Here is a 69,589-nt window from a genome sequence, read left to right as displayed (position 1 = left end):
GAGAAAAGAAGGGAGGGGGAGAGGAGAGGGAGGAGGGAGGAGGGGAAAGGAGAAAAAAGTGCAGCAGCAACCCGGGACCCACTCTGAAGGAATCTTCTTCCACGCAAACCCAAATGCTCTGAGGATGAGAGGAAATGCTGTCAAGGAAAGGAGTGCTAATGTAAACACGAAAACTATCGACAAATCCCTGCAGACAGGACCTAGAAATTGGAAGTCACAGTTTCACATCTATCCAATAGCTTACACATTTCCCCAGGAATCATCACTAGATAGAAAAGCTTACTATGCAATCTCCATTGCATACAAAATACTTTGCAATGCCCGTGAGCTTTGAGGAAAGCCAAGCATGGGGGCCCTGGAGAGATACCTGATTGGTAAGATCTGGCAGCCATTCCAAAGGATCCGGGTTCAGTTCTCAGCACCCAACCGATGGCTCAGAGGCCGGTTACCCAAGCTCCATGAGGTCTGACACCCTCTTCCGGCTTCCGCGGGCATCCACCCTTATTGATTCATTCGACATACACTCACACAAACATGCGCACATATACATAAATAAAAATAATCAAGATAAAGGTTAAAAAGAACAGCTGAATTTCCAAGAAGGGTCCCAGGGGGCTAACTGGGCCTAGGTTCAAAATGGAGCCCGGTGGCCATTTGATGCCTGGCGGGGTCATGTCTCTGCTCAGTATTCCTGGAATAACAAGCTGAATTCCTGTAACCCTTGCCTGGGCAAGGGGCTGTTTCAGCTCCCAAGATAAACAGGCTCTGGAAAGTCCTATTTTGCCATCAGGACTGACCTGCTATGACCTGTAGCCAGCCAATCAGGATTGAGCATACACTGTTCGTTGACACCCCTCATTTACATAGCTGACCCTGTGGAATCCTGAGGCAGAACTTTATAGGAGGAGCCAGCCCTCTCTTTTTCCCTGTATATTGTTGTTTTCTTTGGGAAACAGCACTCCCTGGATTTATAAACTACTTTTCTTGTTTGTTTGTCGAGACAGGGTCTCTCTGTGTAGCCTTGGCCATCCTGAACTCACTTTGCAGACCAGGCTGGTTTCGAACTCACAGCGATCCGTCTACCTCTGCCTCCCCAGTGCTGGGATAAAAGGTGTGTGCCACCACCACCCGACTGTTTTTTTGGTTTTTTTGTTTTGTTTTGTTTTGTTTTTTGTTTTTTTTTTGAGACAGGTATCCTAGCCTACATTTTTTTTTTCTTTAGATTTGTTTTATTTTATATATGTATGAGGTTTTTGCCTGTATGTATGTCTGTGCACCATGTGTGTTCCTGGTGCCTGCAGTAGGCGAGAGACGGATGGTGAACCCTCTGGAATTAGAGCCACAGATGGTTGTGAGTCACCATGTGGGTGCTGAGCACTGAACCCAGGCCCTCCCCAAGAGCAGCAAGTGCTCTCTCTTAACCTCCGATCCATCTCTCTAAGCCCGCAAATTCTAACTCCTATACACAAGTTTCCTTCTTCTGCAGGTGTGTCATACCTACAGCCCGCTGGTCACGTAGCATCCAAGGAGAAAGACCCAGCACATTTGTAGAGCACAGTGGCATGTGCCTTTGTCATGGGCTGGTTATCCTGGATCCTTTAAACTATATCCACCTGGGAGACCAAGTCTTGTTAGAGAAAGAACTATAAAGACCAGAAAAACAATGAAAGGGAAAGAGGGAGGGCCCTGGTGGAATGCTCTCGCCCTGGCTCAGGCTACACGACACCTCACAGGTGTCAGGCCAGGATTAACGCCAGAATGAGAGTGACATTGGCAGAGCTGATTTCTCTCCTTCTAGCAGAAGCTCCGTCCCGCAGATGTCGCAGCCAGAGTGGGGAACTTGTGGTTTGGATAGGCTGGCGCCACTCTGGGCACAGGTTATGGCTTGTGTGCTGCCTTCTATTTGCCTAAAAGTAGGGCACAGATTTGCAAAGACAAAAGATATCCTGAGCCTCCTCTTCCAGGGAGGACTAAGTTACTGCTTGTGACAGCCTTGGCCTTTGGGCCTGGAATCACATAGCTCTGAGCAACGCAGACAAAGCTCTGGAGAGGTCTTTTCTCCTCTTACCTCAAGGAACCTCTCTTCTGTGCAGACGCTACAACATGGAATTCAAAGACCACTTGAAACTGCTTATTCTCAGAGTGTCTGCCATATTCATATGGAATACACATGTTGATAAACTTTTTTGATTTGAGATAAAGTCTCATGTGTCCCAGACTGCCCCCTAACTCCCTGTGTAGCCAAGGATTACCTTGAATTTCTGATCTTCTTGCCTCCACCTCTCAAAAAACATACCACCACCCAGGGGCCGGGGAGACACAGAAATAAGGGCTGGAGAGGTGGCTCAGTGGTATAGCGCACTGGCTGCACTTCCATAGGACCCAGGTTCGATTCTGAGCACCCACATGGCAGCTCACAACTGTCTGTAACTCCATTGGGCTCTGAACACACATGATATAGAGACATACACATAGGCAAAACACTCATACAAAAAAAAAAAAAAAAAATCAAACAAAAACTCCACAACTAGCTTCAGGCCTAGAGAGGAAGGAAGGAAGGAAAAGGAAATTAAACAAAAGCCCTACATGCTACAGTCCGTTTGATTTATGTTAATTGTGTGTGCACATAAGTGCAGAGGCCAGATGGCCTCTTCAAACGTCGGTCCTCAGGTACCACACTTCCAGCTGTCCTTTTTGAGGCAGGGCATCTCATGGGCCTGCAACTCATTGATCAGGCTAGACTGGCCATCCAGAGAACCCAGATTCTGCCAGTCTCTGCCCCCCAGCACTGGATCACAAGGGCTTGCCACCACAGCCAGCTTTAATTAAGAGGGTGTCTGTTGATGACTGAGCTCAAATGTTGGCACAGTTTTAAAATATATTTTTCTTTTGGGTTCCTTATATCCCTTTCTCCCTTTTCCACCCCAGTCCCTTCCAACACCTCAGCACCAGGTAGGAAAGAAAGAAAGTTAGTGGGGAGAAGGGACCTAGTTTTCCTTAACTACTTCCTGCTGTTTAGGGTTGTCAGGTTTCTTGGGACAAGTCCAGTCCCTTTCAGGATATCTACAACTTCTCGTCAAACTGCATCAACAGCAACCAGGAGAAGCAGAGAGAACATCAGCCGCCTTCTTCTTTCTCGGAGCCCCCAGTCTCACTCTGGGTCTGGCTTTTATCCCCACTGACAAAGACCACGCCCCTGCACGAGGCAGTTCCCAGCTGACAAAGATCGTGCCCTCTCATGAGGCAGTCATCGGCTGTGGACAAACTGGAGCACACCCCACATCCCACACCTGGGATTAAAACAAAAACATGTTTACATATAAACCAAAACTTCTACTGTCGCGGCCTCTATTGGACAGCAGCAGCCATGGCCCTGCGCTAGCCGGTGGCCGCGGACCTCAGCAAGAACATCAGCAAGCTGAGCCACAGCCTCAGGCGCCTCACCAAGCACACCAAGTTTGTGCGGCACATGATCAGGGAGATGTGTGGCTTCGTCCCCTGTGAGCAGCACGCTGTGGAGCTGCTCATGGTGTCCAAGGGCAAGGTCCAAGGCTCAAGTTCCTCAAGAAGAGGGTGGGCACCCACATCCGGGTCAAGAGGAAGTGGGAGGAGCTTAGCAATCTGCTGGCAGCCATGAGGAAGGCAGCAACCCAGAAGAACTGATGCCCTCCTCCCCCAATAAACGTTTGTGCCACACAGTTAAAAAAGAAAAACAGGAAAAACAAACAAACAACTTCCACAACAGGTCAGGTCCTCTCATTTGCCTTAAAACCCTTCCATTTGCAAGACCCTCTATTTGTGTTGGATTGCCACCTGTTTGCCACAGGAGTCCGGGCTGTTCTGTGCAAGATAAAATACCTAACAGTGAGAAGACTGTCTTTGTGGTGATGATGATGATGATGATATGACGGCAAACACGCAAGATGCTCGGCACGTCCTTGTCAGACCCCTCTCTGAAGTTCACATTCCTTACACGTGTGCACACTCGGCATCTCTTTTTGTTTTTGTTTTTCGAGACAGGGTTTCTTTGTGTAGTCTTGGCTATCCCGGACTCACTTTGTGGACCAGGCTGGCCTCGAACTCACAGGGATCCACCTGCCTCTGCCTCCCGAGTGCTGGGATTAAAGGCGTGCGCCACCACGCCCGGCTGAACACTGCTCATTATATAAAAATAAGAAATAAAATTAGATCTATACAGTTGCCCTCTCTATATCACACCATTCTAATCGCATAGCTCTGTGAGGACCTCAGCTCTCTATGCTTATATTTCATTCTTATTTTACTTTTCTTTTTTCCTTTTTGTTAGCTGAGATAATTTTATATAGTATAAAACCGATCATTTTATATAATTAATTAGATTTGGTGCATTAATGGTGTAAACACCATTTTCCAGCTCTATTTATTTCTACCATATGGCCAGGGAGACAGTGGGTAAAGGCACTTGCCACCAAGCCTGAAGACCGGAGCTTAATTTCTGGTACCCACATGGTAGAAGGAGAGAAAGGAGTACAAGTTATGTTCTGACCTCCACACGTGCAAGATGACATGTGTACCCACAGACACACACACAAACACATATACACACATGTATACTCACATAGACATACACAGACACACATGTACACACACTAAACACACATACACACACAAACACATACAAACATACACACATACATACACAAACACATACAAACACACATACACATGTGTACACTCACATAGACATACACAGACACACATGTACACACACTAAACACACACACACAAAACACATACAAACATACACAAACACACACATACATACACAAACACATACAAACACACATACACACATGTACACTCACACAGACATACACAGACACACATGTACACACACTAAACACACACACACAGTTTCTTGATTTACAGTCTAATTCCAACACTCAGGAGGCAGAATCAAGAGGATCATTGCAAGTTTGAGGCCAGCCTGGTCTACTTAGAGAGTTTTGAGCCAGCCAGTGCTACACAGAGAGACTCTGTTCAAAGGGTGAAGAGGGCCCAACCAACCAACCAACTAACTAAATGTGGCGTGGTGTTATCTGGCTGTCACATCGTGGCTCTCACATTCCGGCTACACACAACCTAGGTGTTGTGCTGAGCTGGGAACCGGAGGCCGAAGCCCAGCCCTTTGCCCCTAGTCTCTGCATTTACAATAGTTACCTCAGGTTGTACATGCAGCAGCAAGTCTGAGGGCGAGAGGAGCATGCTCCAACATGCCATGTTTTACACACACACACTCAGGGGTGTGGGAATATGAAAGATCTAGGTCACTAGTCGGGAGCTCCCCTCCTGCGCAAGCAGCAGACGACAGCTGCAGTGGGTGTTGGCGCCTGGAGCTTAAGGGCTAGACAAGCAAGAGCCATGTCAAGTCATACAGCTCAGGCCCAAGAGAAAGGCGTGGTGAGACACGGGGGACTGCAGTGTGCTTCTGACTTAGACACTATTTAGACACCTAAAGTGGAGTCATTGCTCAGAGTGCCAGGCTGGGTGTACAGACATACATCTCCTCTGCCCTGGGGATTTACAACTGTGTAAATCCACCTTCAGGGCTCAAACTGCAGCATTTTCCTTGGAGCTTTAATGCACTGCCTTCATACAGTTTGCTTACCATACGTTTTTGTCATTTTGCTTTTCCAACATAGTGACTTTTTAACTGTTGTAAGCCCTTGAAGTGTTTGACAAAATTGCCAACATCAACTTCTAAAATTAATTCCTTTTGATCTAGGATTTATTTTCAGATCTCCGGAGGAGCCTAGAATGTTCCCCTGCATCCAATAAAGACACACACTTGACATATTTATATGGATAAGTGTATTAGTTACTCGGCTCATTGCTGTGACGAAATACCCAGCACACACAACTTAAGAGATGAAGTCCTTGGGCTGGAGAGATGGCTCAGAGGTTAAGAACACTGTCTTCTCTTCCAGAGGTCCTGAGTTCAATTCCCAGCAACCACATGGTGGCTCACGACCATCTGTAATATGATTGGATGCCCTCTTCTGGTGTGCATTATCATATATATTAAATAAAAAATAAAATAAAAAGATGAAGTTCTCTTAGCTCAGCAGCTAAGAGCAAATACAACTTTCCCCAGAGGATCTGGGTGCAGTTTCCAGCAGCTCACAATGGTCCTGTAACCCTAGGCCCCACCCCCCGCCCCCTGCCTCCCTGGATCCAGTGTCTCCTCTGGCCTCCGAGGGCACCACATACACATAAAACAAAACAAATAAACCTTAAAAGAAAGTCACTAGGTGCAGTGGTGCATGCCTCTAATCCCAGCACTCAGGAGGCAGAGGCAGGTGGATCTCTGTGAGTTCAAGACCAGCCTGGTCTACAAAGTGAGTCCAGGACAGCCAAGATAACATAGAGAAACCTTGTCTAGAGAAAAAAAGAAGAAGAAGAAAAAGAAGAAGAAGAAGGAGAAGGGGAAGGGGAAGGGGAAGAGGAAGGGGAAGAAGGCGGGTGTGGCCTTTAATCTCAGCACTTGGGAGGCAGAGGCAGGAGGAGCCCTGTGAGTTCAAGGCCAGCCTGGTCTACAAAGTGAGTCCAGGTCAGCCAAGGCTACACAGAGAAACGCTGTCTCAAAAAAAAAAAAAAAAAAAAAAAGGATGGTTAACTCAAGACTTTGTAAGCTGGTTTAGGGAACTTGAACTTGACACGGAGGCAGACAGATTGCAGCAGAACATTTGAGCCCCCTCCTCAGACATGCTGACCCCCAGAACCAAGCTTACCTTTGAAGCATTTACCTCTGCTGAGTACAGATCCCTTCTCCCATCTCCCCAGGGACTGACCCCAAACCCATTCTTTCTCTCCTATACAGGTCAGTGTCAGGTATAATTGCTGACTGAGAAGAGATGTAATTTCCAACCTCTTATGGTATAAATCAATAGGTACAGCCACCATGATCTTTCTGAAAACCTCAGAGCATATGACTTGCCTCCTTCCCCTCTTCCTGTCATTTTTTTTTTTTTTTTTTTTTTTTGAGATAATTTCTTGTATCCCAGGATGACCTCAGACTTACTATGCAGCCAAGAACGACCTAATCCTCCTGCCTCAGCACTGGGATTCTAGGCTGCACCACCACTTTGGGTTTACACAGAGAGGAGGATGGAACGAACTCGGGCCTTCCAGCATAGTGACAGGTGCTTGCTGGCTACCCCAGTGTGCTGGGGGCAGAAGCTCATTCCTCTGAAAGAGCTGTCTCTCCAGGCCCTAGGCATCTTCCTTTACCTCCTTGATGTCTGGGAGCTTCCTTCTGCTCTGCAACCTCAGCTCTGTGTGAAAACTTTTTGTCGTTAATCAATTACTTTGTGTTTTCTCCATCTTCTCCCACACACCCTTTACATCTGGGAATCTGTCTCCAACTCTGTTCTTTGTTTTATAATTTATGTCTTTTAGTTCCTCCCCCCCCCCCCATATTGGGATTTTCATAAAGATCACATGCTCTTTTCAGGGTTACCTGATGAATTTACTAGTAGTAGCAGTAGCAGCAGCAGTATGGTGCAGGGGCACTCATGCACAACATGCATATAAAAGTCAGAAGATTTTGTGGAGTGGGCTCTCTTTTACAATTACATGAGCTCTGTGACTCAGACTCAGCTCATCGGGTTTCTGTGGCAAGCACCTTTACTCGCTGAGCCATCTCACTGGCCCCACTAGTATATACTTTTAATATCTTCTCTTGAAAGGATTTGCTATTATTTAGCTAACGTTCCCAGCTGGTCTTTTCCTAAGTCTACTTCAGTGATTGCTGGTCCTGAGTGTTCAGCTGGCTTTCCTCTTCTCTGCTTCGATGCTCTCCTGAGCTAGCGTTGCTGTCCAAGTCGACTTGAAGCTCTGCCAGTCTCTACTTATAGCTCTGCATTTCCTCAGCAGCCAGCTCAGGTGTCTTGAGGACTCTCAAAATGTGATATAAAAAACAAACAAACAGGATGGCATGATGGCACATGCCTGTAATCCCAGCACTCAGGAGGCAGAGGTGAGTGGATCTCTGTGAGTTCGAGGCCAGCCTGGTCAACAAAGCAAGTCCAGGTCAACCAAGGCTACCCAGAGAAACCTCGTCTCGGAAAACCAACCAACCAACAAAAGAACAGCTTCTGAGGTAGTTTAGTCAGTAAAGTGCTTGTCATGCAAGCATAAAGACCTGTCTGTGGAATCCAGCCCCCAGGTAAAATCCTAGGTGTGCCTGTGTTCTCAGCACTGGGGAGGAGGATCCCTGGGTTCAGTGAGAGACCCTGCCTCAAAAAATAAAGTGTAGAGCAATAGGGGAAGACACTTTTTGTACACACGCACACACAAGCAAAACAAGGGTGGGTAAGGGAATACAACTCCTTGTTGAGAGAGAAAACAAAGTCACCTGACAAAGAAGTGGCTGTTCTGGGATAGGAGGCCTGCAGCCATCTTTGTCACCAACACAATTCATTTGGAAACACGGGGTGGGCCTGTGTAGAACTATCTGTGCCTGTCCAGTGTCTGACAATGGAGACAGAACTAGTCCCTCACCACAAGGAGCACAGTCTTCTCCAGATCCGGGGTCAGATACAGTGGAGCTTCCTATGTGTCTAGAACCATTACAGGCACATTTACAGGTACCAGTCCTTACAACAATTGTACTGTGACCTTTTTGGTGTTCTAGAGAATTGACTGAGCAGGGGGGTTGGTGGCGCAGGCCTTTAATCCCAGCACTAGGGAGGCAGAGGCAGGCAGATCACTGTGAGTTCGAGGCTAGCCTGGACTACAGAGTGAGTTCCAAGACAGCCAAGGCTACACAAAGAAACCCTGTCTGGAAAAGAGAGAGAGAGAGAGAGAGAGAGAGAGAGAGAGAGAGAGAGAGAGAGAGAGGGAGGGAGGGAGAGAATTGACTGCGAATAAAGTTAAGTCAACCCAGCTCACATTACCCTAGATAGGAACCATGCAGCAGAGCTGAGAGATTAGGCTCTGAAATCTGTGCTCGTCTGCATGTGTGCACACAGGTGTACGTGAGTGTGTGTGTACGCATGTGGAAGCCAGAGGGTCTGCGTTAGGTGTGGGGCCCTAGGAGACCATCCATCTTGTTTTTTGAGACATGGCCTCCTAGTGGCCTGAGGCTCAACAATTCAGTGAAGTGATGAGTGAGCCCCGCAGATCTTCCTGTTCTGGGGATCAGACATAGATTCTTGAGCTTGTACTACAAACCCTCTATTGACTAAGCCATCTTCCCAGCACTGGAATCCACCTGTGACAAGTCCTCTTTCTCTTGTGAGTCTGCGTCAGCCACCTAAGGTGTGCCTCCATCTTTTGTAATCCAAGGAAGTCAAATTAAGTCATCCTAGGGTGCCAGGAACAGCTGGGTGGGCAGGTGGGCAGGGCCTGGCCAGCACAGCTGAGATCTGGTTTCCCTGGGTAAGAAGCAGGAAAGAACTTGTCTGTGTGCTGAGGCTAGGACTGGCACTAGGAAGGAGCAGCAGAGAGAGAAAAAAAAAAAAACTTTGCCTGGCCTTGTTCTCAGGGAAAGCGCTTAGCATAAATGGGTTTCCCAAAAGGCAAAGGCAGAGCATGGTGTTGGGGAAGGCAAGTGACTTTAACCTTTAAAGCTACAGGTTTCAGATCAGCACTTCCTGAACTACGCACGGTCCGTTGGCACATAAACGGCCTGCTTCTAGGTTGCTTAGCAGCCTCTGACATCATCACAGACCACCCACCACCCGGTGTGTGCCAGAGACAGGAGATATAAAAAGGACCAGCCGTGTGTCTCTCTCTCTCTCTCTCTCTCTCTCTCTCTCTCTCTCTCTCTCTCTCTCTCTCTCTCTCTCTCTCTCTCTCTCTCCCTCTCCCTCCCCTCTCTCTCGCTCTCGCTCTCTCACTCACTCACTCACTCTTGCACCCCCACCCCCGCTGCCTCCCATCTGTCTCTCCCTACCCTCGTGGCCCACTCAGGTCCCAACTCCTCTCCATCTCTCTTCTCCCCAAACAAGTTTCTCCATATCAGTTCTGTTGTGTCTCACTATTTATCTTTTAAATCCTAACACTGGTGGCCCATACGGGGATTAAACCAGAGACCTTGGCGTTATCGGCTCCAGGCAGGCTGTTTATATGCCAACACCTCCGATTCAGCTATGTTCCGGTTGTATGAGTCCAGCTCCCAGCAGGCTTTTTCCGAGCAATGACATTCAATCCAAGCAAGTGGTGACAAGCCTAAAGTCATCCTGCAGTGTCTCTCTTTCTCTTGTCAATCCTCCCACATAACCCAGGACACCATAACATGGTGGCCAACATCATGGGGCTCAGAGGAAAGACTGGAGGTAAAGTAAGCTCACAGAGTAAGTGAGAGTCCAGGATTTGGGGACACGGGGAACCCCACATCCCAGGAGCGGCAATATGTACAAATAAGAAGGCTGCTGAGATGAAGAGTAAATCAAGGGAAAAGTTCTTTTCCAATGGGAGAAGGAGAAGTGTTTAATCAATAAAGGGATTTTTCCCAGTAGAAGAAGGAGAAATAGTTAATGAAGGTCTGAAAATAGAAAGGATCCAAAGCCTGGCGGTGGTGGCGCATGCCTTTAATCCCCCCACTTGGGAGGCAGAGGCAGGCAGATCGCTGTGAGTTCAAGGCCAGCCTGGTCTACAAAGTGAGTCCAGGATAGCCAAGGCTACACAGAGAAACCCTGTCTTGAAAAACCAAAAACCAAAAACCAAAAACCAAAAACAAAAACAAAACAAAAAAAAAAAAGAAAAAGAAAAAGAAAAGAAACAAAAAGGAAAGAAGGAAGAAAAAGAAAGAAAGAAAGAACGAAAGGCTCCAGAAACAAAAAAATAAAGGAAGTGGGCGGGGGAGGGGGGAGCCTCTTCCTGATAGGAATAGAAGAGAAAAGCTCCTCCCAATGGTGGGGACGGGGCGGGGGTGAGGAATTAATGGCAGCTGGCACTCAGGTCTCTGGCTGGGAGCTGCCAGTGCAGAGTGGCGACACCTGACTTTCAAAGAATGATGGGCGTTGCTCTGTTCCCGCAGCGTCAGCTAACCCAGCGGCCTCTGAATTTAGAATTTTTGTTGCTTGTTTGCTTGATTTATTTCTTTAAATTTTGTTTTGTTTTGTTTTTCCCTAATAATGGGAATAACTCACTATCAATGTCCCCTTCACGGGGGAAAAAAAAAAAAATTAAAACAAACCCAACTTCTAGTGCAAAACCAGTCACTATCAGGATATAAATTACTAAGCCAATGCTGTTAAAAATGTCCAGAGGTCTTCGTCATTCATTAGATGGAGGATGTTCTCCCCTCTTGATCATCCAGTTAATAATTAAATGAATGTTTAATTTTCATAGTAAATATACTAAAAAAGCAAAATTCACAATTTTGAACTATATCATTGGGCATGCTCTTATCTGTTTATCACTCCTGAGAATTTGCCTCTGATCTTTGAGACTCTTTCTGAAAATTCTCAGTTAAATTCTATAAAAAAAAAAAAATTAACACATGAAACAGAGCAGGTATTAGCTTATTAAATGCTATGGCTGCTAAGCTCATGGACATCATGTCTAAATGACAAAGAGCTTTTGAGAATGCCAGAATAGAATGTCAGAAAACCATAGGGCCCTTCAAAGCTCAGGAGGTTCCTGCAGAGGAACGGCCAGTTATAGAGCAGGAAACATGAGAAAAGTAACTCGAAGTCCATATGCCTCAGTCCAAAAGTCAGAGTTATATGTCATTCTAATGGTTTTAAGACCACTTTAATGAAAATGTTGATATAATTACTGACTCACAATATGAGAAGGGGGGGCTGTGCTGCACATAGAAATGGCTGAGGTTGTTCTTGATAATTCAGAATTAGCCTTGCTATTCACGCGACTGCAGCGAGCAATTCAGGACAGCAGTTATCTGCTGTACAACACTCACATTAGACCTCATACCAAGCTGTCTGGGCCATTAGCAAAAGGAAATGTTGGCGTTAATCAATTACTAACAGGATGTGTTTTGGAAGCTTCAGAATTTAACAAAAACAATCATGTTAATAGTAAAGGCTTAAAGAAAAGTTTTTCCATTGCCTGGCAATAAGTTAAAGAAGTTATTAAAAACTGCCCAGCTTGTTCTTTGTATAATCTATTGTAACCTGCTTAAATTCTATAACTCCTTCATTAACATCTGCTTTCATTTTTAGCATAACAGAAGCCATTTTGGTTATTTATTTGTTTTGAGACAGGGTCTCTCTGTGTAGCCTTGGCTGTCCTGGACTCACTTTGTAGACCAGGCTGGCCTCGAACTCACAGCGATCCGCCTACCTCTGCCTGCCTCCCAAGTGCTGGGATTAAAGGCATGCACCACCAACGCCTGGCGCCATTTTGTTTTTAAGCCTCTGTTTTGATCACAGGGTGAAATTAAGTTCAGGTTTTCGGACTCTGCCTCCCTGAGATCTTGAACAGCCTTTTATTTACAATTCAATATCTGTTAAGTTTCCAGTTGAGTTGATGACATATGTTCTACTTAAACAAAACCACAATACCCTATGTTCCGTTCTCTTGGAACTGGAAAGTCCCCAACCCTATATCCTAGCCAATCAGCTTAAAATGCTTTGTCTAGCTACCTAAATACAATGTACTTGGAAATTCTTTGTTTAACTGGTCAATATGATATAATGTTGTCCACCTCTTGCCTTCTACACCTGGTTACCTGGTTGTTACTTTGCTTATAGACTGGCATCACCATTGGCTCCCAAGCCCAGACTGTGTCCTGGCTGGTCAGTTTTTGTTCAGAGTTCAATAAACTTCTATCAGTCTGAATCTGATGTTCAAGTGGTCAATGTACATCTCTTTCTTTCTTTCTTTCTTTTTTTTTAAGGAACGCTTCACGAATTTGCGTGTCATCCTTGGGCAGGGGCCATGCTAATCTTCTCTGTATTGTTCCAATTTTTTTAGTATATGTGCTGCCAAAGCGAGCACTGTGCATCTCTTTCTGAGCCATTTATCTGCAGAAAGTAATCCTAAAGGTACACAAAATAAATAAATAAATAAAATTTGGCAAATGGATATGTTTCATTTAGCAGAATTTTAAAATTAAAATATCTGCATCATATATTGATACATACTCTGGGTTTCAATGAGCATCTGCTTTGAGTTCTGAAAAGGCTGATTCTATAATTACACATTTATTAGAAGCAATGGCTAAATGGGCATATCCATAAAAAAATGAAACTGAGCTGGGTGCCTTTAATCCCAGCGCTCGGGAGGCAGAGGCAGGTGGATCGCTGTGAGTTCCAGGCCAGCCTGGTCTACAAAGTGAGTCCAGGACAGTCAAGGCTACACAGAGAAACCCTGTCTTGAAAAACAAAACAAAGCAAAAATTAAACTGATAAAGCCCCCCCCCCAGCAAAATGAAACAATTATTTACATGTTATAACTTAAAACACATTGCAGGGATACCCTGTAATCTTACCGGACAAGCAACTGTGGAAAGATCTAGTTAGACTCTAAAAGAGATACTTTTAGGAGAAGGTGGATAGGAGGGCTCCCGGAGATAGATTATAAGGCTCGACTAATTTAAAGCATGAAAAGGTACACACCTTTAATCCCAGCACGGAGGCAGAGGCAGGCGGATCGCTGTGAGTTCGAGGCCAGCCTGGTCTACAAAGTGAGTCCAGGACAGTCAAGGCTACACAGAGAAACCCTGTCTCAGAAAAAAAAAAAAAAAAGGCATGAAAAGGAAGGTTAAACACTAATGATGGCAAGTATACGTTGTCCTTTAGATTAAATCAAAGTCACCTCTTTGAAGCACGTGTCCCTTTTTTTTTTTTAAAGTTTATTATTTATATAGTATTCTGCCTGCAAGTGTGCCTGCAGGACAGAAGAGGGTACTAGTTCTCACTATAGATGGTTAAGAGCCACCATGTGGTTGCTGGGAATTGAACTCAGGACCTTTGGAAGAACATATAGTGCTCTTAACCTCTGAGCCATCTCTCCAGACCCCAGTGCCATTGTCTTATTTGTTACTGAAAGGGTCTGTACAATGGCACCCTAATGATTATAGCATCACTCGTGAGCACTGTACTCTTCATATCGGTGTTAATTCTACTGTCTTTAACTATCACTTGTCAAAGTTTAAACATTCTCAGAGCGAGGCCAGCATGCTGGATACTGGCGAAGCTGCTGAGGCCATGGCAAGACTCAGCTGAGATGATTCCAGTGCAAAAATCTCTCTGAAAGAGTGTAAGAAGAACTCATCGGATGATTGGATTGAGTGCTGCTGTAGTTATGGCAACTGTCCCATTAACTGCCACTGCTAATACTGCTGGGCTGGGGCTTCATGAAGAAATCCAAACTGCTGATTTTACTAGAAAATAGAGTAAGCATTCGACAAGACTTTGGATTCAGCAGAATAAAATAGATGTCGGATCTGGGCCCGGGGGTCCTGCTCAAACTATGGCACCAGCCAAGGACTATATGTGCAGTAAACATCGAACCCCGACCCAGATCTAGCCAATGGACAGGACATTCTCCACAGTTGAGTGGAGAGTGGGGACTGACTTTCACACGAACTCTGGTGCCCTATATTTGACCACGTTCCCTGGTGTCACTCAGAGGAAGGATAGCAGGCTACCAAGAAGAGACTTGATACCCTCTGAGCATATACAGGGGGAGGAGGTCCCCCTCAGTCACAGTCATAGGGGAGGGGAGTAAGGGGAAAATGGGAGGGAGGGAGGAATGGGAGGATACAAAGGATGGGATAACTATCGAGATGTAATATGAATGAATTAATAAAATAAATAAATAAATAGATATAAAAATATATTTAAAAAATAGCAAGTATGCCTGGGAAGAGATTAAAATACATCTGTTGAGTCACCCTAATTTTTCTCAAATGATTTATGATTTATAACAAGAAGTTAAGGAAATTTTCTCCAAACTGTTACCTGGTGTGACAGGGATGGCTGGTATGAAAATCCTTGCAGACAGATCTCTTAGCTTCATTCAGTCCTGCACATCATTTTAATAGAATTCTTGTTCCAGTGATTACTGTACTATTTTTCACTGTGATAATTTTACTACATTTAAGATGTATTTTTTTGGATTCTTTGTATAAGATTGAAACAAAACAATAGAAAAAAAGCTATATTTACTGTAAGGATGCATAATCTGTAACATAGATATACTCCATTTCACAGAGCTTGAACAAAAGGTGGGACACGTAGCAGAATTCTCACAGAGCCGTTGTACCTGGCGTGAACTCCAGCGGGAAGGCGGCTAGGCTTTGCAGCAGCCTTCTGTAAGTGGTCAGGGATTGTTATCTGTGGTCTATGGAGTTGCTCTTCCCGAAGGAGTCACAGAACTTTCATATAACTTAGTCGTGAGACAAACCTGATTTGCTAAAAAGTGCTTTTCCTGTAACAAGAAAGAGGCTCCGCAGAATCGGTTCAGGGTTCTGTCCTTGACAGGCTGGTCCCCCGCTGCTGAGAAGCCCAAAGTCACCCTGCAGGGTCTCTCTTTCTTAGATCATCGACAGTAGGAACCATTCTTCCCTCTCTGGGACCCTGTAGATCCTTTCCTGATTATTGAGCCATTTGCTGTAGGCACCTGATCCAATTCTAGAAAAATGTATGGAATTATTTCCACTTCCTTTCCTTCTCTTTCTGCAACTATTTATTTAGACATTGTGCCTCCTATATGTACCTCCTAGTGTGGCTGCTTAAATAAGAAATGTCCCCCCAAGGCTCCAGTATTTGAACACTTGCCCGCTGCCCCACCCCCCAGATGATGGAACCATTTGGGGAGGTTTAGAAGGTGTGACCTTGCACAAGGAAGTATGTCACTGGGGATTCTGAGGGCGGGCTTTGAGAGTCTTAAGCTTTCTTCTACTCCACTTCACTCGGCTTCATCCCTGCGGTTGAGGATGTGAGCTCTCAACTTCCTGTTCTGATTGCCATGCTGCCCCACCCTGGTAGACTCTTAGGGCTCTGGAATCATAAGTCCAAATAAACCCTTCCTTCTGTAAGCTGCCTTGGTCATGGTGGGGTTTTGTTTGTTTGTTTTGTTTTTAGGTTTTCTGAAACAGGGTTTCTTTGTATAATAATAGCTTTGGCTATCCTAGACTCACTTTATAGACCAGCCTGGCTTTTGAACTCACAAACATCCTCCTGCCTCTGCCTCCTGGGTGCTGGGATTAAAGGTGTGTGCCACCACTCTGGCTGGTCATAGTGTTTTATCAGAGGAATAGAAACTAACCAAAATATGTAGTTTTTCTTATTTTTCCTCATCATTTATCACATATTCCCCGTTTTAGAAGCATGTAGCATCTATATTTCCCATACAAACATATCACAATAGAGGAAAATTCTGGTGTCTTTAAAAACTCAGTTATACCAGGACAGCCAAGGCTACACAGAGAAACTGTTTCGGGAAAACAAAAACACAAAACAAAACAAAAAGAAACCCTCATTTATCAGATATAAACATATTTTTGTTTTAACCCCAGGTGTGGGATATGGGGCTGATTCTGATTGTCCACAGCAGCAAACTATTTGCCTCACGCGGGCTCTGAGAGGGGCTGTTTGCCTGCTGTAGATAGTTTAATTTCGAAGACTCTAGAGAGGGAATAAATACCAGAGCCTGGAGAGAGATGGAGGGTCGCTAGGACACAGACACAGGAGGAAGAAGGCTTCTGGTTCTTCCCACGTCTGAGTTTGCCATTTGTTGTTACTGGACTGCTAGACATCCTGACGACTGAGCTTGGTATTTACCCAACGACCCTAACCAGCAGGAGGCAGTAAGAGAGACCTATGCCCCCCCTCCCTTCTAACCTTCTTTCCCTCCTAACTAGTGGTGGAGAGTTGGAATGGAGAAAGAGCTATAAGAAACCTAAATTAAAACAGATTTTAAAGTAGCACCTACAAGTGGTGCCCAGACTTAGGCCTTGGAACAATGGAAAGCCTGGCTTCTAACGCCTTAGAAGAGACAGCAGGGTAGGAAGAAGTGAAGACACTGTTTCAGGATATGAGCAAAAGGTTCACTGTGGCTTCTCACGCTGGGTTCTCTCTCAATTTGCTGACAGAGGGGATTTCCTGTTTTTGCTTAGTCTTCTTCCTGTAATCCATTTCAAGAAAAGTTTGGAGAATGGTTGAACAGTTACAAAAGTTGCGAGTGGATCTAGAAAGATGTAAGAAACAAACAAACAAAGGATAAAAGAGAAAAACTACAAGTATCACTCAATTCTCTCCTTTCTTGAAAGGGTTGCCGAGTTGGCTGTGCAACTAGAGAGTTTGCAGGTGGAGACGGAAGTGCTTGGGGGAGGGAATAGTGAAGGGGAAAGGGAGAGCAGGAGGGTTCCGACCTGGTAACTGAGCGTGGGAGTTTCCTACAACTGCCACCCTGCCTTCTTCTGTGTACTTTTGGAGTCAGGTTCCCAAAGTCCCAGGGCAGGCTGCAGAGCCAGAAGGAACAGAAGGTCATACAAGGCAAAAAGGTTCAAGAAAAACAGCCCATTTCAAGAGAAAAGGTTAACCTTGAACAGACTGAGCTGCCAGTGGAGCAGCCTCAGGCAATGAGATTACCACCCTTAGCTTTCTCAGTGGCCAGTAAAAGCCTCAGACATCAAAATGCTCAGTGCTTCGATTGAGGTACATTGTGGTAAGTTCAGTTGTGACCAAGATGCTAATAGCCTCAGAGCTCAAAATGGCTTGTGCCTTAGCTTTGAAAAATACAGTTCTCTCTGCTAGAGAAGCAAGTGAGCCATTTCTGGCACCCACTGAGTTCTCAGCAAGAATGCCTAATCTTCTCGGAGTTTGTGGACACTGTGGTAAAAGGAGTCATCTGACTAGTGAATGCAGGTCCAAGAGGGACAATCAAGGTGACTTCTTGCCATTAGGAAGTGGCTTTGGAGTCCTAGACAGAGACTTAGCAGCAAAAAAGCACAAGCCATTCCAGACAAAAGAAGCCAAGAATTACCAGGATAAAGAAGAAACTACTGATCAAAAAAAAAAAAGGTTTAGTTTGTTGATAATCTTTTAAGAAAGCAACAACAAATTTCATTCATATTAGAGAAAAAGCCATTTATTAGACCAAGGGGGGGGAGCGGGGAATATAGTGGAAAGTTTTGGTGTCTCTAAAAACTCAGTTATGTTATATAAATATGTTTTTGTTTTAACCCTAGACTGTCCACAGCAGCAGACTATTTGCCTCGTGCAGGTTCTGAGAGGGGCTCTGTGACAGCTGCAGATAGTTTAATTCTGAAGATTGGAGAGGGAATAAATGCCAGAGCCCAGAGAGAGAAGGGAGTCTGAGGAAGAGGAAGGCTTGCTGACGCTCCCCTGTGCTGCTCCTTGTTGCTGTTGATGCAATTTGATGAGGAGCTGGAGAGATCCTGAAGTGAAGATTCAAGTTGCCCCAAGGACTTGGACGACCCTAACCAGCAGAACGTAGCTAAAGAGAACTACGGTCCCTCCCCCCAACCTTTTTTCTCTTCTACCTGGTATTGGGGTGTTGGAAGGGATTGGGGTGAAGAGGGTAAGAGATTTAAGAAACTAAATTAAAATAGAAAATAAAAAAATAGCAGCTACACATAATTTTTTTTTCACCTGTTCACTATCCTGTACAGTCCAGGGGAAGAGAAGAGCCCTTTACTAGGTGCTGTGATCCCCAGTTTATGTTGTAGAAATTTCATCCCTGGCATAACATTCCTAAAATAGAGCCTCCAGAGGTGCAGACGAGCTGGAAATGGGCAGAGAGCGGGGAACCTCTTCCCAAGGGAGCTAATACAGGCCTTGGTGGGGCAGACAAGTTCACTGGGTATCGAGCTGCTGTGAAGCAAGGTACCTTCTGCACTTCCTGCTCCCCATGTGATCTCTCCTACACATCTCACCGCCATTGTGATGCCATCTGCCAGGAGGCCCTTACCAGAACTGAACATGTCGTCACCAGGTTCTTGAGTCTCCACAGTTATGAGTTAAACAATCTGTGTTATGTAAGTTAGCTAGCCCCGGGTGTGTGTTCGTTTCTGAATCTTACTTAACTCAAACTGGTTTGCATGTCCCTACACAACACATGGGCTTAAGTCAGATCTGAAACTTAAAATACACACACACACACACACACACACACACACACACACACACACACACAGAGTAAGGCCTGGGGGGCTAGGTCCTACTTCCTGGAGCCCAATGAAACATGAGAGTCCAGTCCAATGCAAATAGCAGGGGACAGTTTATTGATCCATTGTGGCAGGGTCTACCAAGCTCTATTGAGCTGGAGGCCCCGAATAAGCAAGTCTTGGGTCTTTTATATCCTTACAGAAGCAGAATTGGCAGTTAAGTAGAGTTGTTGGACCATGATTGGTTCTTAAGAATGCCCTTTAAAATGATTGATTACTAGTGACTTTATCCCTGAGGGGGCAAGAGCTCATCTTAGGACATCATGTGCTGTCAGGTGTTTGGGACAGGTACGAGGGTGTGGTTTTTCTCAGGAAGTATAGAACAGCCCTGAGGCCATCTCGGAAAGTACCGAGTGGCCAGGGTTGAAAAACAACTTTTCTATCTCTTCAACATATATACACACACACATATACACATACACAGAGAGAGACAGACAGACAGACAGATAGACAGACAGACACAGAGACATACAGACAGAGAGGAAAAAAAAAAAAAACAGGGCTGGAGAGATGGCTCAGAGGTTAAGAGCACTGGCTACTCTTCCAAAGGTCATGAGTTCAATTCCCAGCAACCACATGGTGGCTCACAACATCTATAATGAGATCTGGCCTGCAGGCAGAACATTGTATACATAATAAATAAATAAATCTTTAAAAAAAAAAAAAAAACAACAACAACAACAACAAAAAAACAATCTAAACCATTGTAGCCAGGCATGTGAAAATGCCACTGTAGTTCCAGCACTTAGGAGTTTGGAGCCAGGAAGATCAAGAGTTCAAAATCATTCTCAGGTACATAGTGAGTTCAAGGCCAGCCAGGGATGCATGAGACATTGTCTCAAACGACAAAACAAAACTCAAGCAAACAAAATCACTGTGGATAATCTATGGAGAATAGACCTGTGGTAGCTAATCCCCATTATCAACTGGATATAATTTATAATCATCATGAATAAATCTCTGGGCATGTCTGTGAGGGATTGTGAAGGTTGAATTAACTGCCACCTCAAACTGGGCAGCCCAATCCCATGGACTGGGGTCTCAGAGTAAACAAAAAGGAGGAAGCAAGCTGAGCACCAGTATGATCTCTTTGCTTCCTGACTGTGCGTGCCATGTGAGCAGCCAACATGGCCTCCCCACCATGCCGGGCATCTCAATCTGCAGCCACAACAAGTAAATATTTCCTTCTTCGGGTGATTTTGTCCATGTTTCATCCCAGCAACAAGACAAGAGCAAGAATATACTCCCAAGCCAGGTGTGGTGGCGCACGCCTTTAATCCCAGCACTCGGGAGGCAGAGGCAGGAGGATCGTTGTGAGTTCGAGGCCAGCCTGGTCTACAAAGCGAGTCTAGGACAGCCAAGGCTACACAAAGAAACCCTGTCTCAGAAAACAAAACAAAAACAAAAGAATATATTCCCGTAAGAACAAATCACTGTGGTTTAGTCTTGAAACACAAGCAACATGATGGGACTGGGACGAATGACGGAAGAGCTTTAAGTTCCAGAACTTTCATAGTTTCGTTCCCTATTGTCACCAGGTCCTGTGGGGACTGTGCGAAAGGCCAATCGCTCTGTGGTTCAAATGGGCAAATTACCGACTGTCAAAATTACTTTCTCATTTTATGACAAAATAACATATTTTCAAGAAGCTGAAAGAAGTCTTCCTATTAATATGCCTATTAAATATATACAAAGAAGATACTTTTCCAGTTCTGAAAGGCGTTAGTTAGGCTCTGACATGCGGGTCACAGGCACTGATCCACTTTGGGGCTGATCAGAATGTCCCCGCTCACATTCAAAGAGCAACCATCAGCTGTGTTTTCCTTCTGCAAACTCAGTTTCCACTCAGCAGAAATTCCGGACATAAATTTACCTTTTGAGACATTGCTGACACACTGCCAGCACAGTCCTCATCATCTTTCTTTCCCATAAAATCATTAATTGTCTAAAATGGGCTTCGACAAAAATCACAAAATCACACTCTGGTGTGCAGTTAGAACATCTAACAAGTTTTGATTGGGAACTTGGTTGAGATTCAGCCCCTTTCAGAAACAGAGAAGGGAAAAAATGCTTTGTGTGAAAATGTGGTTTTGCAAACTGCTTACCCGGATTGTTTTAGAGTTTTGAGCTTTTTCTGTTTGTTTATTTGGCTGGTGTTTGTTTGTTTGTTTGTTTGTTTGTTTTGGACAGGGTTTCTCTGTGAAACAGCCCTGACAGTCCTAGACTCAGTTTGTGAGCCTCAAACTCACAAAGATTCTCCTGCGCCACCACGCCCAGTGAGTTTTGAACTTTTTATCTCTCCATTTATTTATTTAAAAGTTTACACAAGGACAATACAGGCGATAAACTTTAAACCCCTACCCAGATCTAGCCAATGGACAGAACATTCTCCACAGTTGAGTGGAGAGTGGGGTATGACTTTCTCACGTACTCTGGTGCCTCATATTTGACTATGTCCCCTGGAGGGAGAGACCTGGTGGCACTCAGAGGAAGGATAGCAGGTAGCCAAGAAGAGACTTGATACCCTATGAGCATATACAGGGGGAGGAAATCCCCCTCAGGAACAGTCATAGGGGAGGGGAGTAAGGGGAAAATGGGAGGGAGGGAAGAATGGGAGGATACAAGGGATGGGATAAACATTGAGATGTAACAAGAATAAATTAATAAAAAATTAAAAAAAAAAGTTTACAAACTTTAGTTTTGAAATTTGCACATAAAAACACCACACACCAAAATTAACCAGACCTAAAATCTATACAACTTTATAAACTTATATGCAGTTAGGGTTGACAGAGACAGGGTCTCACTGTGCAGTCCTGGCTGAGCTGGAACTCTGTGTAGGACAGGCTGGCGTTGAACTCACAGAGATCTTAGCTCTGCCTCCCAAGTGCTGGGAATCTCGCAGTTTCTAAAATGTCATGAATTCATAGCCCATCTCAATGAGGCGTATGTTTACAGACTCTATTTATGTATGTATGTCTTTATTTATTCATTAGTTTTTCAAGATAAGGTTTCTCTGTGTAGCCTTGGCTGTCCTGGACTCCCTTTTTAGACCAGGCTGGACTCAAACTCAGAGATCCACCTGCCTCAGCCTCCCCAAGTGCTGGGATTACAGGTATGTGCCACTGTGACCAGCTCCTGTTTGTTTAACTCCCTGTAACCTTGTTTCAAACTCACCCTCTAAACTACAGTTATTAAAAATGTTACTAGAACACACTGAAGTATCGACAGATGGAACAATATGACAATAGGATATTGATAAGTAATTTGTCTACTAGAAATGGTTGAAGTGGCTGATAAAGATGAAACAATTGTTGCACCTGTGTAATGGCAGCTCTACTTTTTTTTATATGTTTGAAGTTTATCTTTTGTTCCCGCATGTGAAATAACCTCATTAGATATTGTTAAGAATAAAAAGTGATAATTAAGCTGGCGCCATGTGGTTCTTAACCTCTTCTTAGTTTCAAATGTCTGATTTCATCTGTGTCTCCTAGGCGAATCTTTTCCTGCCTTTCTTTCCCAGAGTTCCTCTGCTCTGGAAGGCCTGCTCATCTCTCCTGCCTTTGCTTTATTCAGCCAATCAGAAGGTGATGGAAAGCGAACAATGTTTACAAAACATTAAGACAGGTGATGCTTAACACCACCAAAGTCGGGCCTGCACTCAGCTCTCTGCTGGCATTATAAAAGTTGGTATTTGGAGCCAGGCGTGGTGGCACATGCCTTTAATCCCAGCACTCGGGAGGCAGAGGCAGGTGGATCGCTGTGAGTTCGAGGCCAGCCTGGTCTACAAAGTGAGTCCAGGATGACCAAGGCTACACAGAGAAACCCTGTCTGGAAAAACAACAACAACAACAACAACAACAACAACAACAAAAAACTTCTCAATAAAAGTGAATGTGCTATTGGCGCATATAACTTAGACAAGTCTCCATAGAATTATCCCGGGGGGACAAGGAGGGTCACAAATATTGAGTGAGCGTATAGTGAGGTTGCTCAGCAGGTAAAGGCACCTGGTGCCAACTCGATAACGTGCCTTCCAGCCTCGGGGCGCCTGAAAGTTGTCCTCTGACCTCCAATAAATAAATAAATAATTTTAAAAAGTTTTTAAAAGCTGGTGAATGGATGTGCCCTTGAAATGGAAGAATTATGAAAACACGGATTATGGTAGCCAGGGGTGTGGGGTGGAGGTGGGAGGTGGTGACAGGAGGAAGGAGGGCATGGCTATAAAAGGGTAACATGAGGAATGCTGGTGGCCATGGAAATGGTCTTTATCTTCACATCATCCAGTTCAATATCCTGCTTTCAACTGTACTATGTGGTTTCTCAACATGCTACCACGGGGGGAAAGCTGGGTAAACTCTAACCACACCCACTGTAGTAAGTGGAACTGTTACACCTGACTCTGCAACTGTCTCAAAGAGAATAAAAGAGCTTATTTTGGAGTCAAATATGAGTGACACTGGCCCAGGAATATAGGTTCATGGTACCCCAAAATCTGGGTTTCAACGTGGAGGCAGCTTCATGATGTTTTGGGTTTTGTTTTGTTTTTTGAGACAGGGTTTCTCTGTGTAGCCCTGGCTGTCCTAGACTCGCTTTGTAGGCCAGTGCTGGGATTATTTGTGTATGAGGCAAATAAAGCCATTCTAATAGCTAGTTTGTAATAGGCTTAGTATTAATTACTTTGTTGCACTCTGGCGTCGTGCATCCTCTGTTCTACTAGTCCTAGTTGCTGCAAGGCTTCTTGTGTTAACCGCCTGGGAGATGCTGGACCTGGATCTCCTTTCAGAGTTTCAAACAAGTGATGCAATTGTCCAGTAGAAATCTTTAGAAAGGGTCTGATCCGATTTATATTTCCCAATAATTTTTGAAAATCATTACCCGTTTTTAATTTATCAATCCTAAGTTGTAACTTTTGTGACATAATAAAATTGTCACAGATAGTTTTTCCCAAGTAACTGATTGACCTATTATGTTGTATTTCGTCAGGGGCAATAACCAATCCATATTGAGTTAAAGACTCAATCATATCTTTAAGGATGAATTCAGTTAATTCTTTTGTCTTTTCTGCTATAAGAATATCATCCATATAATGCAAAATATAAGCCCACCCATATTTACTTCTAACAGATTTTAATGCTTGGTCCACAAATTTCCGACAAAGAGTGGAACTATTTTTCATTCCCTGAGGCAAAACTTTCCACTGATATCTTTGATAAGGTCTCTGAAAGTTAACTGAAGGTATGCTAAATGCAAATTTATGAAAATCTTCAGGATGTAATTTAATAGTGAAAAAACAATCTTTCAGATTTGTAACAATATAATAACCTTCAGGAATAGCTGCAGGAGAAGGGAGGCCAGGTTGAAGGGCCCCCATACCATGCATAGTCTTATTTACAGCTCTTAAATCTTGTAAAAACCTCCATCTCCCTGATTTTTTCTTAATAACAAACACAGGAATATTCCATGGACTATTTGATTTCGCTAGATGTCCTGCATCTGACTGCTCTTTAACAAGTTGCTCTAATGCCTGTATCTTTTCTTGTGTTAGGGGCCACTGATTAATCCACACAGGTTCCTCATATATCCATGAAATTTTATCTGTATATAATTCAATATTCCTTGTATATTTTTCTTCTACCTTTATGGTTATTAGAGGTCTTTGTTTGGTTATTTGTACAGTTTCCTTTAAAGGCCTAATCATAATTTCCCTTTACCATCTGTACTTCCTCATAAAGAGAAAGCAGATAATCTTTGTTTACCACAAGATCTAACCCTGTGCTTCCTGGTGTTGCTCTTGGCAGATCTAAGATGTTAAATTCAGGAGCGAGAGGATTCTCAAGTTACTTTGTTCCTCCTCTTTATGCCCTCTTTTTACTTCGGGGTTGAGTGCTTGCCCCTTGTCCCATTTTTTTGTCTCCCCATCTGTAAGGGGGGCGGTCCCACCTTTGTGAAACTAATTTACACTCATGTTTTGAACGCTTTCCTTTCTCACACCAAGGACACAACCTTGGAGGAGGCTTGTTTATCTTATTGGAGGTTTGTTGTTCTAAACTGTCTTGTCAAGTTAACAACTGTGGAAAATAACAATGGCCTTCCTCTGGACCAGGGGCCATACTTTATCCTATCGGGGGTAATAGAGTTACGTCTGTCCAGAAAATGCAAGTGTGCTTGCAGCTGGCCCATCATTCCGGATCCCACTTCCCTCTGTACAAAGTTCTTTGGCTGTGCTGCAAGCCTCTATCTACATCTCTGCCTCATCCTCGTGGGCATACAGGATAAAAAGTGACACAGCCTGAGACCACTGTTGCTTACTTGGTCAAAATGACACTCTGACTCAGGAGTCTTATTTATGTCTTCTTGACACAATTCTTAAACCTGTGCTAGGCTAACCTGTCAGCTGGTGAGAGGGAGACATCTCAGGGCCTTCCCAGTTCCGACAGTAGTTTAGGGTATGCACATTGAAACAGTATTGTGGGGAGCTGGGGAGATGGCTCAGTGGTTAAGAGCACTGGCTACTCTTCTAGAGGCCCTGAGTTCAATTCCCAGCAACCACATAGTGGCTCACAACTATCTAGAATGAGATCTGATGCCCTCTTCTGTCAGAATACTATATACATAATAAATAAATCTTTTTAAAAAACAGTTTTGTGGTTTTGTTTTTGAGACAGGGTCTCACTACGTAGCCTTGGGTGTCCTGGAACTCACTACATAGACCAGGCTGGCCTCAAACTCACAGAGATCTGCCTTCCAGCACTGAGATCAAAGGCTTGCGCCACCACACCAAGCTTTTTTTGGTCTTTATTTGCTTGTTTTTAATGCAGGTGTCTTAGTTTCATGTCTTAGCTATGATAAAGTAGGCTGACAACAGCACTGTCAGGGAAGAAAGTGCTTACTCACCTTTGGCTGCCAATCCAGGGAAGCCAAAACCCCTGAAGCAGCTAGTCAAAAAGAGCATGTGCTCACCCATGCCTAATCATGGGCAAGCTGGTCTACATAGCAAGTATGAGGCAAGCCAGGGCTATATGGGAGCCTTTGCCTCAAAAAAGAAAGAAAAGAAAAAGAAAAGGCCAACCTGATCTAGACAGTCTCTCCTTGACACTGTCTTCCCATTGGGTCAAGTTGGCAATTAATAGTAACCGAACCATCAGTGGAGTCTCATGTAGGCCAGGCTGGCCTTGAACTCTCTAAGTAGGCAAGGACGACCTTGAACTCTTACCTTTCCCTGTCAAGAGTATAGGCGTGTACTAGCACAGCTGATATATGTGGTGCTGAGGATTGAACTACACAGGGCTTCACGAAGCTAGGCAAGCAGGAATTTGAGCTACATCCCTGGCCCTGACGATGCTCGGGCTTGCTGATGTTCCTTTCTCAAAAGGACGGCTGAGGCAAGAGAAGACCTGATGTCCTAGAGTCACTAGAAAGCAGAAAGCTGCTGAAAGCAAGGAAGGATTAGGCACTGGCTGGCGGCGGCTGGAGGGAGTGCTGCAGGGCAGGTCCCAGCATGAATCAGTGTTGGAGTTTTGCTGGGCAGAAAGCCAAGCTCACATGTGGATCTGGGCTACTGATGAGACAGTAGCACAGATTATGAGTCGCAGGCCCGGGCTGGATAGGAAAGGAAGCTCCTGAGAACTCTGAGGTGCTGGGAGAGACTGGAGGCCTTGAGAGGCTGGATGGAGGTGGGGGGGGGGGCAGGAGGGGGGAAAGCGAGGACTCAGGGGAATGGACAGGACATTTTGCTCTGGGGAAGTGTTGCCATAGGATGCTGAAAATGGTGGGCCTGGGTCATTAACACAGATGGGCATCAACTCCCACAGAGGAGGAGAGCATCCCTCAGGAAGGGAGGAACTTTAGGTAAGAAGTTGAAAGACAATTGGCTACTGGTTCCCTTCTCTCCATGAAGCAGGTGACACACTTCTGACTGTGAGTGGGAAGAAGAGGGAACCGAGGCCTTATTAACCACAAAGAAGGACATGGTAGGGGCAGGGTAGAGCAGCAGAGTAAGTAACAGCAGGTTTGACAAGGGAAGATGGCAAATATTAAAAGGAAAAACTTGAAATCAGGGCCAGCGCGACGACGGTTCAGCAAATAAAGGTGCTTGCCTCGGAGCCTGAGGACCTAAGTTCGATTCCTGAGACAAACATGGTAGAAGAAGAGAGCTGGTCTTCCACAAATCGTGCTCTGGCCTTCAACTTGTACGTGCACACCAGCATACATATAAGTAAGTAAAATAAAGCAAAACTTGAAAGAAAGTCTTAGCTGTAGCACTGTCAGCAGCTTTGGGACAAAGGACAGGATTGTTTCAATGGCTACATCCCAGGCCTCTGTCCTAGTCCACACCAGACTAGGTAGAAGACTGAAGAGGCCAAGGACCCAGGTCCCAGGAAGCCCGACACTGGGCAGATTCCTACACCCCAATTTCCTCAACTGTCATCACAGTTTAAAGCTTGGGGAGCCAACGTTCACTTTCCCAAGCTCTAGTTTGGAATCTGGGATACTTCACCGGGGTCTTGGAGTCTAAGATACCACTTACTGATGAAAACATCCCCTCCCTGAAGGTCCATGGGCAGGAAAGGCTCTGCTTCCAAAGGGCACCACGCCCAGCCCCTCCTGGTGGTGCTGATGCCTCGCTCCACTTCTCCCGCTCAGTCTCTCTCAGCCTCTCAGGCCAAGTCTGCCTCCATTTGTAAAAAGAGCAGTGCGTAGAAAGCTTGAACTTTTCTGCGTCTTAGCCAAATAAAGCAGTAACAACCATCACCGCAGGCTCCCTATATGACGCCCTCCATCTCAATGGGTAGTCACCAAATAAAGGGATGACAACTTAGGCCCCACAGTGCACCCCACCGCGGCCGGCCGGCGGCCTACCTGAACCCTCCACCTCCAACCCCAAATCCGAGCTAAGGGGTTTCCTTCCATCTTGTGCATGCACTCTTTGTTTTTTGTTTTTCGAGACAGGGTTTCTCTATGTTATCTTGGCCGTCCTGGACTCGCTTTGTAGACCAGGCTGGCCTCGAACGCACAGCGATCCACCTGCCTCTGCCTCCCAGGTGCTGGGATTGCGGATGTACTCTTATGCAAGGACACAAGGCACCAGGGCCTAACCCATCAAGTCCACGGTCCTAGCGAGGGGAGCCGGCCTGATTGCTTCACACCTGTCATCCGCCCACTTCCGACTACCTGAAACCTGGGGTGAGCAACTCTAAGCTCAGTCAGCCCATCACGCAACCTTTTCCCTCTGTGATCTTCCTGCCCTTCACTGTACATGCTAGCCCTGGATGATCCCAACGGAACATCCCTGACCAACTCCGGAATAGGTGTGGCTCTCGCTAGAGATCAGAGTCCCGTGTGACAGCCATCGAAGTACCGGGTGAGCAGCCACCGAACGGCGCCCGCGGCTCCAGCCAACAGAAGTTGTAAGTCGGCTTTTGAAGGGGCGGCCCTAGAGACTCTCAAGTCTCTGGAGTTGCGGAGACCTCAAGGCTGGCGAGGACACAGGGGAAGCTGCAAGACCAGGAGGCGCTGCGACGGCCCACAGTGAGCAGGGCGGAGCAGAGCAAGGCGGCCGCCTCCGCGCGCCCCACAGGGACTGGCCTCTCCTCCCGGGAGCACAGTGCGCAGGGCTGCAGACGGGGCGCACCCCGGATGGGCTCGCATGGACCTTCCGCGCAGCAGGCTCTTCCGGGTGTTGCTGCTGGTAGCCACCAGCTCCGGCATCTTATTCACACTGTACTCCTCGGCGGGGCAGTGGTCCCGGGAGACCTGGGCCCCTGCCAGGTAAGCGCTGCGGCGTGCTGTGCCCAGGGCGCGGGGAGGGCGCACACTCACATCTCTCCGGTTGCCCGCGGGCACCCTGGCGTGATTCGCAGCGGCGACACACCTTGGACCGCCGTTTGTCCTCCTCCCACCCCCCACCCCTGGAGCACACTGGAGACCCTGATGTCTTTGGTTAATTTAGTCCAGGCCTAATTGGAAGCACCCCGTTGTCACTTTTCTCTGGATCCACTTTGGGGTAGGAACCCAAGTCTCCTGTTTTTCAACTTTATCCTACTCTTCAGGGGAGAGGTGACCAATCAACTCCGCTCACTCCAGGCTGTGGGCTCAGTCCTACCCGCATCTGGCTCCCTTTTATCTGGATCCATTATGTTACTCTCATAAGCCCCTTTGGGGTGTGGCCCTGGGAAAAGGCGAGTTCCATCTGCAACAGCACAGAGGCAGATTCTGAACCTATCTGAGCCTTCCCCCTGGTTTGCTGAAGGTGCCTCCCGAGGGTTTAGCTTTATTGTGGGGGATCCATACCTAGAATCTGAGCTTGGTGGGTCAGAAGACCCCATACAACAGCATGCAAAGCCTCAGCAACCAGGCTTTCTTCTCCTATCGCTCTGGCTTCTGCACACGTCTCTGGGATGAAAACAAAGTAAGTATCTAGTGTCTGGCTAAAGGACACACCTCAGTTGCAAACAACATGAAAATTGCTTGCAAACAATTGAGTCCAGTCCACTTAGCTGGCAACACCGAAGCTGGTAGCACCCTGCAAAGGACCTAGCAGGACAGCACACAGAAGGTCATTTATACACCTCAGCAAAGCTTTTCGGTTTTTGTTTTGTTTTGTTTTTTACTTTTTTCCCCTTGAGACAGGGTTTCTCTGTGTAGCCCTGGCTGTCCTGGAACTTGTTCTGTAGACCAGGCTGGCCTCGAGCTCACAGATATCCACCTGCCTCTGCCTTTCGAGTGCTGGGATTAAAGGCGTGCGCCACCATGGCCGACTAGGCTTTTCCTTTTTTGAAAACATTTTTATTAATTATTTACTTTTGAGATTACAATATAATTACATCATTTCTCCTTCTCTCTCCTCCCTCTGAAGTCTTCCATGTAGTCCTCCTTGCTTTTTCTTTTTGTCATTATTGTTACAAGTGTGGATAGATACATAGATACATACATACATATGTACACACACACACACACACACACACACACACACACACACACATACTCCTAAATAGAGCCTGATCAGTGTGTATAATGTTACTTGTATGACCATTTGGTCCTGGGTAAGCAGTTGGCATGCTCTTTCCGACGGAAGACTGTCTGTCTCTCCAGCTCTCAGCACTTCCTGGTTGACTGTCGTTCTTTGTGTCGAGTTGAAGGCCTAGAATCCTCTCCCCAATGGACTCTGGCAAACCCTTTTCCTTCTCAAGAGATCCTTTTCCATTTCAAAATCTGATCCAAGGGCTAGGGGTGCAGCTCATTTGTTAGAGTGTTTGCCCCCCACGCATGGAGTCTTGGGGTTCCACTCCCAGCGCTAAAAGTAAAACACAACAACAACCACCAGAAACAAAAAACAAAAAAACCCCTGACAAGATCCAGAATGAAGCAAGGAAGAGCCTGTCCTTTTCCTTGTTTCTGTTGGCCTTGGCTGCAAGAAAACCAGGACGCAGGGGACAGGGGACAGGTTAAGACAGCCTGGCAGTCGGAGGTGGGTAGGTAGTCAAGCATGGCAGGTGGCTTTCTAAGTATGGCCAGATGCTAAACATCCTTCCTGTGAGCCTGGCCAAGACACAATCAGGTAGGAGAGGGGGCGCTTACTGCACCTCAGGGGGTGTCCATCTCGTTATCTCCTCCCAGGACTCTGATTCCAGGGGGGAATCTCCTGTCCCAGGACAAACCTTTATTTATTTGTTTATTTATTTATTTATTTATTTATTTATTTATGGTTTTTCGAGACAAAGTTTCTCTGTGTAGCCTTGCCTGTCCTGGACTCACATTGTAGACCAGGCTGGCCTCAAACTCACAGTGATCCACCTGCCTCTGCCTCCCAAGTGCTGGGATTAAACGCATGCACCACCACTGCCCGGCCTTTTTTTTTTTTTAACTTTATTTTTTTTAAGTTACTTTTTATAGCCAATACTTTTCGTTTAAGTTTGTTCTTTGAAAATTCCGTATGCCACCTAGGCAATGGTGGTATATGTTTTTTAATCCCAGCACTTAGGAGGCAGAGGCAGGCAGATCTCTGAATTCCAGGCCAACTACACAGTGAGTTCTGGGACAGCCAGGACTACCCAGAGAAACCCAGAAAAAAACAATAAAAAGATGTATTCTCTCTCTCTCTCTCTCTCTCTCTCTCTCTCTCTCTCTCTCTCTCTCTCTCTCTCTCTCATGTATATACAATGACCTTCACCTCACCCTCTCTTGTCTCCTGCCCGCTCCCACCAGCAGCCCTTTCTTCCCCACAAGTAAGCCCCTTTGCTCTTTTGCCTTGTTTTATGAAGTCCTGAGTTTAACCAAGGGTCTGTGCGAGCATGGCTGTGGAACTGACCTTTGGAGCCTAGTGGGCTCCCCCAGTGCGTACACAACTGAAGACAATGACGCCCAGTCCCCAGAATTCATCCATATTCAGTAAGCTTTCCCCAAGGGGGAGAAGGGTTCCAGGAACTCCACCCTACCACAAGGGACTGCTGACAGGCTCAGGCAGGCAGCTAACTGCAGCTCCTTTGAGTTCCTGGTTGCAATAGCCATGTCCATGGCCAGAAGATAGTAGTATTTCGCAGTACACCCCCTTGCCCCACCCTCAGGCTCTCACATTCTTTCTGCCCTGGATGCTGCAATGCTCTGGATGTGCTCCCCATGTGCTCCATAGTGACCATGTACTTCCACACAGATGAAATGAACACATGTACACACAGCACACAGATACACAGTACACACACTTTTTTTTAAATTAAGCTGAATATATTTATATTTACTTTGTTTCTTTGGTTTTGGACAGTAGCTCGTAAAACTCAAACTAGCCTCAGACTTGCTTTGTAGCTGAGGGTGGCCTTGAACTCGTGATCCTCCTGCCTCTGCTTCTAGAGTGCTAGAATTATAGCAGATGCCACCACACTTGATGAATAATTTTATTTTTTTAAATGTACTTTTTTTTTTTTTTTTTTTTTTGGTTTTCCGAGACAGGGTTTCTCTGTGTAGCCTTGGCCATCCTGGACTCACTTTGTAGACCGGGCTGGCCTCGAACTCACAGCGATCCGCCTGCCTCTGCCTCCCGAGTGCTGGGATTAAAGGCGTGCGCTACTACGCCCGGCTCAAAATGTACATTTTTGTGCTTGTTTCTCAGCACAAAAAGTCTTCACAGAGGGGTCTAGGTATCTGGGTATCTCTTTTAAGGAGCCCTTCTGAGAGAGGACTTGTGAAGTCTCCAAACCCAGGAAAGCTGGGAGGAAGTCCCACTAGGCCTGGGGTCCCCGCTATGGTCACCTCATCCCAGCCATATTGCCCTGCTGTCCCCAATCTGTGAACCTGGCAGTACCTCTTTGAGTTCACAAGGCTCACTGCTTGACAGAATTACCAGAGGGTATAGGGGTGGGGTGGGTGGTCAAGTTTGGAATCCATCATAACTCAGGGCCTACAGGCCATGAATGCTTGCCAAGCTCCTTCCAAGTAGCACAGGCTGAGCAAGCACACCGGGGCTCAGCTCCTCAGAGGAGGGAGAAGCTATAGGATTAGAGGGGTGGACATCTGGCTAGTGGGGGAGGGGAGGGCGAGGAGGGAAGGGATCATCTCAGTTCCTCTGCCTTCAGGATCTTACTAGAGCCCTGGGAAACCAAAGGGCCCACGGATTACAAGCTCCACCCTGGCTCAGCCAGCGAGCTCAGGACATACAGGCGACCTTTGCTTCCCAGGAAAACCTATAGGCCCCAGCCCTCTGCACCCCCTGCCTCCCTGCTGCTGCTGAGTCATGTGGACTAAGTGAGGGGAGCACCTGGCCACCATCCTCTGAACGGGCCTCCTCCTTTCTTTCCCTCTGTCCTGGGGGCCTCATGGTGCCTGGAACCAAGAGCACCCTCTCACCTCCCTTTAGAAGAGACTGATAAGGGGATTAGCGCCCTCCCCTTTCTCCCTTAGAAACAATGGCTGGCATTTAGAAGGACTTTTCATGTGAGGTAATGTAGATATTCTCTTGGGCCCCGCTCCAACAATCAGGTGATCCAAGTCCTGTTGTACAGAGGCTGAAACTGAGACGCAATGGACAGTTTACCAGAGAGGGCCGCCTTGTAAACCCTAAGAGTCAGACTGTCAAGCCACACTATGGCCTTCGCCATGCAGGAGCTGCAGAGCTGCGGGCATCCTCCCCTTGAAGGGCAGGGCATGCACAGCCCTCATCTCGTTCCTTAGGTTTCTGTTGTCGGTGATGCCATTTGCTTCTGTGTCACCAGCATCAGCCTGACTTCAAAGCTACGTAGCAGAGGGTGGCCTTGAACTCTTGAACCTTTTGCCTCGGTCTGCTAATTACTGGATTAAGGGTCTGCACTGCTATGTTCATCCTAGGGGCTTTGCACAATTCCAAGGACTGGCCATCTTTTCCTGTTTCATATTTTCATGTTGTAACCACATCAACCCTATTCCTATAAACTCCACACTTCTTGCTGAGAGACAAGTTTCTTTGGTTCTGTAGCTAGGCAGAAGGCAACTGAGTAACGGCAGCTTATATATCTAAAGAGGATCCAGAATAAGAATCAAAGGAAGGAATGTCTTTTGGACCCTGGCACTTTTGTCATCCTCGGTGCTGTGGAAATCTGTCTAGAAGCTTCTAAGGTGCTGGTTGGACCCTGCTTTACATCTATCTGTCTTTCCCCACCAGGAACATCCTGTCACCTCGAACATTCTTTGAACCCAATGCATCGAATTCCGAAAACAAAAAGGTACAGTGGTCCACCACTCTGGGGCAGTGTAAGAATGTTCTAGCCGGGAGAGGAAGAGAGAAGAGAACAAACAAAAACATTCTTGAGGCTTCTGGGTCTAGTCTATTTGGACCTCCATCAGCACAGAGGTAGACACTCATCCTCTCCCAGCATCTTAGACCTGGCCACTGGTGTTTCCTGTATCCCAGCAGAAAATGTAAGACAGATAAGTACCTCTTGGTGTAGCCAGCTGGAACGTTCTTGAGAGTCTTAAAATCATGTCCTTATTTTAACTGTGTGTCTGAATGTGTGTGGGGGGCGGGGAGGGGAGGGAGGGAGGGAGGATACAGGTGCCACAGAGGATAGAGGCAGCAGAAGCCCCAGAGTTGGAGTTACAGGCAGTTGTGGGTGCTGGGAACTGAACTCAGGTCCTCTGCAAGAGCAATGTGTGCTTTTCATCGTGGGGTCATCTCTCTAGCCCCTTTAAATCGTCTCCTTTAAAAAAAAATAATATTAATTGTTTTAATCTTTATTTAGTAGTCATAGTGTGTACGTGTTTGCTTGTATGTACATGCACCATGTGTGTGCAGGTACCCAAAAAGCGTAGGATCTCCTAGAGCTGAGGTTACAGGCAGTTGTGAGCCACCCAGTGTGGGTGCAGAGAAGTGAACCCTCGTCCGGTCCTCGGCAAGAGCAGTACACTCTCTTAACCACCCAGCCGTCTCTCCTTCCCCTCAAAATTATATCTTTGTGTTGAATGGCTTCTTTATTCCTCTAGAGCCTACTTATGACAAGTCACAGTTCACTTGCTCATTGAAAACCCCAAGCTCTGGGGAAATGCCCCATGTTTACCTCGGGGGGTCCATCACCCTGAGTACTAGCTAGGTACCTGGTGTTCCATACAGCACTTTGTTTTCAAGTGTCAGGTAAATGGTAATTAGAGCTAGTCTAGAGGGACAAACTGAGGCACAGAGCAGTTAGGTGCCTTGCCCAGGCCAGCTCAGCAGTCATCGGTGCCACTGGCATAGGAGCCCTGATCCGACCCCTGACCTGGCCACAACCTGGGTGGGAGCAGCCTTCTCTGCCACCCCAGCTCCTCATAGTGGTTGAACTGGGCAATTTGTGTCTTTTATGGATTAATACAGGCTTAAGCATTGACTTTTAAGTACCTAAGAGACTGGGCTTGGACACTTAGTTAAGTGAGGTTTGGGGGCCACAGGGGGGAAAGATGTCCCTGTGTTCAAGAGTTTAGTGATAGCCTAGTTACTCAGGGATGGCACAAGTGGTTCTGGGCAGGTGGTGAGGGCAACCTGTATTGGGAACAGGTCGTGGCAAAGTGGTTAGCAGCTGAAGAAGCTATAAGCATCCTGAGAGCTTGGGGTCAGGCCATTTTTAAGCTTCCAACGAATTTTCTACTTGGTGCTGATTGATGCATAGTCCCAGCTAGTTGGGGAAAACCCATTTTAATATACGAGGTACCCAGAGACCAGAGAAAGAAAAGCAGACAGACCTAATGTTACAGAGAGTGTCTTTTATTGAGGGGGTGGGGTATTGATGGAAGTGTGGTCCTGGGAAGCAGCAAGGCCAATTAGTTGCATCCCCACACTTTGGACCAGAAAGATGGATTTACCTATGGCTTAGAGCAGCACTGACGTCATCCAGCCTGTATCCTGCCTGGGTTGCCTTAAGGAGACATTGAGGAATCAAATGTGTCCATCTGTTTGGTAAGGACACTAGATAGCTGCAGACAGCTGAGCTGAGCCCTGCAGGACCCTGTGTCACGGGCTCACCCACTCATTCCTGCAGCTACAATTCACCTTCCGTTTACAGACAGCTTCTGCCATTCTGGTCACCCTCGCTGACTGCTTACCCTCCAGACACCACGGTGCACAAGCAAACCTCCGGTCTTTCCAAGGAAAGATTGCCATGGCCTGGGCCTTGGGGCTGTCTGACTTCCCTACGTCCCTGTCTGTCTTTGGTTTAATACAACATGGAGGGTTTCATCACACTCACACACCCCCCTCTCCCCCATAGGCCCTGTGGTTTGGATTGCATCACTTTTGCACAATGTGGGATGCTCGTATGTTGCATGATAGCAGAAAACACTGTTCAGCCATTTCCTGCTCTGCCCTTTGATCAACGGCTTAAACAAAGCAGCTTATTCAGAAGGAACAGGGCTCCGCCCCACCCCCACCCCAAGACTACTGTGTGAGACTGGGCACCGGCCGGGGAGGCCGGGGAAAGCGACAGATTAGAACGCGCTCCCCCTACCCCCGCTAGGAACCCGGTTCTCCAAAAGGGCCCTGGGTGCAGAGGTTCCCAGAACTCAGGGCACAGGCTAGGTGACTTGAAACAATGGAGGTTGGGGTCGAGAGTGTGCTCCACGTTTGCAGAGGTCCCACGTTTGGTCTCTAGCGCCCATATCCAGCAGCTTACTCCTAGCACTCCAACTCTAGGGGGGGATCTGATGCTTCTGGCTGTCTGTGGGGCAGGTGCTCTCTCATGCATAAATACACACATATGCATCATTAAGACAAACAGACAGACAGAAATCCACTCTCCACTGGTTCTGAATGCTAGAGAACCAATATCACACCAAGGGGCCATACTTCCCCTGAGGCTCTAAAAAGCTCCCCACCCCCAATTCCTTGGATGCAGAGATAACTCCATCCGCTGCATGGCCTCCACTTTTTACACGGCCTCATCATCAGGAGGCTGGTAGCTGTATTTAAGGCTAGCCTAAGCCCCTAAGCCCTCATTCTGAAGAGACACACAAATACCTTTATTTCCAAACGCGCTTTGGCTTTTCTGTTGTTGTGACAAATGCGTGAGAAAAGGACTTCAAAGGAAGAAAAGTTAGGAAGGGCTCACGGGGTGTCCCGGTCCCTTGGATTCATTGTTTCTAAAGGGACAGCATGATGGGAGGCAGCAGGTGGTGGCCTCAATTACTTCATGGCCGCCAGCAAGCAGGGTGAGAGGACCCAAGGGCACCCTAGGACAAGATGTAGCTCCCAAAGCATGTTGCAGTGACCAGCTCCCTCCAGTGAGGCTTCGCTGTGGAAGTTTCTGCCACCTCCTAATGATGCTATCAGATTTGTGGTGGTGGTGGTGGTACTGGCAGTAGCAGCAGTAGCACTAGTAGTAGTAGCAGGAGAGGGGAGGAGCAGCAGCAGCAGCATTGGTGTTTGAGACAGAGTCTCTATGTAGCAATGGCTGTACTGAAACTTATTTAGACCAGGCTGGCCTTGAACTCACAGAAACCAGCCTACCTCTGCCTCAGGAATGCTGGGATTAAAGGTTTGCATCACCATGCTGGGGTTGCTATCAGCTTATTATTAATCCATCTATGGGCTAACTGATAAGGAGCTCTTGTGATCCAACTGCCTCTCAACGGTTAGCCTCACCAACTGAGGCCAAAGCTCCTGAATGGCACATCAGGTCCAAAACACCACGCTGTCATTTTAAGGTTCTCAGTGGACACGAATGCTGGGGGGTTGAAAACGAGCAGCCAATGGAAGGAAGGAGGGTATGATTCCTGCCAGCAGGAGGTAGGATTGGGGTCCGGCTGACAGACTCTAAATCCCAGGCTTGAATCCACTGGAGACACAGGTCTCACTTGCTGGTTACTAAGTACCCAAAGTTTGCCCAAGTGGGAGGTGAAGGAGTATGAAGCCAGAGCCACTGAACCGTGGGCATGTGGCATCAGGAGGGTAAGAGAGGGCTGGGCATGCTGAATCCAGAAAGTTCCTTGATCCCATCAGGCTGCTGGACCACAGGCAATCTCAGCTGAAAGACCCAGGGATAGCCTTCTGGAGGAATAAGGGAAGCTCACCTTCTGAGTTCTCCTGTGAGGTCTGTAGGCTCCCAGAGAGACACACCCCTCACCCCTCACCCCTACCTGACAGGCCGTTGCCCTCTCCCCTTCTCATTCCCAGAGCCGGCTTTGCCAACAGCCACTTTCCCGGGCCATTGAGGAAGACCAACGCTTCCGGGGTCTGTTTGATCTCTCCACCCCAGTGCTGCTGTGGGACGACCTCCTCACTCAGGAACTCTGGAACAATCTGAGCCAGTATAAAGTCCCCTATGGATGGCAGGGGCTCTCCCACAAAGGTGATCTGCTATCTGCTGCCTCTCCCCTGCCTTCTGCCTCAGCCAGCCCATTCTTCCCACCGTTGGCCCTACCGTGTACCTGCCTGCCTTCCCAGCATCAGTGGAGAGCCTTGAGGGCTCTCTCTCTCTCTCTCTCTCTCTCTCTCCCCGCCCCCTCCTTCATCTGAGCACCCAGGACTAAGTTGCTCAGTGGCTCTCACTATTTTGGGGTCCCGTTGGCATGGAAAATGTCCAGCATTTAACGGTAGCCGGACATCAGAGGGTTAAGAGCCTTCCACGGCACCATCATGGCTATTTGATGAGTAAACCACCACAGTCAGACCCACCCACCCCATGCCTTGAATTCTTTTCTTTTGGAGTGTACCAGGGTTAGAGAACTAGCTACACACACACTACTCCGATTCTCCCCCACCCTCTGTATGTCCTAGGATGGCCTTCATAACACAGGACCCAAGCCAGTGTGGGGAACGCCCAGCAACAGCCCACTCCTCACGGCTCCCCCTTGTCCTCACCCACAGCCGTCGTCTCTACCCTGAGACTCCTGAGCAGCCCCGAGAGTGCAGAACTGTTTGGTCCCTCCAGGAAGCTACCTCTGAGCTGTATTCGCTGTGCTGTGGTGGGTAACGGAGGGATTCTGAATGGATCCTGTCAGGGTCAGAAAATCGACGACCATGACTATGTGTTCAGGTAATGAGAACGGGGGGGGGGGGGGGGCAGGGAACTGGGTGGGCAGCCTGTGCTTTGCTAGCCCTGGGGGAACTGACTGTCCTCCGTTCGAAGCCAGGGCAAACACAGTAGCCAGCTTAAGGCAGCTCAGCAGTTAGGGTGGACAGATAGTCTAGACCAGCGGTTCTCAACCCATGGGTTGTGATAGGGGTTGAATGACCCTCTCACAGGGGTCATATCACCTAGGACCATCAGAAAACGTAGATATTTATGATTCATAACAGCAACAAAATTGCAGTTATGAAGTAGCAATGAAAATAATGTCATGGTGGCACACGCCTTTAATTCCAGCACTTGGGAGACAGAGGCAGGCAGATCTCCATGAGTTCGGGGCCAGCCTGGTCTGTAGAGTGAGTTCGAGGACAGCCAGAGCTGTTACACAGAGAAACCTTTTTTTGAAAAACGGAAGAAAGAAAGAATGAATGTTGGGTGGGGGGTGGTCACCACAGCATTAGGAACTGTATTAAAGGGTTGCAGTGTTAGGAAGGTTGAGAGCTGCCAACCCTGAAGGCAGAGTGCAGGTGCCCTGTGGTCAGCACCTGGGAGGAAGGGTCCCAAGGCTAGATTACCCCTTCAGAGAGCACCCCTTGAGGACCTGAGAAGTGAGGACCAGGCTAGGCCCCAAATGGATATTCTCACAGGCAGGGGAGTGGTACAGAGGGATGGGGACAGGTGAGCCAGAGCCATGGAGAAGGAGGTAAGCCAGATAGCGTGCTGTGGCCACAAAGACACTGAGAGGCTTCTGTTGGGGCAGACTCAATGGAGCGGTGATCAAAGGCTTTGAGCACGACGTGGGCACCAAGACCTCCTTCTACGGTTTCACCGTCAACACCATGAAGAATTCTCTCATCTCCTACTCCAACCTGGGCTTCACCTCTGTACCACAAGGGCAGGTGAGGCCAGCAGCAGGTGAACCACGGTGGCCGACAGGGACCACTGTCTTCTCAGGAACCCTTGTGTGGGACGGGCCTTGGGGTTCACAGATTCTCAGTCCAGTGCATGGCTAGGTAGTGTCACGATCTTGGTCACCTTCCAGGTGGCCAAAGACACATGCTTTTTTTTTTTTTTTTTGAGACAGGGTCTCTCTGTATTATCTTTGGCTGTCCTGGACTCTCACTTTGCAGACCAGGCTGGCCTTGAACTCACAGCGATCCACCTGCCTCTGCCTCCCAAGTGCTGGGATTAAAGGTGTGTGCCACCATACACAGCTAGGCACATACCTTTAACCCCAGCATTCTCAAGACAAAGGCAGACAGATCTCTTTGAATTCGAGACCACTACACAGTGAGTTTCAGCGTAGTCAGGGCTACATTATCGAGAGTCCTTGTCTCAATAAGGCAAAACAAAACAAAGATCTTGGCCAACTGTGGCAGACATTAGAGCTAAAGGCAAACCTGTTGGACATTTCCCGTTCTTTGTGTTGGCTCTGGGCAGCCTCTCGAGCATGGAAAGGGAAGAGTTAGTATTTCCTGAGTATAGATGTGCATCCTGTGAACCCCACTTCCCTAGGGAGGAGACTGAGGCCCAGCGTCCCTCCATGCAGCAAGTCAGCAGAAGGCAGAGGGTTCAAACCTAGAGTGCCCACCCCAGAATTCCCATATCCATGCACAGTGCAAGGGCATTTATTGGGTACCTCCTCTGTTCCCAGAGTGCCCCAGGGCATGGAGACAAGTGTCCTGGTTGTTCCATGTGGGATCAGCATATCTGTTTTCAGGTGGCAGAGTTAAGGGCTACTAGGAGGTTGCCGGGCGGACATGGTGACGAAACATCTTTAGTTCCAGCACTTGGGAGGCAGGGGCAAGCAGGTCTCTGTGATTTCTGAGGTTAGCCTGGTCTACACGGCAAGCTCCAGGACAGCTAGAGCTACATAGTGAGGCTGTCTTTGGGGGGGGGGGATGGGGAGGTCAACGCTGAGATATTTGAGAATGTGTCCAAGACATTCAGCTAGAATTACCCAAATCTAGGCCCCCTGGAGATCTTTCCATTCCCCACAGTACCCACCCAAAGAATAATGTATGACCTCTTCAACTCTCACCAGAGCTCTGTGTGGGAAACTGAGGTCTAATAGGTCTCATGGCCGGGTCGCAGCTAGTGTCGGAGCCAGCCTTGGCGTCTTCTCCCCTGGGCCTTCCCTCCACACTCACTTGCCATAATCCCATAATTCCATGTGTTCTGCCTTGCGCTCTCTCTCTGGATGCCACATGCAGGGTGAGAGAGAGCTCAGGTAAGGGACTCTATGGGCCTAGAAGGGGAGCCATGTTTCTAGAAGCTTCTGGCTCTGATCAGGACATTCTGGAGTGTCTTCCGCATAGCATCTGTGCACCGAGTCCCCACTGTAGAAGCAATTAGCTCCTGAGAGAGAAAAAAATGCTGCCATGGAACCTCTGAGGCAGTGTGCCACCCCACTTTAAATGACAAGCTTTTATCAAGTCAGTGTGTCAGGAATTTGGGAGTGGCTTAGTGAGTGGTTCTCTCAGGCAGCAGCAGGCCGCTTTCCTCTGAAGGCAGGAGCAGGGCCAGGGTCAGGATGGCCATAGTACAGGTCTTGTTCACCTGGGCCCTTCTGGCGAACTCTCAAGAGCCCTCATGACATAATGATTAACTTTCTCCAAAATGAGCAATCTAGAGGGAGCAAGGAAGCCATGCACTTTGGATGGCCTAGTCGGCAAGATTTTGTGTGAATTTTGCCTACATGCATGTCTGTGCACCGTGTGTATGCTTGGTGCTCGCAGAGGCCAGAAGACGGTGTTGGATCCCCTGGGACTGGAGTTGTGGGTGGTTATGAACCACCAGGTGGGTGCTGGGAATCAAATCCAGCTTTCTGAAAGAAGAGCAAGTGCTCTTAACCGCTGAGCCATCTCTCCAGCCCATATATTTTCTACTTTTGGAGTCTGGCAGGAGGATCAGGAGGCAGAAGGACCAGGAGTCCCTTGGCTCTGTTGGGAGTTTTGAGACTAGCCTGAACTTCATGAGACTGTCAAAAAACAAATCACCAAAATCTCAAAACACAAAGAGGCGGCTATGTGTTAGCTACAAAGTCTAGCCAATCCTAGCAAGCATGCTTCACCTCCTACAGGGATGTGTGAACCTACAGTGAAGCCACCCAAGTACCTCCCAGTGGGAATGCAGCCTAGTAAGGAAACCTCACAAGCTCAGGTGGAAATGAGGTGGAGGGATATTTTCTTTGGAGCTGAACGAGCCTTGTCTGACATCCTGACAGGACCTGCGCTACATCTTCATCCCCTCAGACATCCGTGACTACCTGATGCTGAGGTCTGCCATTCTGGGTGTGCCTGTTCCAGAAGGTCCCGATAAAGGGGACAGGTGAGCAGCTGACTAGAGTGTGAGCCTGTAACATGGGGGTGGGGAACGCAGTGAGCATCTCCTCTTGTTCCAAGGACCCGCGGGTTGGGTAGTGCAGCTGGCTAATGGCCCTTTAGCCCTGGGTATGGCGTGAGTTGTATGAAGAGAAAACTCTCTCTCCAAAATTCAATAATCGGCAGAGGAAGGCAGATCACTGAGTTCGAGGACCGCCTGGTCTACAAAAGCGAGTCTAGGACAGCCAAGATTACCCAGAGAAACCCTGTCTCGTAAAACTAACAAAAGCCCCACAAAAGTCAATAATCCCTAATTCAGCATAATTTAGCATTAGGGATTGTAATCTGACAGTGGGTGCCATCTTCTGCGGACCCGTGGGTAGGGTGGGCCACGGGGCTCATAAAACACTGCAGTGGATAGAGGGGTAATGTTTGGCCACCAGAAGTGTTGCCGTTAAAGCTGAAAGCAGGTTTGGCAGGCCCCTCATTCTTTCAGGTGGCTCAAGGCCTGAGTAGCCCTGCTAGATGAGGGGGTAGTCTTTTCTTAGGGGGTGAAAAGACCTGGCCCCTCAACTCTAGGAGGCTGCCTCCTCCCCCTCCCCGCTGACCCCACCCCCACCCCGAAGTCCTGCAGGCAGCAGGTGGGAGGAGAGCTGGGCCTAGTGTCCCTGTCACTGATCCTGTCAGGTAAGCATCCTCCAGGAACACTGGGTCCCCAGGCTCAGTCCAGAGAGCTGGGAACAAAGGGAGGGTCATGTCCTCTCCTCCACTTCTTGGATATCAGGCCTGACTCTTTCCTCCTCTATGCCCTGGTCTGAGCCTTCTCAGTGTCTTGTGCCTTAGAAACCTATGCTATTGCTGTGGCCAGAAGACCAAACCCCTCTCCTGGCTCTTGGGACCCATTCTTTGAAGCACCTTTGGAGGTGCCAGCCCCTGCCGGGTGCCCCACCCCCACCCCTGTGATTACCTAACAATTACCCCCTGGCGTTGCTATAGGTCTTGAGAACTGAGGGTGGGTTTTGTGACGAGCTGGGAATGGGCCCTTGGGGAAACTTTCTTCAGAGACCCCGGGTGGACATAAGCCTCCCCTAACACCAATGAGCTCCCCCTCCCACACCCCTAATCCATCCCCAACCCAGTCCCCATCCCAGTCCCGGTCTAACCACGCTGAGAATCCAACCAACCAGCAGCAGCCCCTCCCGAGCTCTGGAGGCTCCGCCCCTTCCCCTTCCCCCACCCGGGGGTCTTCCTCCCGCCCCACCTCTCACAACCCTACCCCGGCTCCCTCTCAGCCTTCCTCCCGGGCTTCCTCCCAGTCTCCTAGTCCTCATGTCCAACATGTGTCCCGAGGGTCCACTCAAGCCCCTACTCCACCAGCCTCCAAATCTCCCTCCCAGACGGGATTAAAAGCCCTCTCTCGAAACCCTTCGCTGACACCCTCGGCGCTCGTGACCAGGTCCCCTTCCCACAGCCCTGCCAACTCGGCCTCCTACATCGGGCCCATCCGGAACATCCCTTCCTGTATCGCCCCCTATGTGCCTCGCTTCATGAAAGAGCCTCCCTTTTTCCAACCCCCTACAGCACTTCTTCCGCAAAATCCGTGCTTTAACTGTGCCATTCTATGCCAGGGCCAGGAATCCAGGAGGGCAGCACCACCCCCTCCTGCCTCTCTCTACTTCCCCCTCCTGCCACCACCCCCTCACATCCCCCAGATGAACTGCTCCTACCCCACACCTCCGGCCCTGTTCACACCCCCATCCTCTCTCTCCTACACTCCGCCAACTGAGGTCCTGCTGAAGGGGAAGCCCCACGTGGTACCCACGGCGCTCCCAGCCACCTTCTATACTCCGTTCTCGCGCTTCTACTCCCAGCCCCGACCCATCCGGCCCTACCGCTACCAGAAGCGCTTAACGCTCCCTTCGCTCTCCCTTCAATACGATGGTTCTGGGCGCTCTGTCCACTTCTATCGTGGGGCCTAGGCCTCACACCTATTTTGGACCAGAAACCTCTGCCAGCAAATTCAAGCTCCTGCATCCAGGCTTCATCAACTACCTGACACAGAGGTATGGGGGATGGGGATGGGGTGGGAGGACCAACGCCTAAACCCCCACACATTTAGAGTGCCTTTAGCTGGGCCTCATTCACTACACACTGGGGCAGTGCCCTGCTCAGCGCTGTGCGCCCATCACTGCGCGAAAAGCTTCTGTAATTTCATTTACTGTCCCATTTACCACCTGGATAGAGGTGGCGATACAGTACACAGGCTTAGCACAAAATAAACAACAAACAGGAGAACGCAAGGAACCTTCACAGAGCCAGAAGGTGCCCAGCCGTGTTGGGTGCTAAGTCTGCTGCCATCAAGTTTGGCTCTAAAACCCATCCCCACCAGAAGCCCCTGACTAAGGGGAGCAGTCAGCCTGACCTCACTTCTCTCCCTCCAGCGGAGCTTCCTCTTGTTAGTGGTTCCCAATACTGATGGAGTACAAGGGTGGGTATTTGGCTCTGTCAGGACATATTTTGGTTGTCATAGAGGGCATGACATTTGTGGGTAGAGGCCAGGCATCTGCCAAATGTCCTTCAGTGCCCAGGTCCAGTAGTGATGCCCAAAGCTAGCCATTCCACAGTTGAAAACTCACTGTATACCACAAGGACCAGCATCTCAACAGTGGGTAAAGCCGTCAGTGGAGTGAGGCCAGAAGAAGCCCTGTGCACTTGTGTGACCTGCCCAGACATAAATCCAGGTCTGAGGTCAGGATCTGTGGGTACCATCACACCAGTGAGCCCAGATCTGAGCGAGCTCCCTGCTCATCTGTGATCCCTGTTGGTCAAGTTGTGTGGGGCAGAGAACCTTCCTGTTTCAGGGTAAAGAGGCAATCCATGTACGCCCAAGCATTGAAGATAACAGGGTCAGGGGTGGTAGTTGTAGAATGGGAGAAAAGGGAGTAGTGCACCCCTTTAAGGTGTCCACTCCATCTTGGAATGCTCACACTTAGGAGTTGACTTGCATTCTCCCTAAAACGCACTGGTTGAAGTGGAAGGGACAGTGTCTGAGTTTCTCTCTAGCATTGCTCTGGCATTCAATACTTTCTCAAGTCTTTAAATCTGTGTGGGGAGGGCTGGGTATGGTGGCACACACTGTTTATCCCAGCACTGGGGTGGGGGAGCGGGCAGAGGCAGGTGTGGCTACAAATCTAGTTCCAGGACAGCCAACAGAGAGACCCTGTGTCCAAAAAAAAAGCCCAAAACAAAGCAGACAATCTTTGTGGGGAGGGCTCGGAGAGAACCACATGCAAGCAGCACACAGGTTAGGATGCAGCCTCCGCGTCACCCTTGCTTGGGACGTGGGATTCTGTCGTCTGCCTCCCATGTCACCACATCTGTAATCTCAGCGGTGTGCTGATCCCTGGGTCTATAAAGCTTGTGTGACAAGGGCTTTCCTCCCTGAGCTTTCACTAGCTCCCTCTCGTATTGCCTTCCAGGTTTTTGAAATCCAAGATGATTAACACTCCCTACAGAGACTTGTATATGCCCAGCACAGGAGCACTCATGTTGCTGACAGCCTTGCACACCTGTGACCAGGTACGTGATCCTCTCATGGAGGAGCCATGGCAGCAGAGAGTCAACAGAACTCACTGTGGCCCAAGGCCAGCCACCCAGCAGTGGGCCCCACCCCCACCCCCTCCACTGCCTTTGTATATGTTTAAGGTGCAGCTGGTCAAACAGCCCTTTGAAAGCAACATGTCTAGAGCTGGCATGGACAGTAGGTTCAGCCTTCCATATGAAAAAAATTCTAAACTGCAGTAAAAATAGGTCTGCCTGGTGATGTGCAAGGGGGCAGAGGTTGGTCGAGTTTTCAAAGGCAGGCTATGGAATACAGATGAAACGAGCATGGGCCCCTAGGTTCAATCTTCAAGACTCAAGAAAAAAAAGCAGGCTGTGATCCCTGTAAAGGTTTGAGGGATGGAAGCTAGACACCACCCAGGCCCTGCCCTTTACCTGTTCCAATGCGGGTCTCTGGAGTGCAGTCACTGTAGGCCTGGGTGACTGCCTCCACCCTTGAACTTCATGCACTGAAGTCACACTTACATTGCAAACCCAGTTCTGCCTCACTGACTGGGGGGACACTGGTAACTGCTAACTAACCCTTCTGTTCCATTGGTTAAGGCTTTGAGAATGTATACAAAGGGCACAAAGTGCCTGTGTTGAGCTGTCTATCTGCTTCCTCCTGTCCTTACAAGGGAACCTGCTTGGGGACAGCACACTATTTCAAGTAAGCAAACACTATGACTGTCCTTGCCCAGGTCAGTGCCTATGGATTCATCACAAGCAACTACCAGAAATACTCAGACCACTATTTCGAACGAGAAAAGAAACCACTGATATTCTATGCAAACCACGATCTGTTGCTGGAAGCTGCACTATGGAGGGATCTGCACAACGCCGGCATCCTTTGGCTATACCAGCGCTGACCCCCTCCCCACCCCCAACGTACTGATTTCGTTGCTTCAAAAACTGTTCCTGACCTTTCAACCTTTGGAAGAGGCAACACTCCCCTTGGCCCTCTACTTCCCAACAGAGGGTACTGAGACAAGACCCATAGCCATCACATCAGCAGGGCCTGTTCAACGAACGACACCTCCTTGACTCAAGCTTCTGGGTCTTAGCCAAGGGAGGGCAAATTACTTGGCAGGATTTGTTTTAAAATCGAACGTTAACACTCCCAAAATAAGACAGTGAACCTCACCAGCAGAGGGGCAGGCACATCTTCGAGCTAAGTAGCTCAAAGCCAGTACTTGGTCCTGAACAACCAGAAACAAGAATGGAAGCACTCTGCGTTCTGCTAACCAAGACAAAGCAGAGGCCCACCCACAACTGAAACCATTAACTCCCAAGTGCCAAAGGCATCCAATCTGCGAGGATACCATGACACTTCTGCCTTGTGCTAGAGGCAGAATGACATTTAAGGCTAGATAATAGGATTAAGTGATGGATGACCATCTGTCTTGTGTTGGTAAAGTAGAAGACACAAACTGCAAGGTGGCTAATCTGGAGCGAAGGTGTGGAACTCAGGACAGACTACCTAGCAGGAACGCATGCAGCACCACAGTATGGGAGGTACCAGCAGTTAATCGCCTCACACCAGTTGCCACAACTGAGAGAAGTCCCACTGGAGATCTGTCACTCCTTGTCACCAACAGGATACTGAATGATGGACCCTCACATCATAGTTTCAATAAACATCAATTGAGGCAGTTCAGTTTCACGAGCTTTTGAAAGCTATTTCAGTCTCATCCAACTTATCTACCATACAGTCCCTAAACAGTATGAGGCTGGGGTGGGAAGTGGGTGTATCTAGGAACTGCTGGGCTGATGCCCTCAGCTGAGGACTGACCTTTGGTTCTGTGGTTTGGGAAATCTGAGGATAAACTCAAGTCACTACTGACCCAACAACTGAGCCTGTCTCAAAAGCAAACAAACAAACAACCCCCCACCCCAAACCTAATAGTGGCCATGGTGGCTCCCATCTTAGTCCCAGCACTGGGGAGGCTGAGACAAAGCCTGGGGTTACCATGGAACCACAGCCTCTTGCTGCCCCAAGAACAGGGTAAATGATGAGTCTTCCAGGAGTCCTGTCAACTGACTAACTTCACAGTGCGCTCAGTTCTTCAGACTACCAGTCCCTTCTAGGGTCTCATACAGCTGACCATATCAAGCACTTAAACCCCACATTGGCACCCCACAGGCCCCGGGCACCCTGACCCCATGAAGTGTGCCGACACATTAGCAGTGCTTCTATCAGTTCTATTATTATGTGTGGGGTGTTTTATGTGTATGTTGGTCTGTGCATCACATGACGGCAGCAAAGGGTAGGATTCCTTAGGACTAGAGCTACAGGTGGTTGTGAGCCACCATGTGGATACTGGGAATTGAACCAGGTGTTCTGGGAGAGCAGCCAGCACTCCAACCCATACCCCTGAAATTGTGAGATGTTAGGCAGCAACCCACGACATAAGCACAGATCAATGGAGAACATCCGATTCTCTGCATCCACAGCACTACTGAATTAAACTTTATTTTTGCTTCAGAACACAAAGCAAACCCTGACTTCCCAGGAAATCCACTGAGAAGTGCTTTTCTAGGCTCAGCACCCGCCTCCCCAGTACCCAGGCACCTTCACCAGCTGCCAAAGGCTTCCCAGGGTGACTGCAGACAATTGACTTTGCTGGCTACTTTTGCAGATCAAACTCCAGGTCCTTTGATGGTTCTCTCTTTCAGAGATTAAAGGCCGCAGCAGAGCTATACCGGTCTCTCTGGCACTACAGGGCAATAACCTGGGGGGGAAAACCAGCCAGCTAAGTGACTTAAAACTGAAACATTTAGGACAAGTATAATTAGTGCCAGGAATCCCCTCACTGCCATCTACCAGGCAGTATGTGCACTGAACACAGGCAGGCACTACCAAAGTTCCAATGCAGGATGATAACTAGGATTTTGTCTTTGTTTTTTTGTTTTGTTTTGTTTTTCCCCTCAAGACAGGGTTTCTCTGCGAAGCCTTGCCTTTCCTGGACTCACTTTGTAGACCAAGCTGGCCCTAAACTCACCAAGATCTGCCTGCCTGCCTCTGCCTCCCGAGTGCTGGGATTAAAGGCGTATGCCACCATGTCCAGGCAGGTTATTTATTTATTTATTTATTTTTTATTTTAAAGGAGACATGTTTCTGGAAAGTGACCAAAAACAGATTCTCATGGAATATCAGGAATATTTATATTCAACCTGAACCTTGGAGTCCCATGCAGGAGTGACCTGAGCCTCCACTCTGCTTTCCCTGCAGGCTGCTAGGGCCTTGTAAATCTCACTCAAATGCAGCTACTTTAGTGATGAACAAAAATGTGACCCTAAGTGTAACACTGCATATCCTAGTTTCCACAGAAAGACAGTTTATGGGTACTTCAAGCTGAACACAGGAATTACCAACCCCACTGCCACTTGTTTGTTTCTCTGGTGCCTGTCAAACAGCCATGACATTCAGACAGGATCTAAGCTGTACTGAGGAGGCTGCCAGGGTCATGGCACCTTTCTTCTTCAATGCCAGAACTGCTGCAGAGGCAAGGACAGTCACTAAGCATGCTCATGACAGAAGCTGGCACAAGCCTTACATTCCTGTCTCCTTCAAAAGAGCACATTCATTTTCTAGAAATATGTGACAAGCACCCTTTCATGCTCAAGTGAACACAAAATGAGTCCTGGCGACCTGCCCATTCCAGCTAACCCAGGGCTTTGCCATCACAGCACCCAAGGGGGAGGATCAGCAGGGCAACCAGACCTTTGGTTCGGAAGGCTGGCACACACAGCTCTCTGTGGAATCTATTCAACTTGATCCCTTATAAAGCTCGGATTTCTTCAAACATGAAGCCACACCCCTAAGCCTCAGAATAGAGTATTTTCCCTCAGTTGAAATGTTCAGACAGGGATAACTAACCATCCATCACAGGCTTATGGGCTTCTTTGGAATACAAACAAAATGGGAACTTTAAAAGTCACAAAGGGCCAGGCATGGTGATGCAGGCCTTTAATCTCAGCACCTAGAAGGCAGAAGCAGGTTGACCTCAAACTCATAGGTCTACATGGCAAGTCACAGGCCAGCTGGGGATGTACAGGAAGACACTGTGTCACATGGTTACAGAGGGGAGAGCAATTGCTTCATTTGTCACAAGGGAGCCATCTCACCCTGCACAAGCTGCGTGTGGAAGTTGTTCTGCTTGCACACATCATTCTGAGCCCAGCACAGGATGGCTGTCTGTGTAGCTGCTACAACGTCCCTTTCAGGCCTAGAAACTGAGGCTCAGCCCTGCACCTGGCGGTAAAAAAACACAAGGTTAACTCTAAAACACCTCACTAGAACTAGAAAGTCTCACCTGGAGTTGGCTTGGCAAGCTGAGGAGGCGGAGTCTCAGATATCCACATTCCACAGAAAGGCCTCTTGGCTTTCAGACAGGGATAACTTTACATCATCACAGACTCAGCCCCACAGCTCTGAGCATAAGAAACCGGGCATGGTGGCTCACGACTTTAATTCCAACACTCAGGAGACAGCGGCAAGCTGGCGGATCGCTGTGAGTTCAAGTCCAGCCTGGTCTACAAAGAGAGTCCAAGACAGCCAATCTAATTAGAGAAATCCTGACTTGAGAAAAAAAAAGTTTTAAAACAAGGAATTCAACCTGTGCTCCATGGCAGATTCAAGGCCAATCCAGGTTACATGGTTAAGACTTTGGAGTGAAAAGGGTCATCCTCTGCAGCACCTGTCTTATACCCAGTCTTTGATAAGTCTTTCTAGACTATCAATAGAATGCCTAAAATGGTACTTTCGGTGCACCTACCGAAGGACAGCCATCTGTCACACCTGACATAGTTTCTCCTTCCCCCATCAACATGTACAAAGGCAAGCATATGGCTTTCAGTTTTTTAAGACTGAGGATAATAGTGCAGACCCAGGCGTGGTGGTGCACACCTTTAATCCCAGCACTCGGGAGGCAGAGGCAGGCGGATCAATATCAGTTCAAAGCCAGCCTGGTCTACAAAGGGAGTTCAGAACAGGCAGGGCTCTTGTTACACAGACAAACCCTATCTCAAAACCCCAAAAAACAAACAGCCAGTGCTACTAATCTTGCTTTAAGAGACTCCCTAAACTCAAAGTAGAAGAGAGAGATCCTCAGATTCTTTCTAATTGCCTACTCTTAGATCCCCAAGATTTTTTTAAAGATTTATTTAATGTAGATGAGTTCTCTATCGGCATGCACACCTACATGTGAGAGGGCATCGGATCTCAGTATAGGTGACTGTAAGCTGCTGTGAGCTGAACACAGAACCTATGAAGAGCAGTGAGTGCTCTTAACCGCGGAGCCATCTCTCCAGACCTGACCCCCAAGATTCTTGATTCCAACCCAGAACTGTTTTCATTTACTGGCAGAGGCAGACCCAGGAGCTATGCAATGTTTGTGTTTTGTTTCTTTAGTTTTTCGAGACAGAATTTCTCTGTGTAGCATTGGCTGTCCCTGAACTCACTCTGAAGACCAGGCTGGCCTTGAACTCACAAAGATCCCCCCGCCTTGGCCTCCCAAGTGCTGGGATTAAAGGCATGTGCCACCACTGCCCAGCTGGAAATAAGTAATTCTAACACATTTTAAGTGTTCTGAGATACATCCAGGTTTGGAAACCACTCATCCTGCTTTACAAAAGACAAAAGGCTCTCTGCCAATCAGGCAACAGCCTAAATCTTTGGTTAATCTAAAATGCAATTTCTGGATGCAATCGAACAAAAAAAACACCATACAAAATGCAGCTCTAGCAACTGACATTTTGGGTGCCCATGTCCTTTGAATGGCAGCCCTGTGCCTTCAAGGATGTCCATCCAATGTGATCAGATGTCCCTTGAAGCAAACAGGTGCCTATGGTAACTTTGAGCTTCAGTTTATTTGGCAGCAGATTGAGGAACAATTCTGTATTCTCAAATGGTAAATATAGTTTGTGACAGCCCTAAGCTTACGAGCGGAACAGAACCGGTCGGTCCCTTACCTGGCCTATCAATCCTGCGACATCCACAACTCCAAATCTAACAGATCAATTCTCCCAGCCAGCCACACCCCTGCAATTCTATGAAGACGCTCTTACCATGCCATCATCCTGAAGGCCTTCTGAACATCTGTGACCATGTCTCCCAGAGCCAGCACGGCCAACCTAAAGCCTAATAAAGACAAGGCACTTCATTCTCACAGAGGCAACCTTAAGGTGTTTATTCTTAAAACAGGTCTTGGCAGTTGAACCTCAGTAAACCACGACTCTTCACAAGAGACGTCATTTCAGACAGGGATAACTTTAGATCATCCTCGGCTCAACAATCCCAAGCTCCTAAATCCCAGCCAACCCAAACTCTTTTTTCCAAGTCTCTCCCCTTCATTCCTGTCCATTCTGGTACCCGTTCGTGTCTAGAATGACACTTGGTGGCCCCAAATCACACCGGCACAGACCCTCCTGTGGGCTTTGAGTAGAATTCTTACCGAAATGGACTCAGGGCTCAACATAATGCATTCTTATACCTGAACTTCAGAACAGCCTGAGGCAGACGCCCACCATCTATGATTGATGACCATAGTAGGTCCGTTTACTCTCAGGGATCTCCAGCCATTACTTGTGCGACAGCGGAACCTGCAGCTTGTCTCCACAGGTGCCCAAGGCATGCCTTCGGGGAAGAAAAAAAAAAATCATGCCACGTTAAAACTATGGATTTTCAGCTTGCAATCCCGTTTTTACAATCTGAGGTCGTTAAGCAATGTCAAGGCAACCAGGGGACACACTTACTCACGCATTAAGGCTCTGGAATTAAGGGGCCAGCAGCCTCAATGAGACCCCAGGGCCACTGGGCTGCATGCTCTACACATGCCTGCTTAAGCTGGAAGCCTTCCCCCATAGAGATTGGAGTTCGAAGCCGAAAATGGGCTTCAACCCTTTCACATAATTTCTCAGTCTGGAAAGCATTTTCTTATGGAGTCTCAGAGCACCTAGGGCCTTTAATAGCAAAGGAAGAGCTTATCGTCGCCACTTCACCTCGGAAGACAACAAACGTGTCGACGGTATGTGTAGAAAAGTCTCATCTTCCTTTTTCCACAGCTTACCAACACCCAAAGCCCTAGTTTTTTTAGTGAGTGCACCACGGACCGAAGCAGCCATAACTTCCCGACACGCGGCAGAAGAACTCGGAAAGGGCGAGATTGCGCTTGCGCGTAGTCTTCCCCTCCTTAGGTCTCGCCGGAACTCTCGCGGTATTGAGGAAGGCCTCATGGGAAATGTAGTTCTAAAGCAACTGTTGCCCACAGTGGTTTGTCTCCTTTGCGTGAGTGAGAAGTGGGTAAGATGGTGGCAGCCACCAGGGGCAGCAGGAGGGCCGGGATGGAAAGCTTGAACCTTGGCAGTCCGTCGCTAAGACTGGGGAGGCGGAGAATGTTCGAGGGTTCAGGGACCCGGTGAGGAAGCTGAGGCTTGTTACTAATTCTTCTGCAGATTTTATCTAAGGTGGAGAGGTGTCATTTGCCCTGGGAGGGTCGCAAGGGACCATCAGCTGCTTTTAAGATGGGGGCGAGAGCGGATGCAGGCTGCAGGGGGCACTGGAGAGCCATAGGGGCGACCTTCAGAAGCACCAGAGGTCCCGCCTTCCAGTGCGTTCTCATGGAGAATAAATACGAAATCGTGAAAACAGCAGTGAGGGGCCAGAGACGGAGCTCGACGTTGTAACCTCCTAAAGCCCCAAGAGTTTCCACAATCCTTCAGTGACCTCGACAAAGGCCCTACAGAGGCTCCAGGCTTCCGTGCTGAAAAGGATTTCAGGACTAGCCAGTGTAAATTGCAGATAAAATAATTTTAATATGGGTATTTAGCGGAGGATTAGGAGAGATGAGACGCTCAGAAAGAACATAGCCCACTGTGGGAACGGGCTCAAGTGAGTGCAATGAATTGCCTTAGCGTTAGCGTGTATCCTAGTTTGGTAGCTCCCGAGTTACAGCTCAACGGTTGCTAGGAGACATCCCCTCTCCCCACTCTCTTGCTCTCTTGGTAAATGAGGTGGTTCCAGAGAAGCTTTGGGTGGAATTGTAGTCCAGAAGACAGCAGGGTTGCATAAGGGAATTAGTTTGTGCCCTCTTGTAAATGTGGTTGCTCTCTGGTGAGAGTCGCAGAAAATTGTAGTTTTCTATCTAGGAAGGGAGGAAAAGGGGCCTTAAGCAGTTGGTAATTGCTGGACAGTGGTGGCATATGTCGTTGATTCCAGCATTATGGAGGCAGAGGCAGGAGTATATCTAAGTTCGATGCCAGCCTGGTCCAGGACAGCCAAGGCCACTCAGAGAAACCCTGTCTCGAAAGAAAAAAGAAAAAAAAAAAAAAGTAGTTGGTAATTATACCAGAATTCTTTTTTAAAACTTATTTATTTATTGTATATGAGTACTTTATCTGCAGAAGAGGGCATCAGATCTCATTATAGATGGTTGTGAGCCATCATGTGGTTGCTGGGAATTGAACTCAGGACCTTTGGAAGAGCAGGCAGGGCTCTTAACCACTGAGCCATCTCTCCAGCCCTTATACCAGAACTTTTGCTTCTCTATTCGCAAGAAGTTTAACTGTATTCCCGAATAAGGGACCCCCTTTCCCTTCTAGTGTCCCCAAGATTTTTCCATGCCTTTCTATCCTTCCTCATTTTGAGTGCCATTTTTCAGTCACTGTCTTGGCTTCATTTTTAAATGGGGCAAAATGACAAGGCAGGGCCAGAACTTAAACCTATCTAGAAAGAGTCTAAATATGCAAGACCAAGAGCCTTGTATTTCAAACCCCCACTCCAGTCTCTTCCAATGGGACATTTAGCCTGTGTCCTTTTTTTTTATTTTTAAAATTATTTTTTATTATTATTATGTATCCTTTTTTATATGTGGCGGCCTGTTGCTGAAACATGTTCTTCCCCCACCCCACCCCCACCCCTACCCCCCCGTTTTTCGAGACAGGGTTTCTCTGTGTACCCTTGGATATCCTGGACTCACTTTGTAGACCAGGCTGGCCTCGAACTCTCAGCGATCCGCCTGCCTCTGCCTCCCGAGTGCTGGGATTAAAGGCGTGCGGCACCACCGCCTGGCTGATACATGTTCTTAAATGACCATATTTGCTTATATTTATCTCCTTCAGTTTGATGAATGCTTCTTTGTTTCCTTACCATGCTGGGTTTAGTGTTTGGCTGTGTCTTCTCACAGAATGTTCCAGCGAAAGAGTCATTAATTCATTCATCAAGAACGTAGACCCTTGAATTTTCTGTCTTACCCTTGAAGACAGTACATTCGCACCCAGCACACTTAAGTCATCTCATTTGAGACTTGCAGAGGGGATTCTGAAGAATCTGCCCAAAACTGCTTGTGAAACTTGTGGGCGCGTGACCTCCTGCAAACAAGGTGAGGATACAGTTGACACTTGATGGGATTAGCTAGGTGGCTGTTCACTATGTCAGGTCCTTTAATCCCCACAGTCTGTGGAGCCCTGTCATCAACCCACCTGACGGTTGAAATCACATCCTGAGAGATGAGGCACTGTTTAAAGTCACACTAGTGTCTGGCTGACTTGGTTTGATCTCAGCCCGTGGAGTTTATACCTTTACCGTTAAGTTGCCACATTACCATCGGTGATCCAGTATGGAAGAACTTTTAGGGGAGAAAAGGAAACCAGAGGAGGGTTTTTGTTGCTTTAAAAACTACATGTATGTGTATGAACATGTATCAGATGCACACGCATGAGTTTGCGGGTGCATGTGAGGTCAGAGGTCAACTTTGGGTGTCTTTCTCCATCTCCACCTTATTATTTGGGTCAGAGTCTCTCATTAAACCCAGAGCTTGTGGCTTTTGCTAGACTGACTAGCTAGTGAGCTCCAGGGATCCCCCATGTCTCCATTTCGCCTGCCTCCGCCTCCCAAGTGCTGGGATTAATGGCTTGCGCCGCCACCACCAACCCCCAGCCCCGGCTACACCTAGCTTCTTATGTGAGAGCTGGGGCTCTGGGCTCATGTGCCTTATTTGTGCAGCAAGTACTTTAGCAACAGAACCATGTCCCCAGCTACAATTTTTCTGTCTTTACAGAGGTGGTTGGAGACTAATAAAAATGTTGGCTGCAGAATTCTGAGCAGCTGCTCTGCTGGTTTGAGCCACACGGTGGCAGAGTGAGGGTGAGCACCCCATCTTCTACTGTAAGGCTTTGGGATCTAGCTGCGCTCTCAGGGCCCCAGGCTAATTGCCACCCAGTGTACAGAGAGACTTGTATTCCCAGCCCCTCACTCTGCCTGCAGGTCTCCGTGTGGGTTTCCCACCTGACAGGGCCCAGTTTCTCCTGCACAGCTCAATTTTACATCATGGAACCAGCCCCAGGCACATAACCAATGAGGATGCCAGCAGCAGCTGGTCAGTGGCCAGGAGGCTGGAGCGAACTCCAAAGGCCTTGTGCCTGAGCACACATGAGGCACAAGTGTGTGGGCACTCCAGAAATAACCAGAGAAGCTGCAAAGACTGCATCAGAATTCCTGAATGAGCAGCCAAGGACAGAGCTGTGCAGAATGAAGTGCTAATGTTGCTGTGATCTCATTTGCACTTGCTGCTGCCCAGAGTTAGTACATCTGAGTCTTATGCACAGTGGAATCCTATAGCCGCTCTACAAGGTCTAGGGGTGCAGATGACCGTTAGGTGAGACACCTCAATCCAATGCTAAGTGTTGGAAATGGACAAGCTGAATTTCCCCCAGTGCTGTGAAAGACCCCACACAGGGAAAATTTAGCCTGGCCTGCTGTGGCCAGCCAGTGGCTGACAGGAGGATTTAAGAAAGATGCAGTCTTTACAATATTGGAGTTCCCTTTAAAAGGGGATCTTTGATTTTATTGATAAGATCTTGAAGGAGGGTCAGTGGTCCCTCCAAGGAGCTGGCTGCTTATGCGTGGAGCACCCGTGGTTTCACAGGAAGTATGTCTGTATGCAGGCATGTTGGCGGCGGCTTGGAAGATGGCCTTCCTCCATCTTGTCTGCAATACAGTTCTAGCCAAGCTTGGAGAATTCTGGCTTCTAAAAACAAGAGCCTGTCTGCTGGCTCTGGGACATGGTAGAGATGTGATGCTCAGGCTTGCCGCGGCCGGCTGGAATCTGTGAAGCTCCCATCAAAGCAAGAGCCAAGTGCCTCTGAGGATGGATTGGAAAAAAGAACGGAGTCCTTGAGGCTGCTGGTGAACTGCTGGAGATAGCCGGGCTGGAACTCTCGGCGTTCATCTCTCGTTGGGTTAGAGGTATAGTTTCCCCTTTACTATTTCTGTACGTAGGCTCTGCCTGGAAAGTTCCAGCGAAGGCCGGGCACGGTCCAGGACAGCCAAGGCTACACGGAGAAACCCTGTCACGAAATAAAATAAAAAAGAACAACAAAAGTTTCAGTGAAATGCGGAACGTGAGGTGTAAGGAAGAACTGTTAGGCATCCTAACCATCCTGCATGATGGGGTCACTTCCCATTTCTTCATAAAGAATTCCCCGTGGAGCCCGGGTGTGGCTATGGTGGCGCTGCAGAGGCAGAGGCGGGCGGATGGATGTCTGTGCGTTCCAGGCCAGCCTGGTCTACAGAGTGAGTTCTAGGCCAGCCAGAGATGCACAATGAGATTCTGTCTCAACAAACAAACAAAAAACACACAGGAAGAAAAGCCTTCACCCACCTTATCTGCAAACCCATTTCCTCTAATAAAATTGCCACTTAAAACGGATTTTTAAGAATAAGCAAGTTTGAAGAATGTGCAGTATTGTCTGGACCTCGTCTGCTGTTTCCTGGACACGTCCCCCATTCCCGGAAACCCCTGCCTGCTCCACGCTGCGTGAGCTGCCTGTGGTGCCTGTCCCCTTAGCTTTGATTCCCTTCCCTTCATTGTCTTCTCTGTTTGGCAGATTCCAGCTTCTCTTAAAGGTCTGCTCTGTGTGCTCTTGGCTGTCACGATGCACCGTTCCCTGTGGTCCCTTTATTGTGGGAGGTGTTTTAGCATGTGCACTGTTCCTGGACCAGGCTGGAGGAAAATCCACAGCTCAGCTGAACCCAGCTTGAACAATTTTGGACAGTTTGCTTCACCTGTCTATTCTGCCTCTGGTTTTGGTTTTGGTTTTGGTTTTTTGAGACAGGGTTTCTCTCTGTAGACCAGGCCAGCCTCAAACTCACAGAGATCTCCCTGCCTCTGCCTCCCGAGTGCTGAGATCAAAGGCGTGCGCCACCACCACCCTGCCCTGCTGCTTTTTAAAAATATTTATTTTATTTATGTGCATGTGTGTGCAGATGCCTATGGAGGCCATGGAGTGTCAGATCTCCTAGGGCTGGAGACAGATGGTTGTGAGCCACCTGAATTGGGTGCTGGAAACAGAACCTAGGTCTTCTACAAGAGCAACAAGTCCTTTTAACTGCTGAGCCATCTCCACAGGCCCATTCCACTTTTATAATTTCCTTCCTCCCTCCCTTCCCTTCTGCTATTAGGCATGGAACCCAGGGCTCATGCAATCAAGGCAAGTGTCCTCTCCTTCTTTTTCCTTTTTTTTTTTTTTCAGTAGGGGATAGGATCTCACTAAAGTTGCACACCCTGGCTTTGAGTTTGTAATAAACTCTTCTGGTGTCTAGGATTAGAAACTGGCATCACATTTTCACATTTGCTTCTTCTTTTTCCTTTCCTTTTTTTTTTTTTTTTTTTTTTGGTTTTTGAGACAACGTTTCTCTGTGTAGCCTTGGCTGTCCTGGACTCCCTTTGTAGACCAGGTTGGCCTTGAACTCACAGCGATCCGCCTTGCCTCTGCCTCCTGGGTGCTGGGATTAAAGGCCTGCGCCACCAAACCCGCCTTTTTTTTTTTCCTAGACTGTGAGAAAATAATGATTAGCTCTTCATTCTTGTTTTGCTTTTAACTATGTAAGCCATCTTTATTGAGATATAAAATAAATCCAAACTGTACTATTGGACTCCATGAAACAAACACATGCTTGTAAGCACAGCCGCACTTGCAATTCAAAACGTTTTGGCTGCCCTGAGCACCCACAAGCCTCTCCTTATTGTCCACAGCCCCTTCCTGTGTCCAGCTGTGGCCTGAGTCGGGCTCTGCTCTGCTCTGCTCCCACCCTCTCACTATCAGTCTCTAGCATTGCGTAAATATGATCTCTAGTGGGCCCCTGGGTGAATACCTCATTTCCTTTTCGTTTTTTGAGTGTGCAAACATTTTCCACTGTGCAAGCCTACCTCAGTTTACCCATTGACATCTGTTGATAGAGATCTGGGTTATTTTTAGTGTGGAGCTGTTACCGGCAAAGCTGCTGTCAGCGCTTTTGTAAAATCTTTTCAGGGACATAAGTTTTCCTTGAGTTACTTTACAGGTCACCACTGCACTCATTTCCCGAGAGGTCACAGTGTAGCATGCGCCCACCTTATGGCACTGCGTCACCCTCTGGTTTTGCGCTTATTGGCCATAATCGTGGTTTGGTTTTTGTCTTTTGTTTTTTGGTAAAATGGTTACTAAAACCTTTCCTTCCCCCGTTTACAAACTGTACTAATTATTGAACTGTAAAAGATTTTTTTGTTTATTTTGGGTTTTCTTAGGTGTCCTGGCCTTGAACTCAGAGATCTGCCTGTCTCTGCCTCCAGCCTCCTTGAGTGCTGAGATTAAAGGCATGTGCGACCACATGGAAGCTCACATCCATCCATGATGTGATCTGATGTCTTCTTCTGGCCTGCAGGTGTACATACAGACATGCAGCTAGAGCACTCAAATATACAAAATAGAAGTAAATCTTTAAAAAAAGAAATATTTTATTTTTCTTTGTGTTGTGCATGTTAGTTCAGTCCCAGAAGCCAGAAGTCGCTGTGAGCTGCCTTGGGGTGCTGGGAACAGAATTCTGGTCCCTAGAAGAGCAGCTCATAACTGCTGAGCCAGCTCTCCAGCCCCTGAATTGTAAAAGTCCTTCATTCTAGTCTTTACACTGATTTATTTCTCTACATACTTACGTACGTACGTGTGTGTGTGTGTGTGTGTGTGTGTGTGTGTGTGTACCTCTGAGCCGTCTCTGTTCTAGATGGGAGTCTTCCTTACATCCTTGTTTTGTCTTGCTTTTGGGAAAGGTACACACTGGCTTGGAGCTTGGTGTGTAGATCAGGCCGGCCTCAGGCACACAGGAATAGACCTGCCTCTGCCTCCCAAGTGCACCTTGACGCACAGCACAGCTTGTTTGGGTGTTTGTTTGTTGAGGGAGTTAAGGGGGTTGAGAACCAAACTGAGGCTTTGCACTGCTAGCCCAGCACCCAACCCCTGAGCCACACCCAGCTATTTGTCTTCAGTTGCTTGTTGGCCGGTGTTCCCTCCCAGTCTTTGCAGTGTGTGAGTTGACTTCTGTTCAAGGGCAGTTGGCTTGCCTTTTGTGTGTTCTGTACCCTGTTGAATTGTCATTTCTGCCTCTGTTTCTTTGTGTCACCATGGGTGTCACACTGTCCCTTCACCTGTTCTGGTTTCCCCTTCCCTGACAAGAGATTGTCTCTGAGCAGAGGCTGAGATAGTCACAGCGTCACGGTCTTGTATGCAACCCGCTGTCACGCCTGCTTCTCACATCTTGTCCAGTCTCTGGTTGGATTTGACAGGTGCTCTGAATCTGTTTTGTATCCTGGCACGTAAATGTCCGTCACGTGGGCACATCTTTGTCAGCACCTTCACACATAGTCCGTCAGCGTCTTTCTCAGTGGGGATAACCTATAGGCCCCTGGAGATCATCTGTCTGGCCACTTCCCTTCATTTTCCTCCACAGCTTGCTTCTCGAGGAGCCATTAGATCTTCACACCGCAGCACCAGGCCATGCAGATTGACCATGAGTACTGAGTGGGGAAACTGAGGTCTAGAGAACAAAAGGTCATTAGAGTCAGCAGAGCTGAGCTAGTAGAACTAGGCCTCTTTACCAGGATCTTTCCATGCTCTGAAGCAGCAGGGCAGGGGAGGTGGCTAACCCTGCTGTGTCACTCCCTCTGCGCTCGCTATTAGTCTGTCATGGCGCCCCATGGCATGCTTGTAAATAAACAGTCAGATGAATACATGCTAACTTTTCAAGTGTGCTTATTTCACATGGTTTTTGTCCATGCATGTGATTGGATGTCTGTCTGTCTGTCTGTCTGTCTGTCTGCCTGCCTGCCTGCCTGTCTGTCTCTCTGCTCTCCTCTCTCTCCTCTCCTCTCTCTCTCGCCTCTCTCTCTCTCTCTACTCGGCCTCTCTCTCTCTCTCTCTCTCTCTCTCTCTCTCTCTCTCTCTCTGTGTGTGTGTGTGTGTGTGTGTGTGTGTGTGTACGTGTGTGTGTGTGTGTGTACATAGGAACAAGACTAGCACTTTGACCCATATACTCAGTCTGTCATTAAATCCTTTTTGTCTCTTTGAATTTTCAATGCCACACCTTGGTTTTAACTCCCCACTAGAGGACACAGGCATCTCACAGAGAGGGTCTGTGGTCTCTGTGGGTCCTCAAAACCATCTTACACTCCACAACCCTCCTCTTTCCTCTGGCAAACAAACAAATCAAAGCTGTCGCCTTCCTCAGGCCTCCTTCTCTGCAGCTGGGCTGCTGGCTGTCACCCTTTCCCCAGAGAACTGACCCTAGTCGAAGGAGGCAACAGAGTGGCAAGTGACAGTGACTGTGAGTGATGGCCTTGCTGTTTATCATCCCTGCCAGGGGCACTGATGGATCCTAAGGAGGCAGACTCTCCTTGCTGTCCTCAGCTGACAAAGCAAGGACTGGCCATTCAGATCCCAGGCTCTGGCCTGCCTTTGATGGACATGTGCCTGAAGAGAAAGCAGCAGGGATCTGTCTAGCAACCCTGGCCCACCTGCATAGACAGGCAGGCAGGCGGCTTCTCAGGTTCTCCAGGCCTTGCGTAGGTAAGTCACACCCTGAATTTCTTTGCGGCCCCCATCTCCAGATTCAAGACCTCTGCACCATAAGCTTTGGCATCAGATTCCCAGACACAGGTCCTAGCTTCCCTGCCAGCTGTGACCTTGAACAAATTCTGTGAACTTTACTTTCCTTATTGGGCAAATGAGGGTAACAACAGTTCCTGCCTCATCAATGAGACCGTGCTTATAAATAAGGCACTGGGCACAGTGCCTGCCATATAATAAGTATTTGATCCATGCTAGCCATTATTAATAGTATTATTGGTGTCATTAGCATTCTGTTAATGTAAGCCACAGCATAGCCACTCTGACGGTCTTGTTTTCTGGCTCACAAAGAGACAGCACTTTCCTCCAGCACAAGGACGCAGCTTCTCCCTAACAGCAAAGCCCTGCAAAGAGCACAGGGCAGGAGAGTGAAGTGCTCCGGCTGCTCTTGCCTGCCTCAATGGTCCCAGGGTCCACCTAGTCCAGTGCTAGCCAGCACCTCTGCCACATTCCCACCTCAGGACTGTTCCGAATGCATGCACTGCACGTTTGTGATGGGTGAATGCTCCCCCAGAGTCCTGTCTGCACTTAAAGGTGGCACAGATAGCGCCGGACAGCAACAGCTGCTAAAGTTGCTGGAACCACTACCTCGCTCCCCACACCATCTCATTTGTTCTCTGGTCATGTCCCAGTCTCCAGGAGAGACTGGTAGCATCCCTGAGTGTCAGCCACGGAAGTAGCAAACAGCAGCTCTTGCTGCCCTTGGCCACCCTGCAGCTCAGAGCAGCCTTTTCCCTGTCACTCAGGCTCTCAGCAGCAGAGAGATTAGCATTCAGACAAGAGGGAAAGGTATCAGGGCAAACCGCTCCTGACCTGGGCAGCTAAGCCTGTGACAGGAAGCTGTCCAGGCCAAGGCAGCCTTCTGCACACAGAGGGGCCCGGGATGGGTGTTCTCACCCACCTCCCGCCTCCCCTGCCCTCTGGCCTCTTCTCATTTGCCCATCCTCACCCAGCTGCGATGTATGTCGCATGGGGTGAGGCGGGGAAGAGCTGGAACAGCTGGGCGGTAGTTTACATCCACACGCTGGCAAAGCTACGACACTCCCATCCTCCAACCCTCAAACAAATGCGTGAGGAACTGGTGGCACATGCTGTACCTACCCAAGGTCACAGAGAAAGGAGGTGACAGCAGAGCCATGGGCCCTGGCTCCAGCCCCTTTGCTCTTAGGTCCCTGCACTAGCAGCTACCCATCTCTTCATCTCAGCTCTGCCAAGCTCCTGAATAGTTCGGTTCCTGTTTCCAAACCGCAACTACTCCTAAGGGTATGGGAAAGAGAAGAACCTAGCCTCTGTGAGGAAGTGTCATAGCCAGGATCTTAATGACAACCCTCTGTGCTCTAAAGATCCTTCCTTGACCTGTGTGGTGGGAGCTAGTGGGCTGAGGAAGGGGCCTCCTGTAGAAGAGTCCCTGGCAGAGGCAGGGCACCTGGGCAGTAGGAGCCTCCCCTCTGAGGGAAGGGACTCCCAGCAACAAGAGCTGCAAATGTGCAGACTGCACAGAAAACCTGGGATGGGAGAGGCCCTGGGAACAAGCCGAGCGTGGGCAGGGTGTGTGGGGAAGGTGTAAACACAGTCTGCTCCCACCAAAGCCAGCCTGCTCCCTGGGGGAGAGGACCCCTCCCTCTCAGCCCACATGGCACCCCAGCTGCCAGGTCCGAGGGAGTCACATCCCCCCCCCCCCGCCACCTCCTTCCCCACCCCCACCCTAGCAAGACCCTCCCCAGTCCCTGCCCTTCATCTGGACTGGCTCCTTAGAGGAGGTTCACGGAACAGAGCCACAAAAAGGTGCTGTCCTGTCAGAAGTGGGTCTGGGCTGGGAGCCAGCCCCAGTACCAGCTCTGTGACCTTGGCCTGACAGTTTCTTGGATCATCGGAAGGAGGCGGGCAACTTGGAATGGCAGAGAGCAAAGACAAGGATGAAGTGACGGGAACACGGTGAACAGATTAGAAAATGAACGCGAAGCTGGGATCAGAGACCACAGATGGAGGAGTACCTCGGAACAGTGCCCCGGCCATCACCCTGACAGTCCTGTCAGTAGGATGGTGCCTGCCTCCCAGGAGAAAAACAGGCTGATGGGAGCAGAGACCGGTGGCCATGGGTTCATGGCCTGATTCGGGCACTCTGTCAGGTTCTCTGCCCTAGTGTGACAACACACACACACACACACACACACACACACACCTCCTCCTCCTCCCTATTTGAGCAGCTCCCACAGAACTGCCTATGTACATACCAGAGCCAGGCTCCCTGCAGTACCAGCAACCCCTCCCAATAGGTAGCCTCCCCCACCAGCATTTGGTCCCTCAGCTGCTACATCCACTGAAGTGGAGCAGCACTGGGAACCTGCTATCTAAGGGGCTGTCTTCTGCCTCCTGAAAGTCAAGGGCAGAGGCTGGCCAGACAGAGGCATCCCTGCTGGGCTGACAGTGGGGAAGAGAGAGGCTTGGGTGGGGGCACTTTTGAAGATGAATGGCTCCCAGACGGTTGGGAGCAGCTGCCTGCAGGGTAAGGCTGGATGTGGGAGCAGGAGCGGAAATGTGCTTTTATCTTTGCTCTGGATCAGGCAGGACAGCAAAGAGAGAAATGGCAGAGCAGCTGGGGCCAAGGGAGGCCACCATGAGTTACTGGGTAGTCAGCACAATGACAAAAACAGGTGCCATGTTTTCCCCTTCCCAAATGCCGCTGCCCATTTAGAGCTGGAGCCTGCACACACACACACACACACACACACACACACACACACACACACACACATGCGCGCGCGTGTGCATGTGTGCGCATACAGACACAAAGCACATTCGGAGCACAAGCTGGTGTTTGCTCCCATCCAGCTTCGGGCAGACATGCCTACAGAGCCAGCTGGCCTTTCTTACTGATAATTTCAGGAGAGCTGCCAGTGACAGGGTGAGTCCTAGGGACTGAAAAGAGGCAGATGCCACAGGAATGAGCATCACTGTAGCAAAGTGACACAACCCAGCCCTGGACCACAGGGGTTTAACAGAATAGCTCCTGAGCTGACAGATGGCCAGGCTAAGCGTCAGCAAAGTCGGATCGGGGGTAAGCTTGGATCCCCCACCTAATAGCATGGTAATGGGCTTCTTCCTGTGTGCTCTCATGTGTGATCCTTGGATACCAGGACTACAGTCTGTGGGTTATGGTCAGGGTTGGATCAGAGTGTGGGAACCATCAATGATTAAGTGCAAGCTATCATTTTCTCTCTCTCTCTCCCCCTCCCTCCCTCCCTCCCTCTCTCTCTCTCTCTCTCTCCTCTCTCTCCTTGCACCTGGTCCTTGCTAGGATGCTGGGGTTCCCTACAGTTAACCTGGGGGACCCTGGAAAGTCCCACTCTCTGTGCCTTCTCCATCTTGGCAGTCCCTCAGAGCAGGAATATGGTAATGGGAGCCTAAAAAACAAGCATTTGTGTCCTTCTTGCCAGCGCCAGAGTCTTGACCTGTCTAGGAGCAGGCCTGGGACTGCCGGGGAAGATCCTACCTGCTCCGTGACTGCTTCTCCCATTCTTCCTCCTGCTGTTGCTTCTAGCCCCACAGCATCCTCCTGGGATAAGGGGTGAATCAAGACTCCAGCTAGAAGGGAAAGTCAAACATTCAGCGTGCTCTCCTATGCCCAGAGGTGGGCTGTATTTCAGGGTGGCCCATCCCAGACCACACCTCTCCCTGAGAAGGCTGCAGCACTGCCCTTAGGACATAGCTCACCCACAAGCCTAGAGCCTAGAGAAAAGTCTCAGCACCACACTCTTTAAACCAGCCCACCCACCACCCACCCACATCCACCCCACCCCATACCCATCCCGTGTCCTGAGGCGTGAGGACTGAAGACTGCCTCCCTTGCCCCACATGGCTGGACCACAGCCCTGCCCTCTGCTCTCCAGGGCTCCTGGTCCTGCCTTTACCTGTCTGGGCCAATGGGTCACAGTCCCCAGAGCTGAGCTGCCTGAAGAAATGAGGGTCTATTTCACAGGTCCTTTCTCCCTGAACAGAAGGAAGTACCAGAGTCAGAAGATGGAAGGGTTAAACTTGTCATGGGGTGGGTGGGGCGTCTCCTCTTCCTCCTACTTCCACTTAGCCATTACTCCCAGTCACCCCAAGCAGCCCTGTGGCAGCCTCCATCAGCTACAAAGCCAACAACCTTGTTGTCAGGTAACTAGGTGCCAAGGAGTTGAGAGTCACTGCCTCCTGCTGGCCAGGCCACACCAGACTAGACCTGCCCAGGTGCTCCCCAGACTTGGCCTTTTCTTTCCTGTCAGAAGTACTAGGCCCATTTTTTTTGTAGGTAAGATAGCTACTTGGAAGTCAAATGTTCCCCCATTCAAATCTTCCTGTTACTCAGTCTCCTCAGCCATTACCAAGTGATTATATGCAACTATGCCCTATTAAGCCTATGATTACTGAGAATTGTGTTATAAGGGAAGTCTGGGACCTCGGAGTGCTAACATATGCCTTTAAGCCCAGCCCTCAAGAGGCAGAGGCAGGCAGATCTCAGAGAGTTTGAAGTCAGCCTGGTCTACATAGCAAGATCCAGGACAGCTAGGGCAACATAGTGAGACCCCATCTCAAAACAATAAAAAATTAAAGAAAGAAAAGAGAAAAGTCCATGGAAGTACAAAGCGCTCATGGCTGCCCATCCAGGAGCACAGCTGGCCAGGACCAGCTGCTAAATTCCTCTGCGCTTCAGCAACCTTGCAGCAGCCACTGTAAACACCTCCAGCTTTAGGGCGCATGGTATGCGTTTCTCCTTCTGCACTGAGTAGCGCATGTTGGCAAGGACAGCCTTCAGTGGGCCCCGAATCCCAGAGCCCCACAGATTCTTTTTGCCTTCTGTTTTCACTAGAGTGAGAGTTGATTTTGAGATGTCACCCATTCTGGGGAGTCTTACACATAGATATTAAGTAGACACTGGTTTGCTTTTTTAGTATTTTAAGGGTCACAGCGGCCCCATATTGTCAAAAAGACCCTGGTAAAGCAGAGGAGGAAAAGTCTAGAAGAATGCATAACTTTGCCTCCCCAAATGCCACATTGCTTCAACCTAGGGAGGAAGAGTTAACTTTCTGGCCACTGGAGACAGCGTCCTGCCCGCAGGGGCTGCTCAGCCAATGGCACTCAGTGCTGATGATGTCATGGTCCTCCTGCGCCTTCTATTGGGGACTGGACAGCGAATCCTGCTGGTTCAGGGGAAAGGAGCTGCAGAGCCCACCCGTGGCAGAGGAAGGAGGAGGCAGCCGAGGTGGGGCCAAGGACAAGACCCAGAGCAGCTCCTACCTTCTCCCTCTGCTCCCTGCTCCTTCCAGAGAAGGTCCTCCTGGGGACTGCCCTAACCTCACATCACAGAAGCAAAGCAACATTGGTCCAGAAGAGGTGGGCCAGGACCCCGTCTCCCACCTAACTTGCCCACCACACAAGGGTTGACTATGGTGAGGGCTAGAACATGGCAGGCAGGCAGGCACACACACACACACCAATAGTGTCCGTGGTGCCACTTTCCCCAACCCTGACTCACTTGCCGGAAGATTGAGGGTCTGTGTCTGAGGTGCTCCCCACAACTGCTCCATCCACTCCCCTGGGCTCTCTGGAAGGGAAATGCAGGCAGGAGAACCTGTGGTAGTGCTCAGCCTATGCCCTCATCCCCCACCCGAGCCCCATTGCACCATCCAGAAGCACAGAACTTATGGGGCTGGCTGCCCTAACCCAGCCACCACCTGTCCTGAGAGTGATCTTCCCAGGATGTCCTTTGAATTCCTTCTCAGACCAGGTCTAGTCACCCTAAGCTTATCTGTAACTCTGCCTGGCAGTCCCTCCCACCCAGAACCCCGTCCGCGGTTTCTCACGGTTCCACCCGGTTGGTGAATCTGCGGCGCCACAGCATGGCCAAGCTGAGCAGGAAGAGAGTGGTGCACATGGCTCAGTTGCCCCATCCCCACCCGAAGACCAACTCTGCTGAAGGTGGGCCGGCCACGGGCGAGGGGCCGCAGTGGCCCTGCCACCTCTCACAAGCCACCGCTGTGTTTCCTGAAAGTTCCTGAGGACAGATTAGTCGGTTCAAGCTGATTAGTGGGGTCAGTAGACCTGACCTTGTAAAGAGAGATTAAACTCCTCGCCAGGCCCAAAATCTCCCCTCTAGCAAGAGAGTAAACCAACCTCCTTCGAGTGCCCGTCCAGAGTCTCTACCCAGAACTTTCGGTACCACCTGGGCTCCAGCCTTAAGGTCAGGCAGTAAGTGACTTACTTCCATAGACTGTTAGAGGCACCTGGGGAACTGCAAGGGTAGCTTCAAAGAGGATCTGGGGCCTGGCCCAATGACAAAGACCTGTAAGCCACTGGGGAGGGGAGGGGGGCGCTTCAAGTTCAAAGCCTGGCTGAGCTACCGAGAGAACTGGCGGCCAGCCTGGGAAACCTAGTGAGTGTGAGTGTCTCAAAGAGGTCCACAGAGATAGCTCAGAAGTGGAGTGCTTTCCAACACCCTAAGTTCAGCCTCCCATACTGGAGAGAAAGCAAGCGCAGGAGGTAACTGAACTTTCAGGTGTTGGAGGAGGACAGGTCCTCAGCCAGCTCTGCCGGGCCACTGACATGAAAGCATGCCACACTTCCCAGTGACAGGCTGCGAGGCAGAGGAGTTGTCATAGCAGAGACCTTGAGAAAGGAAAAGGGGAAAGGAATGAACGATGGAATCAGAAAGACAGGGAGAGGAGGGCGTGCATGCGCGCGTGCGTGTGTGCACACCTGGCTCCCTTGCTCCTTCTGACAGGCCTCTGAACTTTTCTCCTCACACTCCCTTTTCAGTAAAAGGCAGAGTCAAGGTGTGCAGTCACAGATGGAACTATAAATTCTATCTTATATAACTACATTATATAATTTGGATATAAATTATAGGCTTATCAATTATGTACTTAGACTGCTGTGCCAACATATTCCTATGTCACTCATGAGGGGATGACATTGGCAAAGATGACAGTGAATCGAAGTATTCTTTGCACACCCCACCTGGGCCTCCTGTCAGCCGCAGAGCAGGAGGGGTCAGCACAGCAGGACTGGGACAGGGGCTGAGTGATGTTGGGACCGGAACCCACACTGTCCTCCACCAAAATGGGAGGAAATGCTTCCTGCTCCAGAGTCTCAGTAGGCACCCCAATACTGAGCTCCTGCTGGGCCTTTAACGGTTCATGTTGCCTACCACCATGACTGAACCTTAAAGTCTGATTTTATTTTTTAGATTTTGACTTTTTTAAAAAAAATTGTGTGTATGTGTGTGTGCGTGCGCGTTCGCGCGCGTGCAACTTGCAGGAGTCAGTTCTTTCCTTCCACCATATGGGTCCTGGGATAGAACTCAGATCACCAAGGTTTGGCGGGGGGGTGGGAAGGCAGACAATACCGTTAAAGATTTTTAGTCAGCAGGAATCACCAGCGCTGAAGAGAGGAGCCACCTCTTGGGCAACAGGACTCCCCAATCCTGAGGAGGGAGCCTTGAGGAGAACCAGAGACACCTCACTTATCTGTGTGTGGTCTCGGGGTTTTACTGTCTATGGCCAGGCCTGCAGAACTGCTGGCCGGATGGAGTTCCTGGGTCTCTCAAGACTATAAGGCTTCTGCTCTGTCCCAGCCTCACTCAGGACTTCAGCTCCCTCAGTCTCTGCACCACACCCGACTGCCGACTCCCTCTCTATGAGACAGCACTCCACCGAGGCCAGGGCCAGAATTCAGGACAGTGTCTGGTTCTTACCTGCCTGCCATTAATTAGCCTCTAGGGACTTCCTTTCCGCTTGCCGGCATGGGATGGCATTGGTGAGGAGGAAAGAGGGACACGACACGGGCCTCTGGTTCCCCAGGGTGGACATGCGTTCAAGTTCAGAGAAAGCAAGGAGGAACAGCAGATGAGAAGATAGGCTACCCTTAGCCCTAAACCTCTCAAAACTTGGGGTCCCCAGGTCTGAGAATGGTGGCTCTGCCCAGCCTCAGGCTCAGAAGTGGTGGGCCTACAGGAGAAGCCCAGCATTGTCTGGGTGTGTTTGACTTTGAGTCAATTCCCTACCGCATGAAGGGTATACACACACACACACACAAACACACACACA

The 69,589-nt window shown here is 48.6% G+C and overlaps 3 protein-coding genes, 1 long non-coding RNA gene and 4 other non-coding genes across 8 annotated transcripts; 2 read left to right on the top strand and 6 right to left on the bottom strand.

The window, feature by feature from the left end:
* Positions 1–12,838: 12,838 nt before the first annotated feature.
* On the bottom strand, positions 12,839–12,948 carry LOC127200944 (U6 spliceosomal RNA). The gene has a single exon (XR_007832159.1). It is a non-coding gene; the product is annotated as a U6 spliceosomal RNA (small nuclear RNA).
* Positions 12,949–28,602: 15,654 nt separating this feature from the next.
* St6galnac2 (ST6 N-acetylgalactosaminide alpha-2,6-sialyltransferase 2) lies at positions 28,603–46,594 on the top strand. The gene is made up of 9 exons (XM_051159105.1): positions 28,603–28,918; positions 33,777–33,837; positions 37,752–37,926; positions 38,445–38,613; positions 39,407–39,545; positions 41,873–41,976; positions 43,949–44,032; positions 45,449–45,548; positions 46,271–46,594. The coding sequence occupies exons 1-9, from the start codon at positions 28,797–28,799 to the stop codon at positions 46,436–46,438; spliced, it is 1,122 nt and encodes a 373-aa protein (XP_051015062.1). The 5' UTR covers positions 28,603–28,796; the 3' UTR covers positions 46,439–46,594.
* On the top strand, positions 42,652–43,948 carry LOC127200701 (uncharacterized). Its single transcript, XM_051159106.1, has one exon. It carries the CDS (start codon positions 43,067–43,069, stop codon positions 43,946–43,948), a length of 882 nt encoding a protein of 293 aa, XP_051015063.1. The 5' UTR covers positions 42,652–43,066.
* Positions 46,595–48,016: 1,422 nt separating the features above from the next.
* LOC127199900 (uncharacterized) lies at positions 48,017–49,734 on the bottom strand. Its single transcript, XR_007832017.1, has 2 exons — positions 49,698–49,734; positions 48,017–48,301 (listed from the first exon to the last, which is right to left on the bottom strand). It is a non-coding gene; the product is annotated as an uncharacterized LOC127199900 (long non-coding RNA).
* Positions 49,391–49,467, bottom strand: LOC127200878 (small nucleolar RNA R38). The gene has a single exon (XR_007832099.1). It is a non-coding gene; the product is annotated as a small nucleolar RNA R38 (small nucleolar RNA).
* Positions 49,735–49,913: 179 nt separating the features above from the next.
* On the bottom strand, positions 49,914–49,993 carry LOC127200879 (small nucleolar RNA R38). Its single transcript, XR_007832100.1, has one exon. It is a non-coding gene; the product is annotated as a small nucleolar RNA R38 (small nucleolar RNA).
* Positions 49,994–51,784: 1,791 nt separating this feature from the next.
* On the bottom strand, positions 51,785–51,862 carry LOC127200877 (small nucleolar RNA R38). The gene has a single exon (XR_007832098.1). It is a non-coding gene; the product is annotated as a small nucleolar RNA R38 (small nucleolar RNA).
* Positions 51,863–64,808: 12,946 nt separating this feature from the next.
* On the bottom strand, positions 64,809–67,497 carry Prcd (photoreceptor disc component). The gene is made up of 4 exons (XM_051159104.1): positions 67,349–67,497; positions 67,021–67,089; positions 65,417–65,495; positions 64,809–65,090 (listed from the first exon to the last, which is right to left on the bottom strand). Exons 1-3 carry the CDS (start codon positions 67,417–67,419, stop codon positions 65,474–65,476), a joined length of 162 nt encoding a protein of 53 aa, XP_051015061.1. The 5' UTR covers positions 67,420–67,497; the 3' UTR covers positions 64,809–65,090; positions 65,417–65,473.
* Positions 67,498–69,589: the final 2,092 nt, after the last annotated feature.

The sequence above is a fragment of the Acomys russatus genome, chromosome 16 (genome assembly GCF_903995435.1).
Source record: "Acomys russatus chromosome 16, mAcoRus1.1, whole genome shotgun sequence".
Lineage (NCBI taxonomy): Eukaryota > Metazoa > Chordata > Mammalia > Rodentia > Muridae > Acomys > Acomys russatus.
The sequence above is the reverse complement of the archived record's forward strand: the minus strand, read 5'-3'. Positions and strand labels throughout refer to the sequence as shown.

Excerpts from the sequence above, each read along its gene's own strand:
- St6galnac2 (XM_051159105.1), top strand. The coding sequence starts at position 28,797 with ATGGACCTTCCGCGCAGCAGGCTCTTCCGGGTGTTGCTGCTGGTAGCC. Across the intron at positions 33,838-37,751 it reads CGAATTCCGAAAACAAAAAG|AGCCGGCTTTGCCAACAGCC; the intron begins GTACAGTGGTCC and ends TCTCATTCCCAG. Across the intron at positions 41,977-43,948 it reads GGTCCCGATAAAGGGGACAG|GCCTCACACCTATTTTGGAC; the intron begins GTGAGCAGCTGA and ends CGTGGGGCCTAG.
- LOC127200701 (XM_051159106.1), top strand. The coding sequence starts at position 43,067 with ATGAGCTCCCCCTCCCACACCCCTAATCCATCCCCAACCCAGTCCCCA.
- Prcd (XM_051159104.1), bottom strand. The coding sequence starts at position 67,419 with ATGTGCACCACTCTCTTCCTGCTCAGCTTGGCCATGCTGTGGCGCCGC. Across the intron at positions 67,090-67,348 it reads TTCACCAACCGGGTGGAACC|AGAGCCCAGGGGAGTGGATG; the intron begins GTGAGAAACCGC and ends TTTCCCTTCCAG. Across the intron at positions 65,496-67,020 it reads GACCCTCAATCTTCCGGCAA|GGAGAAAGGACCTGTGAAAT; the intron begins GTGAGTCAGGGT and ends CCTTCTGTTCAG.